Source organism: Salvelinus namaycush, chromosome 8 (genome assembly GCF_016432855.1).
Source record: "Salvelinus namaycush isolate Seneca chromosome 8, SaNama_1.0, whole genome shotgun sequence".
Taxonomy (NCBI): domain Eukaryota; kingdom Metazoa; phylum Chordata; class Actinopteri; order Salmoniformes; family Salmonidae; genus Salvelinus; species Salvelinus namaycush.
Window position 1 is genome coordinate 9,958,078 of NC_052314.1, and position 63,166 is coordinate 10,021,243.

General features: G+C 42.2%; 2 protein-coding genes across 3 annotated transcripts; both read right to left on the minus strand.

Annotated features, from left to right (window-relative positions):
* Window positions 1-4,344: 4,344 nt before the first annotated feature.
* Window positions 4,345-16,834, minus strand: LOC120052374 (bromodomain-containing protein 1-like). 2 transcript variants are annotated; one of them, XM_038999238.1, is made up of 12 exons: window positions 16,540-16,834; window positions 13,742-15,114; window positions 13,490-13,646; window positions 12,840-12,971; window positions 11,652-11,780; window positions 11,201-11,513; window positions 10,765-11,034; window positions 10,122-10,604; window positions 9,907-10,033; window positions 9,569-9,699; window positions 4,628-4,776; window positions 4,345-4,470 (listed from the first exon to the last, which is right to left on the minus strand). In XM_038999238.1, the coding sequence occupies exons 2-12, from the start codon at window positions 15,103-15,105 to the stop codon at window positions 4,456-4,458; spliced, it is 3,270 nt and encodes a 1,089-aa protein (XP_038855166.1). In that variant the 5' UTR covers window positions 15,106-15,114; window positions 16,540-16,834; the 3' UTR covers window positions 4,345-4,455. The 2 variants fall into 2 exon arrangements, with proteins under 2 accessions (XP_038855166.1, XP_038855165.1); XM_038999237.1 differs by having other exon boundaries at window positions 13,478-13,646.
* A 16,429-nt stretch (window positions 16,835-33,263) lies between these two features.
* LOC120052375 (serine/threonine-protein kinase pim-3-like) lies at window positions 33,264-37,252 on the minus strand. Its single transcript, XM_038999239.1, has 6 exons — window positions 36,890-37,252; window positions 36,465-36,574; window positions 36,303-36,353; window positions 35,829-36,192; window positions 34,659-34,835; window positions 33,264-34,547 (listed from the first exon to the last, which is right to left on the minus strand). Exons 1-6 carry the CDS (start codon window positions 36,972-36,974, stop codon window positions 34,357-34,359), a joined length of 978 nt encoding a protein of 325 aa, XP_038855167.1. The 5' UTR covers window positions 36,975-37,252; the 3' UTR covers window positions 33,264-34,356.
* Window positions 37,253-63,166: the final 25,914 nt, after the last annotated feature.

A 63,166-nucleotide genomic window follows, 5' to 3' on the forward strand; every position in this document is an offset into this window, starting at 1 on the left:
GCGGCATTGTTTTGTTTGTTGTTTAAAACATCAGCTAATGAAATATGTAAGTAGGCTTGGCTAGGGAAGGAGCCTATCTCCTGTTTCTGTAGCGTGAGGCAGCTAGATGTACAAGTACACCCCCTAGACAGGACGCTAGTGTATGGCAGGGCCATACCCCCCCCCAATCTATATCCTTATTGCTGAGTGCTAAGCAGAGACACATCAGGCCCCATTTTTACAGTCTTTGGTATGAATCAGCCAGGGATTGAACTCACAACCTTGCAATCTCAAGGCGGACACTCTAACCATAAGGTCACTGAGTTGGTAAACTCTAATGATGAAATATTGCACCTGATCAACTCTAAATATTCATTTAATCCTTCAAATAGATTTGTTTTATAATCCAGCATTTACTTGAAACTTGTCTTTGTGTTTCTGAGTTGTCCAGGACCGTGTGGTGGTATCGAGCTGCAGCACAGCGATAAAGGACGCAATATTGGACAGCACCATTGAGGTCATCTTCATTTTGAAGTAGTCAATGTTCTTCTTCTACTACTTCTATGAGTTGGTAAACAAACTGAAAGGGAGCATACTGCCACCGGGGAAGTATAAAGCCAAGGTTGGTGATTTACTGCCACCTACAGTTATGGAATGTTTGCTCACGAATATAATTAATTGGCTGATTGGTGACCTGGATGTAATTATGTGATCCTTCCTTAACCCATAGGAAGTCCCATCCAGTTGACTACTTCAAAATGGTGAAAGTCCTCAATGGTGCTGCACATGCTAAAATGGGCTTTTGGGCACTAGAGTCATCTATCTATCTCTATGAGTTGTAGGTGCTAGGAGGCTTTTCTGAGAATTTTATGTGCCTGATTGAATGCTTTTTTTACTGTGCAGACTCTACTTTGTCCTTGGAAGGTGGTGGTATAGGTTTATTTGTGTTTTGCCAGTGATAAAAGTGTGAGTGTTAAAATCTCATAATTTCTATATTGAATAATGAATATGAAATATATATTTAAAATGTAAAAGATCATTAAAGATTAATTATGTAAATGTTCATGTTTAAAATATGTAGTGGTGCAGCTAATGCTGCATTCGTCACCACGTGGGAGGTGGGAATTTACTAGTTGTGAAGTGGTAAATATCCGTTGGATGTATTCACGTGCTTTGAACTTGTTGAGAGATTGGCTAATGGCGAACAAGATACGTAAACAATAAACTAAAAGTATAGCTATGATGAATGTAAACAACTGATAGTGTTCAAACACTATATTAACAGATTCCTTTATATAAAGAATATTTTGTGGTTGCATTTAACTGCAGAAAAGTCACTTCCTTGGTAGGTGACGTAAGAGGTCAGCATGTGGGAGAAGTAGGAGCTCAGGATGATAGTTTCCCACTAGGAATTACCAGTTGGAGGGCCGTCAAGTGGATTTATGTGTTCATTCCCACTTCCCACTTGGTTACGAACACAGCATTATTACCTACCTTTGGTATCTTCCAGGTATGGGCAGGGCTATCTGGCAAGGTTATGAAAGTCAGTTTGGGCCAGTGTTATCTTCTCACTATCTGGTGAGTTAGCCTTTCGTTATTTAAAGCAGCTGTCGATGTAGCTTTGCTTTTAGTTAATCACTTAATTTTGTTTTACAATGTTTTTGTATTTCGGTCTTTGGGAGCCTTGCAAGCAAATACATAACTTGCCACGACTCCTTCCACTCTACCAACACCATCTAGCCTCCAGTGCCATACTTTCAAGATTGTGGCCTCTTTCTTACACTACTATCCAACCTTCACATATCTGTTTCATGTCACTTTTGCAGCGTGTCTTTTTGAGACATATTTTTGGTGGTTCTCTGAAGAACAGTTTGACATCTTTGACACAGTCTTGTGGAGAGGTACAATAAGTGTTTATTAGGCTTGTTGCACATGACTCAGCGGTCATGACCTGCCTGTCCCACCCATGACCTGCAGTGTCACTGAATTTCATCAAATACAATGTGGTGCAACTGCATCAGTCGATCGATGTGAACCTTGGGAGGACATTTCCCTTTCCCTAGTGATAGGCTAATGATCAACATACTGTTACAGCGTTTGCTGCCTGACATTGCAGGCCTAGCACTATCCCTCTGCACTGCAGGCATTGTCTTCCTTCCCCAAGCGACGAGGTGGCATGCAGAAATAACGCATTCCAGACTCACCTGCTGGGGTTCTCGCACGTAATTTCACAGCCGTCTGCCCCACACACACGAGAGGGACTGCTGCCGAACTAGCGGATAATTAGCTCAGTCAAAAGTTCTCTGATGAGGCTGATGCTGGGAGATTGATCTTCACGGTTAGTTGACTTTCTCCGGCTCATGCCGCTGCAGCCTTCCTCCCCAAACAATTAGCATCCGATTGAGGGAGATGTCGGCGGTGAGAAGCCCACTGTTTCTGCATGGACTATGTGCTGCTCTGACATACAGTCCTGGAGAAAATAATTATTTTTGCCATGTTCAGCCATTAAAGTAAACATACAAGATCAATGTAAAAGTTTATTATAACACTTATGGTTTTGTAAGGCAATTATCAAGAAAATTTGCATTTAGGCTATTTGATAGCATTGGACAGAAACTTCTAATCTAGATCATGGTTGTACTATCATGTATTAGATGAAGGTGGCAGTAGACATGTGATTTGACCTCTTATATGCGGCCCCTTGGTAAACGTAATTAGAAATTAAATGATCAAGCAGCAGACGTTTGCCATGCCATAGCTCCACCTTGTGGTAGTCTCTGTATGTCTGTTTCATTTCATCAAACACAAAATCCATACAACACAGAAAATCAGTGATTCAATAACATTTTTTTTTATTTTCAGTGTTTTATAAAAATACTGGACTTTGCCAGCATCTACTCCATTGGCTATAATGTGGTTTTCCCAGAGAATAAGACTAGTAAAGTCTATTTATAGAACGTCCATATGAAACTGTATTTTGGGATAAAGAAAAAAATAATTCTACCCACTGCTCCCCAGATCCTCCCAACTGAATAAAATGCCATGGATTCTATTCCCACCTTTAAGATTAGTGCCTCTGGTAAAAAAATTAAAATAAAATATGCAAAAAGGGCCTCTACAGCTGGCTCTTAGTGAGCCATTAGTATCTCTTACGATTCTTTCTATATAAAGTAATGCATATACATTTCTCCTTTACAATAAATTACTACAGGCACAGTCACCCATGGTCATGGTCCCTGTAACACAGTCAAAACCATTGTGTACGAAGACAACGTTTTGCAGGTTATTATTCACCGATCACACACACACCACAAAAGGCAACAAAAAATACATTTTTTTTTTTAAATCTATGAAAATCTGGGCAGCTGATTTTTGGTTGTGTGTGAATGATGCACTTTCAGCTTTTTAAACACTGAAAGCATCTGATGCATACAAGTATAAAGATTTATATAAATATGTACAAAAAAAACAAACACCAATTCCGGTAAAAACATTCTTGTTTTTAAAAACACATTAATGCCAAGAGAAGCTTTTCCATAAACTTCGATAACTTAAGAAACCGTAAAAAAATTTGCTCAAATTAATAACAAAAAAACGTTCAATCAATACAGTATATTTTTTCCCCCTGGTTGAGTCTGTTGTAGCCTAGACTTGCACAGGTTGTAGCACCAGCAAATATTTAATATGCACCATAGTGCTGCCATGAATCACCCCTGCAGTATAAATAGCAAGAAAGTGAACACGCAGTACCAATAATACATGAAAACAGAATAAATTAGTGTCAGGCCTTGTGCAGGTATTTACAGGGTTAAATCCAGGGTTGCTGTAGAGAGTAGATTGGAGTGAGAATCATGATGGCAGTGAAGGTTGCAGCAGTCTTGCAGAACATTACAAGACAGACTCATCTCCGGCACATTCATCACATTAGACCAGTGATTTTCACAAGTCGGTCCTTAGACGCCGTATGAAGGTTTTTGCAGCCGCCAACCCAATTGCTTGAGTTTAGTTGCATAGCTCATAGATTCATTTGAATATACTGCAAGCTACAGTATTTAGAATGGAATAGATTAAAATGGAGCATACGCAGCGTGGAGTCATACCATTTACCCATGAGCAGCTCAGTTAACATAATCAAGACACAAGGTGGAATGAAAACCTGCAACAAGAAACCGTTGGGCTGCTCCTCCACTACAGAGGAGACAGTAAACAATGATGGCTGTGAGGAATACCAGGGCTGCTGTGGAATATCAAGTAAACAGAGTTAAGGAAGGACTCCCCCTAGAGGTGAGGGGGTTGCATGACCAGATTCAGTCCACATCGCAGGGCTCGCTGCTAGGCACATTCCCGACCTGGCTCCGGTGGCTCATGGCGCGCTGGAAGGCGGTCTGCACAGCTTTACGGATGCCAGAGGAGCGGCCCTCCTTCAGTTTGAGCTTGTCCACGGTCTTATTGATACCAAAGGCATCCATCTTGGATCTAGGAAGCCATTGCCTGTCAAATAAAGTGACATAGCATTAGCATTATGCTACATCATATTACCTCTGACTACTACTGGTCCTCAAGAAAACTTGAACCTGGGCATTTAAACGGTTGGCCACGTTAGAAGACTATACAAGTGGCGAACCATAGAAGGGGAGTGTCATCTCACCAACTGTGCTTGTTGTCGAAGAAGTGGACGAGGAAGAGTTTCTCTTCGGACTTGTACTGCATCAGCTCTCCGACTCTGAGGACGTCCAGAGGGGGCAGGGAGACCCCGTGGTGGTGACGCCCCGCCCTCGGCAGCTTGGGGTCTATGATCTGCATTGAGGGGGGGGGGGGTGAGAAAAGTGATTGACTCTAGTGGTCTGAAAACAAGAGGACACAGTGAATCCTGGTGGTGCAGCAGTGGTTCAGATTGTTTGTCAGTTCCGGTCCACCAATCACACTAACAACAAACTACCAAACACGGATGCCATGCTACCCGAGTCACCCGGAAAGCTCTAAGCGATCTGTATTACTCCTCAGCGACTCCTAACACACTCATACCATCCACAACACATTGGAGCTGAGCAGCTTGCTGCATGGGTGAGCACAAACACGAGCTACACCACTTACGATGAGACAAATGGATGGGAAATGAGACATATAGATGGCCAGTCTCTGGGACACAGGCTCTCACTCACCAACGCAGGGTAGGAGGGATATCCACTACATTTTGCCCAAACTAGTTTAAGGGGTTCAGCACTAGAGGACATCCAAATATTTCCGTTGACAACTTCTACGGAAGGATGAATAACGACAAGCAAGTTATGGGGGGGTTCACTGCAAACAGACGAGAATACTACTCTAAAAGCCATGCTCACACTGATAGGGAAAGACAACAGTAGCAAACAAAAACAAGAATGTACGTTCACACACAGGGAAATATTACAGGGCATCAAAATATTGAAATATTGTTAGTCGTATGAATTATGAAACAACACAAGGTCGATGGAGAGGGTAACCATTCTGCAGTTTGAGACCAAGGAGAAGACGACCGAAAACTTCTGAATTATGTATAGGAAGTGGGATTGATTAGTCTGGACAGGGAGACCATTGCTGCCTTAGGGCATGTCAGCTCAGGCCACTGGGACATAAAAAAAAAATCCCAACCATGGCCCCAGTGTGCAAAGAGCCTCAGCTGTCTGCTGTCAAACGAGCTCATGTTCCATGCTCAGACGCAGTCTTGCCAAGAACACAAACTCCTGTCTAAATCAAAATACACTGCTCAAAAAAATAAAGGGAACACTTAAACAACACAATGTAACTCCAAGTCAATCACACTTCTGTGAAATCAAACTGTCCACTTAGGAAGCAACACTGATTGACAATACATTTCACATGCTGTTGTGCAAATGGAATAGACAACAGGTGGAAATTATAGGCAATTAGCAAGACACCCCCAATAAAGGAGTGGTTCTGCAGGTGGTGACCACAGACCACTTCTCAGTTCCTACTTCCTGGCTGATGTTTTGGTCACTTTTGAATGCTGGCGGTGCTTTCACTCTAGTGGTAGCATGAGACAGAGTCTACAAACCACACAAGTGGCTCAGGTAGTGCAGCTCATCCAGGATGGCACATCAATGCGAGCTGTGGCAAGAAGGTTTGCTGTGTCTGTCAGCGTAGTGTCCAGAGCATGGAGGCGCTACCAGGAGACAGGCCAGTACATCAGGAGACGTGGAGGAGGCCGTAGGAGGGCAACAACCCAGCAGCAGGACCGCTACCTCTGCCTTTGTGCAAGGAGGAGCAGGAGGAGCACTGCCAGAGCCCTGCAAAATGACCTCCAGCAGGCCACAAATGTGCATGTGTCTGCTCAAACGGTCAGAAATAGACTCCATGAGGGTGGTATGAGGGCCCGACGTCCACAGGTGGGGGTTGTGCTTACAGCCCAACACCGTGCAGGACGTTTGGCATTTGCCAGAGAACACCAAGATTGGCAAATTCGCCACTGGCGCCCTGTGCTCTTCACAGATGAAAGCAGGTTCACACTGAGCATGTGACAGACGTGACAGAGTCTGGAGACGCCGTGGAGAATGTTCTGCTGCCTGCAACATCCTCCAGCATGACCGGTTTGGTGGTGGGTCAGTCATGGTGTGGGGTGGCATTTCTTTGGGGGGCCGCACAGCCCTCCATGTGCTCGCCAGAGGTAGCCTGACTGCCATTAGGTACCGAGATGAGATCCTCAGACCCCTTGTGAGACCATATGCTGGTGCGGTTGGCCTTGGGTTCCTCCTAATGCAAGACAATGCTAGACCTCATGTGGCTGGAGTGTGTCAGCAGTTCCTGCAAGAGGAAGGCATTGATGCTATGTACTGGCCCGTCCGTTCCCCAGACCTGAATCCAATTGAGCACATCTGGGACATCATGTCTCGCTCCATCCACCAACGCCACGTTGCACCACAGACTGTCCAGGAGTTGGCGGATGCTTTAGTCCAGGTCTGGGAGGAGATCCCTCAGGAGACCATCCGCCACCTCATCAGGAGCATGCCCAGGCGTTGTAGGGAGGTCATACAGGCACGTGGAGGCCACACACACTACTGAGCCTAATTTTGACTTGTTTTAAGGACAATTACATCAAAGTTGGATCAGCCTGTAGTGTGGTTTTCCACTTTAATTTTGAGTGTGACTCCAAATCCAGACCTCCATGGGTTGATGAATTTGATTTCCATTGATAATTTGTGTGATTTTGTTGTCAGCACATTCAACTATGTAAAGAAAAAAGTATTTAATAAGAATATTTCATTCATTCAGATCTAGAATGTGTTATTTTAGTGTTCCCTTTATTTTTTTGAGCAGTGTATATACAGTACCAGTCAAAAGTTTGGACACACCTACCCAGTCCAGGGTTTTTCTTTATTTTTACTATTTTATACATTGTAGAATAATAGTGAAGACAACAAAACTATGAAATAACACATATGGAATCATGTAGTAACCCCCCAAAAAAGTCTTCAAAAAATCAAAATATATTTTATATTTGAGATTCTTCAAAGTAGTCACCCTTTGCCTTGATGACAGCTTTGCACACTTCTCGCATTCTCTCAACCAGCTTCATGAGGTAGTCACCTAGAAAGAATTTTAGTTAACAGGTGTTCCTTGTTAAAAGTTAATGTGGAATTTCTTTCCTTCTTAATGCGTTTGAGCCAATCAGTTGTGTTGTGACAAAGTAGGTGTGGTATACAGAAGATAGCCCTATTTGGTAAAAGACCAAGTCCATATTATGGCAAGAACAGCACAAATAAGCAAAGAGAAAATGACAGTCCATCATTACTTTAAGACATGAAGGTCAGTCAATCCGGAAAATTAAAAAAACTTTGAAAGTTTCTTCAAGTGCAGTTGCAAAAACCATCAAGCGCTATGATGAAACTGGCTCTCATGATGACCGCCACAGGAAAGGAAGACCCAGAGTTACCTGCTGCAGAGGATAAGTTCATTAGAGTTACCAGCCTCAGAAATTGCAGCCCAAATAAATGCTTCACAGAGTTCAAGTAACAGACACATCTGAACATCAACTGTTCAAAGGAGACTGAATCAGGCCATGGTTGAATTGCTGCAAAGAAACCACTTTTATTTTATTTAACTAGGCAAGTCAGTTAAGAGCGAATTCTTATTTACAATGACGGCCTACCCCAGCCAAACCCGGACGATGCTGGTCAAATTGTGCGTCGCCCTAAGGGACTCCCAATCACAGCCGGTTGTGATACAGCCTGGAATCGAACCAGGGTCTGTAGTGACGCTTCTAGCACTAGATGCTGTGCCACCGGGGAGCCCGAAATTCTATTAAAGGACACCAATAAGAAGAAAAGACTTGCCTGGGACAAGAAACATGAGCAATGGACATTAGACCGGTGGAAATCTGTCCTTTGGTCTGATGAGTCCAAATGTGAGATTTTTTGTTCCAACCGCCGTGTCTTTGAGACGCAGAGTAGGTGAACGGATGATCTCCGCCTGTGTGGTTCCCACCATGAAGCATGGAGGAGGTGTGATGGTGCTTTGTTGGTGACAACATTATTTATTTAGAATTCAAGGCACACTTAACAAGCATGGCTCCCACAGCATTCTGCAGCGATACGCCATCCCATCTGGTTTGCCTTAGTGGGACTATTATTAGTTTTTCAACAGGACAATGACACAACAGACCTCCAGGCTGTCTAAGGTCTATTTTACCAAGGAGAGTGGTGGAGTGCTGCATCAGATGATCTGGTCTCCACAATCACCCAACCTCAACCCAATTGAGATGGTTTGGGATTAGTTGGCCTGCAGAGTGAAGGAAAAGAAGCCAACAAGTGCTCAGCATATGTGGGAACTCCTTTAAGACTGTTGGAAAAGCATGCCAGGTGAAGCAGTTTGAGAAAATGCCAAGTGTGCAAAGCTGTCATCGAGGCAAAGGGTGCCTACTTTGAAGAATCTCGAATATTTTTTTATTTGTTTAACACTTTTTTGGTTACTACATGATACCATGTGTTATTTCATATTTGAGGTCTTCATATTATTCTACAATGTAGAAAATAATAAAAAGAAAAGAAAAACCCTGGAATGAGTAGGTGTGTCCAAACCTTTGACTGGTACTGTATATTGTACCAATCTTAGAACTTGTTAACCAGTTGACAAATAAAATCCCCTCTACTTAACCTGGGTACCAGTCTGTGTTAATATTCCAATTATTGCCACTCCTTGTCATGCTAAACAAATGTTTGGTATATGACACAGAGTACATGGAGTGGAATGTTAGCACAAAACTAGTCTGGATTTCAGGCTACCCTCTACTTGCCTAAGCTGAGACTTGCAGTCCATTGGAAGCCAATACATGCACAGGATTCCTTGAGGTTTACTGGCCAATTCGTTTTGGAAAAATTGTAGAATTCCAAATGACTCAGAATAAAGTTTTAAAAAGAAACTAATATGAATACACTTTTGGTGACAGGGCAATGGCAGATGACTATGTTAGCTATTCCAGAAAGAAATGATAAACCGCTACCACAAAAATGGATACATGTATCATTCATAATGTAAGTCCCATCCTGGCCTTTATCTCCTGAAAGTGTGTTTGTGCTAAGAACCAGTGTCTCACCTGCTGCAATCTTAGCGGCTTTGGTGAAGTCCCCATTTCCGATACAGGTGATGAGTGCGTTTTTGTCGTCCACTGTGCTCCTACGTGCCACGGATGGCCTTCCTTTCCCACTTTTTGGCACGCTGACCGTGCTGCAGGAAACAAAGGGAAACTAATGTGCCAATAGTGCAACATCCTGCCTTTGACCACAGACGGCTCTTAGAGCAGACGCTGGATATAAATGCTAACATGGCACTGTGATGTAGGCCCACTGCCTATCCTGTACCTGGTACTACACAGTAGAGTGCTGCAGGCAGAGAGGCTGAATTATTGCTAATGTGCTGAGGTGACAATCATACCTGGTGCTACACAGCACGCTGCCGCTAGGGGAGATGCTGGACTCGGAGGTGCAGCGCCTGCGAGGCTCCATCGGCCTAATGGGGCTGGTTTCAAGCTCCGGCTCGACAACAAATCCATTAGCTAGTCCTGGAGACAAGAAAAAAATCTCCATTACATTTTGCATGGGGGAAAAAATATGATTTTTTGATTATTTCAATTTAACACTGGGCTATACCTGTGTCAAGACGCTTGATGGGGGATTCCTCCTCATCCTGGTCACAGTCTCCACAGGCACTGTGGGTCCTCTTCCTGGGTAGGAGGAGAGTCTCCAGGCGAGGAATGACCACTGAGAGGAAGGTTTTGGTGCCCAGCAGTGGGCAGCCGAGCTGATGCTCAGCTGTCCTTGGGGGCTTCTGCGGGCTGGCATTCTTGGACTTGCGAAAGAGCACATTGGTCCGCCTGTTACCCATGCTAGAGGGCTCTGCGAGCGTGGAGGTGGCCCCAACACTAAGGTGACTGTCGGAGACCAGCGGGTTAGAGATGTGCCCGTTGAGGGTATCCCGGGGTACTGAGGTAGCGGTCTTGACACCGTTGCACTTGAAAGTCTTCTGGCTCTTGATGGGCTTGAGCATGGGAGGTTCTGCATGACTGTCTGAGTTGAGAAGTGGCGGCGACGAGTTCAACGGCTCTAGTTTCGGTGGGAGCAAAGACTCCCCTTCTATACAACCAAGACAAAATCACAGTAGGAAATGAAAACATCCTGACATGTAGAACAAGCAAGCCTTAGCTAATAGCCTACAGTTTATCAAATGAGACATCAAAGCAAGGAGAAAGCATTATTGAACCAATTCTTTGCTTTTAGACCACCTGGTACATACCCTCTTCCTGTGTGCTGTGTCGAGTGGGGGGCAGTGGTTTCTCCTCAGTCTCTGCTGGTTTCGGTTCAGAGGGGGCGGCAGCGGGGCGTCGCGTCTTTAGGTATATCTCGCTGCGAACATCTGTGATGGTCTTTTTGAGCAGCTTCAGTCGCTTGCTGCGAGACGGACTGGACTTCATGGCACTGCTCATGTCCAGCTTCTCCAGCAGCTCTTTCAGTTGCCCTTCCAAAGACATGTGCTGACGGTTGGCTGGGTTTAGTATCTGGTCCACTGCAAGATACACAAACAACAACTTGATTGGCTGAGCTCAGTTGTGGCCCCATTCCAAAATGCTATAGTACCATAAATCAATAGTTGGATTCAGCAAAGGGTATTTAGTTGATTTGGCTGTGGACCGATTAATATAGAAGTAAACATATGTAGACCATGTTCTTACCATCGTCCCAGGAGAAAGGGGAAGGAGCCTCCACCTTTGGCTGCTCAGGAAGGTGCATCCCGCTGGCAAAGTCAAAGCCGATTCGCTCAGCCTCCCGACGAGTCTTCCTGAGGATGGCCCCGCCTCGGTCTTGCAGACGCAGACCGGCCTTGTAGAAGAACGTGTCCTTGGCGTTGTACTTCATGCAGTTGAATATGATCTGATCGAAGTCAGCCTCAAACTCCACCAGGCTCTTGTAGCCGTGGGCATCAATGCGCTTCCTCATGGTGGAGAAGTCCATTGGATTCTTGATGTGGTCCAAGTAGTCAGGCACCTGAGAGGGATGGGGAGATGGCAAACAAAACATGATGCTGATAGAAAGGGTACCCAAAGAATGAATTAGAACCATATGGTACCATTTGTTTTTAATCTGTGAAAGTAACATTCTATTGTGGGGTGTGGGGGACCTTACCTCGTTAACGCTGACAGGCTGGGCAAAGATCTTGGCTGGGTCCTTCTCCTGAAGCTGGTCCAGTACGGCTCGAAGTAGAATATTTAAAGGTGTGAGCTGTACCTCTAGAACAGACTGTTGGAGCTTCATCTGAAAGGGGACAGAACACAAAGCTGTAGCAGTATACTAATATTTACTACGGCTTCCAACAACCAATCCTAAAGCCGTTTCAACAACAAGCTAGGTTTCCATCCAATTGGCGACAGATTTTCATGCAAATATTCTAAAATATGCATAAAGAAAATATGCGCATTTTCCCACCAGTGGTGTGTTTTCACCAAACGGACTCATTGAGCATAACAATCAGCGCTTGATGTAGTGCACAATTTTTTTTAACATTTTCACAAAGTTTTCATGTACCAAATAAAAATCTAAAGTTCGTGTTTCCATCGCATTTCACTCTACCGATAGTTTTGTCACAAAAACTGTTGCGTTATATAGCAAATGTGCCTTCTCTGGTCTTGGAACATGCGCGCTAGCCAAGACCTCACCAATACAGTGCAGGAAGGCTGTGCAGGTAGGCTATGCATAAAGAATGCATACATAATGAGATTCGTATGGATATGAGTGAGAATATTTTTTATTTGTCAAACAGCAGTCAACCATCGATCATCATGTCACCAGAATCAGACCGTCAATATTTATTGGAAAGTAGCATCAAGACCACTGTGCACTTTCACCACCCTGTGAATTTCATCATAAGTTATTTCATCTGTAGCCTAATAAACCGCATGCTTTCCCGAGTTGTATTGGGGGGACCACACACACCATATCATCTTACTTCGATATGGTGGTTTTTATATCAATATTTGTGCATAAAAAGGCATTTCCATCACCATTTCTCATAATTAATTTTACAGACACAAAAAGATCCTACCATGTCGAACAAAAAAATGATATTTCGGTATTTCTAAAATTGTACTGAAACGTCCGGTTTCCATTACAGCTGTCGTGATTTTTATTTGATTGTACTCAGTATGACTCGCATAAAAACTGTAGATTCAAACATGGTTACAGATTATTTCAAAAGGAGATGAAATTCATTTTACCACATTTTATTTATAGGAGGGCTCACAACTATCCATTGATATGCTGTCACAAACGTTCTAATTTCACTACCGTGGAAAATAAGAAACCAATTCTCTGTACCTCCTCTCTCTTTAGCTTCTCCCTCTTCCTGATCAGTTCTAGCAGTAGGCGAGCTCGCTCCAGGTCTTGGCGTAGGCGGTGCCATTCCTTTAGCTGCTCCTTCATCGCTTGATTATCCTCCACCCTGCTGTCCTGTAACATCAGAGTCCAAAAAGGCATTTTAATGTACATTCACAAGACATAAATCTCAGGTAAAGGGGGGCAGAAAATGACAAGGCGCTACCTTCAATGGACACTGGTGGAGAGCCATTTTGAATATGGCTCTGACTAAAATAAACTAGGCTAATTTGAATTACATCTCTTCTCTTTTTTGTAGTATATATTGAACTGAATGGCCCATCTCAATTTATATGTGTAATATTATGTAGTGTCATGTATATTATGCATTTTATTTGTTGTGTTTTGTTTCCTCTTTGGAACCTAATAAAACACCATTATAATACCAAAACGTTTGATAAAACGGTGCAAACACAGGAAACTGCTCCATATTTATCAAATCAACTATTAGCCTGCTTTATTTTGATTTCCGAGTGTGGGAGAAAGGTTTTAAAACACAAGAAAAGTAATTTTTAAAGCAGACACGATTCTCTATCTCGAGGATTTGGATACCATGAAAGTTACTGAACAATTAAACTGACCACTGGACTGACCAGCGGCTCTGGTTTGGGGACCTGGGTGTTAGCCTGTAGCCGCCTGATCAGCGGAACGCCCTTCCTTGACTGTCTCTTCAGCATCCAGTAGCTCAGGACCCGCTCCACAAACACCTTCTTCTTCTGGACAGACACTTGATTGAGGATTGTGTCAAAACTGGGGGGGGGGGCATATGTTAGCATTGGTCATTTAGGAAAATATTTAGAAACATTTGATTGGTAGACAAATGAAGTAAAAAATAATATGCCTACCTGCTGGGGGTTATACTAGGCCCAGGTGCAGCAGGAGCCTCTTCCTCTACCTCAGGCACCACCACTATTATCTTACTCTTCTTCAGCCACCCTTTTAACCTCCTCCTCCCTCTTTTGTCACCCCTCTTGTGACAGACACCGTTTTTAGCGTGGCCTTCCTCGTAGATAGCAAGGGGTCTCCGGGTGCACCCTTTAGGAGTGTGAGCGCAGCAGAAGGCTGTCTTCTTCACAGAGAAAGTGGGCGAACCGGTCTCTGTGAATTCCTTGACAGGCTCCATTTTCATGTAGAGGCCGGCCTTTTGGGCACAGCTGACATGAAAGGCTGTGTAACAGTTAACCTTGTGGCACTGGATGCAGGCCCCGGCACCCTTCTCCTTGCAGAGGTAGCAGGTGAGCTTCCAGCGGGCGGGCGGAATATTGCTGACACCGTCGATGGGCTCGATGAAGACCGTGTCAGAGAAGCCCACCTCTGGCACCCACAGGGCACACACCACGTGGCCCCAGCGGTCATCGTCCGTCTTTTTCAGGGCGCCGCCCTTGTTGGGGCAGAAGACACACTCAGCGGGCCGTGAGGGGCACTGGAGGCAGTGGCGACACAACCACTGGCCCTCTGGGATGTAGGGAACACCGTAGCACTCCTGGTGCACGGCCATGTTGCAGGAGTCACAGAAGAGAATAACATTGCTGTCCTGGCCGTCTCCGTCCATGCAGATGCAGCAGACAGCGTCCTCGTCGATGAGGGACTGGGGGTCACTCCGGCCCTTGCTGTCAAAGAAGGACTCCTTCTCAAAGCGATCCATAAGGAACTCAAAGAGGTTCTGGGACACCTGGCTGATACCCTCACTTTTCCTCTTGTCGTTGAGTAGATCCAGCCAGGCGTAGTCCTCCTCATCCATGTCGTATTCCACCTCCTCATCCAGCTCTTCGGCCGTCTTCTCACAATACATATAATAGATGGAGGGCCTCCGAGACACTGCGGGAAGGTTGTACTCCACAGTGCGGAACTTGGGTTCCAAGAGGGCGCTCCCTTGCGGGTCAGCGCCATGTGTGGTGGTGAGGGCAGTGCCCCTCTTCTGCTGGTTGTCTTTGAGTCTCACCGAGCGCACCAGGACTAGCTGGGGCTTCTCGTTGTTCTCCTTGTTGCTGTTGCACTCCATGATCTCTTGGGCCGTGGGGTCATCATCGGTGATGACATCCAACTTGTCATAGATGCTGATCCTGTGCACACGGCCATCTATCTCCAGGTCCACCATGCGCTGGGCCTGGGCGTAGGTCAAGGTCTCCTTGTTCGGTGAGGGTTTGATGGGAGAGGGGGGCCTCTGGGGCGTGGACATGCGATTATGATGCCGTACTTTTTTCTTCATCTTGAAGAGCTAAAGAACCAGCAAAAAAAATAAAAAATTGATTGAAATTGCACTTGGGGCAATACCAACCAAGATTGTAATGAATCATTAGCCAGCCACAATTTCCATTTCTTGGTTTCAGTTGTGTCTACTATTCTGACATAACAAGACAATTCATTAACAAGACAATGCCTAGTCCCGAATGTGGCGATGTTTTCCATTGTGCAGCATTGTTAGTCCCGAATGTGGCTATGTTTTCCATTGTGTACAGCATAACCATGTACATTTACATGGATGTAGAACAAACTAAACGTCCCTTGTCTGTCACCCATGTTTAATCAAATTATATTTTAACTTACTCTGACGATTTATTGTCCGTGGGGTTGCTCATTCAGCTGGTCGACATTAGACGAAATATCCACAGGGAAGTATTATTAAACAGACTACAACATGTGTGTCTCTGTGTGCAGAAATAATATTGTTTGCTCGTGACCTAAGGCACGTGCACAAGACGGAAGTACATGCAAGTGATGGATTTATACTAACCCAAGTCTAGCAGGTGTTTACATGGTTTAGCGAATGTGCCAGAAATGTCAATGGTAATACCTGCGCTATTAAAAGTCGGTTAAATAATACTATCCTGTGGATATTTTCCCTCAAATTTCGACCAGCTGAATGTCCAATCACACAAACAACCGGTAGAGTAATATCACATGTAATTGTAGTCAACATTCTGGGTTGTAAGAAAACGTGTCAAGTTTCTGATCTTTTTTCAGACTAAGTTATACAAATAAGTATATCAGTAAATCAGTATATCAGTAAATCAGTCTGATTAATTAGGCAACCATTAGCTACCCTGGTTAACGTTAGTCAACTGTCAAAAAAAATAACATATAGCTAGATAATGTTAGCTAACTTACTAACTTGGCAATGCTAAGTTGTGCTAGTTAGCATTAGCTAGTTAACTGCTTAAACAAGTCACAATTAGATAGCTACTTTAAAGCAATGGTAGGTGCCGTTGTAGCTATTAGGCTAGCTGGCTAGAAGTTAACTGGTTAACGTTCGCTAGGCTAACTTAGCGTAAAGCCAGTTTGTGGCTAGCAAATTAGCTAGATTCCGAGCTAACGCAGTAACTACTGAGCAAACTAACGTTAGCTTCAATTTGTTGAACGTTGAGCAAGGCATAAATATCATATGTATATGAAGCCAGGAGAGGGAGATCCCGTAAAAGCACAGCGCCAGCAGTCTCACTTACTAGAAAGAGTTAGCTAGCTAAGACAGTTCGTTCACAATACGCCAAGAGGGAAATATGGCGTCGGACTAAACAAGAATCCGAGTCCATTCGTTAAAGTTATACATTTTCCCCACTAGCATGTATAATTCATTTATATAAATTATTTTAGGTCGGTCTAAAAAGCATGCGTGTGTGTGGATAGGAAATTTGGCTATATCTACCTTTGTATTTTCAGTAATTCTGCTTTTGAAAACAGCAGCGCTTGCAGGCAATGGCGCCGAAGTAGCCTGCGCAGAGCAGCAGCAGTAAATCCACACACAATCCTCTCATCCAACGGGCACCGCTCGAGCAGTTTTGAATTATAAATTTGAAAGATACCAAGAGGTATCCACGACGACTGTCTAAATTCCAAATTCGATTCTATTTCAAACATAAATATTTCGGGAAAGCCACCAAATACTAGCTAATGTCCTTTTTCAACTGGCTAATAATCAGTAACTAGCAAGCTGCCCCTGGTTTCTTTTCCCCAACAACAATGCGGTTGTGCAATGTGCAGCGACTCCATAGAGATGGATAGAGCACGCTAGTTCCCAAAATCTAGTTTTAGCATGGGCAGCGCTTTCTACTTTAAGTTTTATTGGCGAATCGCAACCAACTGACAGGTGCATACGGCGCCACATACTGTACTGGATTGTGAGGCCGGTCTCGATCTATCTATACCACTATATTCTCCTAACTAACCCTTAATTTCTAATAATATATAATAATTCCCTTCAAGCCTCACTACTCCCATCAGCCCCACCCCAAATACCTCCCATCACTCCCACCCAAAATACCACCCACTCCACATTCCTGTCCAACCTCTCTGACCATATCAAACAACCTCTCCGTTTCTACTTCATACATTTCACAAAATAATAATACATGTTCAACCGTTTCTTCTACCATACATCCATTACACATTCCAGTACCAATTTCAAAGATGAATTAAATCACTTATTCCCTTATCTCATCCTACACCAAATAACCTCCTACCTTCTCTTCTCATTATATGACACTATCTCCCATACAGATTTCCTTGCACTATAAAAATGTCTGCCCTTACTACTTTCATCCCATTGTCTCTGCCAGCAATCATAACACATTTTTCAGGATCAATGTTTTTATTTCCCCTCTACCCAACTACACCTGTATATGCACAATATCATTTTTCACTGCTCTTTTTGCTATTATATCTACGATATAATTTCCATAAACACCTGTATGAGCCGGAATCCAACAGAACAGAATTTCAATACCATTTCTTTGTAACCCTAATAACAGCATCATTCTTTCTAACCATAAATCGTCACGTTCTGACTTTCCAGATCTTAAACTACACAAAAGTGATGCAGAGTCCCAACATATTACTACTCTTCTTGGTTGCACCTCCTCTGTCCATTGCAATCCAACAATTATCGCAACCATTTCTGTTGAATATACAGATAAATCATTAGTCTCTTGCATAGATTAACATCAAACTCAGGAATAAGTACAACTGCTCATGTGTTCCCATTCAGGGGATCCTTTGAACCTACTTTATACACTGCAAGACAATAATACAACTGATTACTAATATATTGATACACTATTGTTTCTACATTATCTTCTTCACACCATTGTTTATTTTCTTCTGTCATGTTGATTCTGTCATGCTAAGATCAACATGTGGTCTTGTATAAAACCATTGCGACACATTTCCTATTGCCATAGATGGCCCTATAACAATATCTCCAGAGTCCATAGTGGCATTTCCCCAGTATCTAATATGCATATCCTTGCTTCAGGTCCTGAGGTACAGGCAGTTAGATTTGGGTATGTCATTTTAGGGGAAATTCAAAAAACAAAAATGGTATTATCCTTAAGAGGCTATCCTTAAGGGATAGTGGCATTTCCCCAGTATCTACTTGTAAAGCCTCAACCGGTGTAGTTTTAAATGCACATCCTGAGTGGCCTCACTTGCATCCTATCAAGGCGCAACAGTGATGTAAAAGCCGCAGAACCATATACAAAGCACCCATAATCTACGGACGATCTCATCAAAGTACGATAAATATTCAGTAAAAACTGCCTATCTGCTCCCCTAATCATCACCAACTATTGTCCTCATGAGATTCAATACTTTCTTACATTTAGTCTCAATACCTGTCAGATTTTCATCAAACCATAGCCCCAAATACTTAAATTCTGTTACCCTTTCCATTCGTTCTCCAGATAATAAAACATCTTCCTTAATCTTTTTGTTAGCGAACAACATATGGCAAGATTTAGCATTCCTCTACTGCTTCCATTTTCTCTATTACATATATTACATACATATATTACATCTATTACATACATATCCTTCCCCTTTTCCAAATGGCACCATCATCTGCATATAACGCTGCCCCTATACCCTGTCCAATATTCCCAAAGATATCATCAATCAACGTGAATAAGATAGGACTAATAGCACTACCCTGTGGAGTTCCATTTTCCACCTCATATTCTGGGCAATGTCATTGAGGACAGTTTGAAGTAGTCAACTGGGTGGGACTTCCTGTGTTGAGGAAGTATCACATCATAGGAGGTTGGTGGCACCTTAATTGGGAAGTGGAATCAAACACATGGTTTCCACACTATGTGTTTGATGCCATTCAATTTGCACCATCCTCCCCTCAGCAGGATAACAATTCCATCCAGGTCATCAGCCAATTAGTTATACTTATGAGCAAACATTCCATAACTGGTCACCAATCTTTTTTTAACTAGACAAGTCAGTTAAGAACAAATTCTTATTTACAATGACAGCCTACCAGAGAACAGTCTTGTTCAGGGGCAGAACAACAGATTTTTTACCTTGTCAGCTCAGGGATTCAATCCAACAACCTTTCAGCTCTAACCACGAGGCTACCTGCCACCCCCTTTTTTTATTTTACCTTTATTTAACTAGGCAAGTCAGTTAAGAACAAATTCTTATTTTCAATGACAGCCTACCAGAGAACAGTCTTGTTCAGGGGCAGAACGACAGAATTGTACCTTGTCAGCTCGGGGTTTCGAACTTGCAACCTTTCAGTTACTAGTCCAACGCTCTAACCACCTTTGCTTTATACCTGTTCAAACAACACCAGGTGGCAGAATCCACCCTTTCAGTTTGTTTACCAACTCATAGAATTAGTAGAAGAAAATGTACTACTTCAAAATGAAGTATCGCTATGAGCGGCTCCAGCTGAGCCGCTCATAGCGATAGTTAAGAGGATCCAACATGTTATCTGTCCTAACATGGCATCTGTGAGAGCATAGGCAGCGCCATGGTTTCCACTAGTTACAACAGCCACAAAGTCAAAATTGTCTATAACAAATTAGGAAAATTAAACTGTACTTTTTGGTCTTAATTTAAGCAAAAATCAGGAAGTTGTGAGGGTGAAGAAAATGGTCTGTTCGACATTGCAGCCGAATGTTCATGCGACTCCCGACTGACTGATCCACAAATCACCTTGCTTCATAAATAACTGCTGGCTATTATTTGTAGATCAGTCAATCAGTCACTATTTACCCACAATGCATCATGGATTTGATGCTCTCGAAAATGGTAATTGAGAACGTCCCAGTTGTGGTGCTGGGGGGGTGGGTCGTCACTAGTTACCACAGCCACAAAGTCATAAACCCAGCCTATTTCTTACATTTCTCTTCTCCACAATGTTATTTTAAACCTAACCTTAAACCCAACCTTAACCACACTGCTAACCTTATGTCTAACCCTTACCTTACATTAATACAAAAAAGCACCATTTTACGATATAGCCCATTTTTACTTTGTGGCTGTGGTAACTGGTGACAACCAGTAGGGAGCGCTTTCTTCTTGGGAGTAGGCCACTGTGCTTGGTATGTCGATCATGGAAAAACCAAGCCCCACGTGGCTCACAAGAATTTCCCACAAAGGCCTAGGGTGGCAGGTCGCCTATCCCAAGGTTTGAATCCCAAATGCGATAGGAGAATCTGATGGGGAGTGAGCCAGCAACTGGAGGGCTCTCCACTAACCTTTCATCCCAAATGTAATGCGCTCAGGGATAATAGTACAAAAAAAAAAGGACATTTAAAAAAATGAACTATGATTTTCGTCAAAAGCCCTCTCCCTATAGTTTTTGACAACTGAATTGCTTGTTCCAGATATTATCCCCAATAATGTAAATCTAAATGTCATGATGTATATCTATAAATTAACTGTCCTCAAACAACAAATCAAGCAAAATTGCTTTTTGTCCCTTGTAGTAGTTGTCACGCAAACACACAGTTGATATTGGTGTTGCAAATGCCTGTACGGCAAGAATTAAGATTTGTATTATTTTATTATTAAAAAAAATAAATGATGAGCGTTTGTCTTTTTGGACTCGTCTCCTTCGATCCTTCTGTGCTGTGTGCACTGTGCACCTTCCCACTCGCACACAGACACCAAGCCCCTCCCCCTGCAACAACAAATACGAAAGATCTCTTCTTCCTCTCTGACAGCAAGCAGTTTCAACTCGCTATTTACATTTGATGTTTGGTCCAACAGAATCAGTCGATACCTCTTCTATCTACACCCTTTTTATGTCTCAACTGCCAAAATGTAAAATAGAGCAGAACCTACTAAAACAGGATTATCAATGAACATGATTGTAGAAAATAAGGTTCAGTTTCTGTCGCGCGCAGAAAACGTAAACAAACCAAAAAATTGATTATTTCCGGAATGGCCATAAATGTGAAAAAAATCTAGGTATGACATTTAATATATATCGCCCCGCCCTACGGATGTTCAGTATTTGCACACCAGTATTTCTACTTGCACATCATCTGCACATCTATCACTCCAGTGTTAATTTGCTAAATTGTAATTACTTCGCTACTATGGCCTATTTATTGCCTTACCTCCTCACGCCATTTGCACACACTGTATTTTTATATCGTGTTATTGACTGTACGTTTGTTTATTCCATGTGTAACTCTTTGTTTTTGTTTGTGTCGCACTGCTTTGCTTTATCTTGGCCAGGTCGCAGTTGTAAATGAGAACTTGTTCTCAACTGGCCTACCTGGTTAAATAAAGGTGAAATGAAAAAATAAAATAACATTTCCTCCGATGCAAAGAATTGTGAAGAATATATTAATTCCCAATGATGGCCACCATGTGGCACTATAACAAAATAAAAAGGTCGCAGTTGTAAATGAGAGCTTGTTCTCAACTGGCCTGCCTGGTTAAATAAAGGTGAAATGAAAAAATAAAATAACATTTCCTCCGATGCAAAGAATTGTGAGGAATATATTAATTCCCAATGATGGCCACCATGTGGCACTATAACAAAACAAAAAGGTATCCATTCTCTTTGAAATGAACCATCCCATTGTAAACTAGGACCAGAGTTGGCATTTATCAAAGAACCAGAACAAGGAATTTTTCAATGTGGACAAATTGACAGATGCTACCTTTAACATAATCTTAACTCCAGTCCACCTGGTAATGATGCATTTTGTGAAATACCTGCTAGTTTCACAGTGCTCTGATTCGTCACCAACGTAATCTAAATGGAGTTCATTCAGGTTACAACAAGTTCCTCTGCACTATTCATAAAAGAAAGATGACACCTGCTCTACAGAGAGAATGTTCACAAAAGGAGGTATTGAAAGGGCAAGGAACAACGTGTTCCCTGATTCTGGGACAGAGCACAGGGCTCGTGTGTGTATTCTATGGTCTGACTGCCAGTGCAGTTGTGGTGCAGGTGGTCAATTAAGGTCAGGATGACCATGAAAACCACACTGGCTTACCAAGACCAAGGACATTTACATGACATTCTTTCCCATTACAATTTTACAAGCTGTTTAATTCATCTTTTCAATAAGAAGGTAACCGGCTCGAAATAGAAACATTGTCGAATCAGAACATGAACAAAGGAAAGAACCTTTATTAATGCAGACCCAGAGTTTATTTGTAGGTTTTAATGTTGTTTTTATTGGCAACTGGGAAATTGCATCAACGTGATCAAAAGTGTTTAAAACAGAAACAAATGTGTGTAAACAAAAGATGATGGAAACGTTGTACTGACTGGGGGTGTGTCAGGCTTGTTGCCATGGTGTGTCTGGATGTTTCAGGAGGAGAACTGCTTATTTTCCTTGGTTGTTTTGAAGGAGCAGAGGGATTCGAGAGGTAGTGCTGATGCATACCAAAGAATCTCCTGGCGTGAATGAAACTCCTGAGTTGAGAGAGGGGCTGGGGGTCAGGATGGGGGCAACCTGAGATGAACTCCCCAGCTCTCGTTGGCCTTAGCTGGTGATGATGGTAGCGGGACAGAGGCCAGGAAAACAGCAGGCCCTGTGCTTCCAGTTAGCCTCCTTGACCTGTGATGATCACAAACACACAGCCCCTTCCGCTCTAATGTGCTCTCTCCCTTCCGCCTCCATCAGCATTATTCCACTCTAAATCACTGTCAATAAAGTCTCACAAAGTAAAGCTCTTTCAAAGTCTTAGGCGGAGAAAATAACAGCTATGGTTTACTTTGATGTAAAAAAAAGTGTGGTTTAGTATGTCAAGGGGTTTCCCATACTTCCTAAGCTGAATAGTGTCACTGTAGGATATAAAACCACCCAACGTTTATGTTGGAGGTTCCCAGATTGGAAGATCTAAAGCAGATCTAATTGGATCGAGAATCTGTTGGGCAATGTTTGTTCAGTTGACTTTCATCTTGTCTTTGAACTACGAATTCTCACTGATCAACAGGTGCACGAAGGATTGGTCCAATGTGAACCCGATGCTGTCGTTTGTCTTGGATATCCTTGTTTGGCTGTTTTCCTTGAGGTCTGTTTACAATAAACCTTGTACCCACAAGACAGAGAGGGACAACCACTGTACTTAGGCAGAGGGTAGGGCAGAGAGATAATTTTCTTTCTTTTCTTACAAGCATGGGGTAGACCAGTACTCTTTTCCACAGTACTTTTCTGTGTGATCTCGGTAACTCTATTTCCAGGCCAATATTGATTCATCTGGTTTTTGTTTAATTGGGAAGGAAGATCTGACAAAATAGGTTTTCCTATTTGAGAACATAATAGGCTCACACAGCAGAAGAATTTGACATGCAAAACCACACCAACCTGGCTTCTCAGTGGGTGCTCACCAGTGGAGGCTGCTGTGGGGAGGATGACGTAATAATGGCTGGAACGGAGCGAATGGAATGGCATCAAACCATGTTTGATGTAGTTGATACCATTCCGCTCCAGCCATTACCACGAGCCCGTCCTCCCTAATTAATGTGCCACCAACCTCCTGTGGTGCTCACTATAGCAGAGATATGACTGTTTTCATAGATTATGACCACTTTTGTTTTTATTTAGACTGCTCTGTGAAACATTCAGTGTGATTTCAATGTTCTTTAAGATGAAATGTAATAACAACATGTTTTTCACTCAACTGCACAACCTGTTTTTCATCAAAACCTTTTGACAAAACAGACAAACTGTGATATACAGAGGCATTAATGAAGGCATTAAAGCACTCATTATATCATGAGAAACAAACCCGTTTTAGTGTTTGATCCCCACTAGTTGGCGCAGTGTTACAGTTCTTAAGGCAGTGTAAGTGAGGTGTGATTGTCTTGAATGGGAGCAATAAATGGTTTGCCAAACACACTTGGCCCCGAGAGTCCAGCCACCTGTAGCTGATATTCCTCTCCAGAACATGTTACTGCAAAAAGCAGTAAAAAAAAACATTAAGCAATAACATTTGACAATGATACATCAGTGCAAACACTCAACTGAAACAAGTGCTCAATATTCTACTACAATTGATTCTACACATCCAAAGTCATTGTCATTGTCTAAATCCCCTGCAGGGGCAGATTGGCCATCTGGCAATTCTGGCAAATGCCAGATGGGCTGAACCATTTTATTTTATTTGGGTGGGCTGGTTGAAATTGACACACACACACACACAAATGTGTATTTTATATAAAAATAAAACAATGAAAAAGGTGACTGGTGGCTCATGGGCCTGTTAAGAGTTTTTTTGTTATTTGTTATTTCTCTGTTATACTTATCTATAATGGGCCTTTGGCTGATCAGTCACAGTTGCCATGCCCTAGCTCAAGACCAAACATTTTAAAAGTAGGCTACATAAAAGTAGACTAAAATTTCAATCTCAATCAAAATGCAACAGCTGTTTAGCGTATTGGTTGGCTGCCTTTAGAACCATGCGGAGCATCACTCGGAGAGAAATCATTCATTAAAATCATTCAAAATACTACACCAGAGAGCATGATTTGGCCACAGAGGATCATTAGCTTCTTTTAATAATGAGCTGTGGATTGTCTTAAGCTCGCAATTTGGGCTACGCGTGCGGCAAATAGCTGATTGTTGAGTTGCAGTGGTCAGTGAAAATCAGTTAAATAAGCCTATCGCGATATTTCAAAATACTACAATCATAGGAAATCCCCGGTGAGTGCGTTCATATTCACTGTCTTTATCATTGGATCAGTACCACTGTCTTGGATCAGTACCACTGGAACGTTTTTTTCTCCTCCAGGCTAGATGGGCGTCATATTGTACAATTTGTGTTTCCCCTTTTCATAAGCCTAGATTAGATGGTTGCATTCAAGACAAGCTTGTTTTTACTGATCAGTTTGTCAGTGTTAGCTGAGTAGGCTACTATTTTTGTTGTATTAAAATATATGTTGCTTATGTCTCCAGTCATATAAAGTGTAGTAGAATTGCATGAAATGTGTTTATAAAAGACCACATTTTTCACAGTGCTAAGAAAGGAGAAAAAACATCTCTGATTAGGCCAGGGCCGAACTACCGCATTTGGGCTCCATAGCTTTAACTTCCCACCACTGATGGGCCGGCCTGGTTTTCTGACAGGCTGAGCTGAAGTCATGCAAACTCACATTCAAAGTCAAATTCGGCATCAGCAAAGAGACCTGCTTCGATGCTGTCATCATGGATCGTAAAATAATGGAAACGGTGCCTATAAACATAGAAAGAGCATATTCTGTATTGTCAGATCACTCAAAAAAAAATGTGGCCAGATAAAAGCATGATTTGGTCAAATGGTAAAGTGCATTATCAAATCAAATCAAATTGTATTTGTCACATGCGCCGAATACAACAGGTGTAGGTAGACCTTACAGTGAAATGCTTACTTACAAGCCCTTAACCAACAATGCAGTTTTAAGAAAATACATACAAAAAAGTAAGAGATAAGAATAACAAATAACAATAGCGTGGCTATATACAGGGGGTACCGGTACAGAGTCGATGTGCAGGGGCACCGGTGTCGAGGTAATTGAGGTAATATGTACATGTAGGTAGAGTTATTAAAGTGACTATGCATAGATAATAAACAGAGAGTAGCAGCAGCGTAGAAGGGGGGGGCAATGCAAATAGTCTGGGTAGCCATTTAATTAGCTGTTCAGAAGTCTTATGGCTTGGGGTAGAAGCTGTTTAGAAGCCTCTTGAACCTAGACTTGGCGCTCCGGTACTGCTTGCCATGCGGTAAAAGAGAGAACAGTCTATGACTAGGGTGGCTGGAGTCTTTGACAATTTTTAGGGCCTTCCTCTGACACCGCCTGGTATAGAGGTCCTGGATAGCAGGAAGCTTGGCCCCGGTGATGCACTGGGCCGTACGCACTACCCTCTGTAGTACCTTGTGGTCGGAGGCCGAGCAGTTGCCATACCAGGCAGTGATGCAACCAGTCAGGATGCTCTCGATGGTGCAGCTGTAAAACATTTTGAGGATCTGAGGACCCTTGCCAAATCTTTTCCGTCTCCTGAGAAGAAATAGGTTTTGTCGTGCCTTCTTCACGACTGTCTTGGTGTGCTTGGACCATGTTAGTTTTTTGGTGATGTGGACACCAAGGAACTTGAAGCTCTCAACCTGCTCCACTACAGCCCCGTCGATGAGAATGGGGGTGTGCTCAGTCCTCCTTTTCCTGTAGTCCACAATCATCTCCTTTGTTTTGATCACATTGAGGGAGAGGTTGTTGTCCTTGCACCACATGGTCAGGTCCTCATGTAATCAAAGTGTCTGCCCTGTACTTGTGCCGTCGCTGGGACCTGCTGCTGTGATGAGCGTGCCACTCTCCTCTCCCCCGTGCGCTCAAGGGGAAAAAAGGCACTCTGATCATATAACATTTAAAATGCAATTGCACAAAAAAATACCCCTTTTTAAGCTTTGTTACTTTTTACTTCTCAACTCTCACTATTTAGCTCAATATCAACTATTTTACAACCAAGGTTATATTATATTGCTTTGCGATATGGAGCCAAATGTGCACCGGCCATTGCGAGGGCATAGCCCTATAGGTCTCATGGGTAGTAGCCTACAACTGCAAAGTTTCTTTAGGACATTACATTTACTGTCGGATGAATACATGTCTACTAGCAGTGGGTATTATATTTAGAGTTATCTACTTAATAACTCTAAATATTCCTCAAGTGTTGAAACACAAATTAATTAGCCTATGATATTAGTTAGTGCACATAAAGAGATGTATGTAATTCATCTCTATTGAACAAAAATAATAATCTGAGTCTTATTTTAATAGTATAATATAGCTACTATAGTCAAACTATAGTCATAATTCATGAAATGGATTATGTTGCACATCAACATTTCTTGAATAACTCAGTAGTTTATTTATACTTTTTAATAAAGCACTATGAATGACTTTATAAGATGATTGCTCATGATTTGGTCGGGGGCTGATGTCACCAACTGTGAAGGTTAGTGGCACCAGCGACACCAGGGGAACGTCTTACTCTGGAGCCATGTATTAGTAATTAACACTTGTGTACAGTAGGTGTTGATTCAGGCGAACAGGCACTAATTTAAAAAATTGCCAAGTTGTTAGCTTGGCTTTTATAACCTGTAAGGCTTAAGCAGACAGGCAGACCGACAGACAGAGTGACAGCAGAGAGGATGCTGAGACAGATAGACAGCACAAAAGTGAGGCAGACAAAATGGCTAGAGCAGAGGTCCAGTTCTAGTGGTGAGTTGGATCTCCAGTGGTGTTTAAATTGTGTATTTGTTTCAAACATGAACTGGTTATAGAAGAGGGGACCATGTCTCGCCAGTCACTGGTACATAAATTGTTGAGAAACGTTGTACTGTCCTTGCAATGTTATGTATCAGCACTACTGCCTGTGTCTAAGTAGGGTGTGGTGTGTAGGGTCAGGTTGTATGTGTGAGGATGGGTGTGTGTGTATGGCTGATGGCCCACCGCGCAGTGATGTGGGCTGGTGTGGATAAAATGCCAGGGCTGAATTCTTGTCCTAGTCCTCCCCTGTTCCCAGGTCTACTCTAAATGCATGACTGAATGCCTGCCCGAACTGGTGAGAAGGTTTTTTGGATGAAATGCTGCCTGCCAAGTTCTTGTTCTTGGCCATGGATTAATTTACGCATGTAATGTAGTGGGTGTCTTTGGCACTTTGGACCCACTTACTATCCCCCCTCTGCCCACACACACACACACACACACACACACACACACACACACACACACACACACACACACACACACACACACACACACACACACACACACACACACACACAAACAAAAAGACAGGAGGAAATGAAAATTCCATTCTTTCCAAATTGATGTTATGCAACCATTCTTGTGTGCTGAAATCTCTAGAACAATTAAACAAAAAAGAGGACGAGCGATGGTTAGGTTTAGGTTTAGTGTTAGAGAACCAGTGATGGCTAGTTACGGTTAGGGTTAGAGAACCAATGATGGCTAGTTAGGGTTAGAGAACCAGTGATGGCTAGTTAGGGTTAGAGAACCAGTGATCCCTTTAGTTAGGGTTAGAGAAGCAGTGAGGTATGAGTTTTTTGGTTAGTGCACCATTTGTAGACTACATTGATGGACATTTCTACTGGGTCTTGCAGGGTTTGGGTCCACCTTCTCTCTTGTTCATTACATTTCTACTGGGTCTTGCAGGGTTTGGGTCCACCTTCTCTCTTGTTCATTACATTTCTACTGGGTCTTGCAGGGTTTGGGTCCACCTTCTCTCTTGTTCATTACATTTCTACTGGGTCTTGCAGGGTTTGGGTCCACCTTCTCTCTTGTTCATTACATTTCTACTGGGTCTTGCAGGGTTTGGGTCCACCCTCTCTCTTGTTCATTCAACTTCTCCTTGCTTATACACATGAACAGAACAAGGATTGGTCCAAAGTAAACATGACTAAAAGGATCCTAGAATCCCATGTTCAATGTCAACGTGTTGAGATGATGACATACCGACGAGGCAAATCACAAGCCTAGTGATGACGGGTAGAGACCAGTTTTTATTGATAGAGATTGACTCAAGGCTGTGGCCTCTTACACAGCTTGGAAACCGAAATCCAGGTTGGGTGTATTACTCATTGATGCTAAAACATCACTGCACTGAAGGCTGAGGATGACTCACAGTTTCCAGCCTGTTTCCAAAACAGAGCATAAAGCAAAACAATGATGAGATCACCTCTCTTTGACCATGCTTTTAAGGTCAATACACTTCTGTTTTATGCCCATTGAACCTTCTCCTTAGACTTTGCAACACACACACACAAACACACGTATCACAAACAGCCTGATATACTGTATCTGCTGGACAGTGACTGTTGGTGGACCATGACAGAGAAGATGCTGGCTCTACTGATCTCAAGAAATGAGGAAGAATGGTAGTCACCTGCTCAGGGTGACACCGCACTTTTTATACCCACATGGTGCCTCCTAATGCCACAGAAATAAACACTAGCATCAGCTCTGGCTGTATTCCTATTCATGAAATCTAACCAAGGATATAAATCCAGATTAGGAACAGAGTGCTGGAGAGAACACAGAATTATCATGAGTCACTAGAAATATCAAATCAAATGTTACTTGTCACATACGCCAAATAAAACAGGTGTAGACTTTACCGTGAAATGCTTACTTACAAGCACTTTCCGAACAACGGAGAGTTAAAAAGTATGAATAAAAAATGTGCTAATAAACAGAGTAGCAGCAGTGTGTGTGTGTTGGAGTGTCAGTGTAGTATGTGTGGGTAAAGTCAAAGAGCCCGTGCAAGAATGTCAGTGGAAAAAAAAAGGGGGGTCAATGCAAATAGTCTGGGTAGCCATTTGATTAACTGTTCAGCAGTCTTATGGCTTCGGGGAAGAAGCTGGTCAGGAGCCTTTTGGTCCCAGATTTGGCACTCCGGTACCACCTGCTGTGCGGTAGCAGACAGCACAGTCTATGACCTGGGTGGCTGGAGTCTTTGACATTTTTTAGGGCCTTCTCTGACACCGCCTGGTATAGAGGTCCTGGATGGCAGGGAACTCAGCCCCAGTGATGTACTGGACCGTGCGCACCATCCTCTGTAGTGCCTTGCAGTCGGATGCCAAGTAGTTGCCATACCAAGCGCTGATGCAGCCAGTCAGCATGCTCTCGATGGTGCAGCTGTATAACTTCTTGAGGATCTGAGTGCCCATGCCAAATATTTTCAGCCTTCTGAGGTGGAAGAGGTGTTGTTGTGCCCTCTTCACGACTGTGTTGGTATGTTTGGACCATGATAGGTCCTTAGTGATGTGGACACCAAAGAACTTGAAGCTTTCGACCCACTCCACTACAGCCCCGGTCGATGTGAATGAGGGTGTGCATTCACATCAGCTCATTTGTCTTGCTGACGATGAGGGATAGGTTGTTGTCCTGGCACCACACTGCTAGGTCTCTGACCTCATCCCTGTAGGCCCTCTCATCAAAGTCGGTAATCAGGCCTACCACCACTGTGTCGTTGGCAAACTTAATGATGGTGTTGGAGTCGTAAACGGACACGCAGTCGTGGGTGAACAGGGAGTACAGGTGGGGACTAAGCACACACCCCTCCGCGGCCCCTGTGTTGAGGGTCAGTGTGGCGTATGTGTTGTTACCTACCCATACCACCTGGGGAGCGGTCCGTCAGGAAGTCCAGGATCCAGTTGCAGAGGGAGGTCTTTAATCCCAGGGTCCATAACTTAGTGATGAGCTTTGGAGGTCACTATGATGTTTAACACTGAGCTGTAGTCAATGAACAGCATTGTCCTGGTGGGTAAGGGCAGTTTGGAGTGCAAATTGGAGTGGGATCAGGATGTCTGGGATGATGGTGTTGATGTGAGCCATGACCAGCTTTTCAAAGCATTGCATGGCTACAGATGTGAGTGCAACAGTGCGATAGTTATTTAGACAGGTTACCTTGGCGTTCTTGGGCACTGGGACTATGGTGGTCTACTTGAAACATGTAGGTATTACAGACTGGGTCAGGGAGAGATTGAAAATATCAGTGGACATTAGATAGTCAATTGAATGATTTGAGGTCATTGGAATATGCTATGATAACGGTACTGCATGCCAACACAAGTTATGGTGAAGGATCCTTTTTTTTTCTCAAGACATTTACATATTGTGACATGACTAAATTACTGGACAGAGTTTGTTCTGCCTGGTTTGAAGGGTGATATTTGGGACATTGAGATGGGGACATTGTGTTTATGTGTCAGTGAGCTGTGTTGTGAGCTGGCTGACAGTTCCGGATAGCCATGCAAAAACATCTCCGCAATAACAGGAAGCAAGGAGACAGCTTTGGAAAAGACAACCCATTTGTGTTGAATTAAAGGCAATTACATAGTGCTGATTGATCTGTTGCTCAAGGTATATGCCTTGATGTAATTTATTTAGTCATCAATATGCTTCTGAAGTGTTCTGTTCTCTTTCAATTCTTGCCGGCCTTGAGTCAGTTTGCACCCACTCACAACACCCTCGTAGCATTCTTGTGGAATGCGCTGTCCATCATCAACAGGCTCTCTATATGGCAGGACCAGCTTTTCCCCACTTCCTCAGAGGTCTGGGCCTTGTGGCGTCATGTGACATCAGACCCTTCTAAACATGACATAGATTGCTTGTTTCTTTGGAACAAAAAAAAAATCATAGAATGTGTAATGTATGTCAATAATACGACAGTATACTTCATTCCCTGTATGCTACACATTATTATATCAAATTGTGTGTATTAATGTATTATTAAGTAATTCCCCTATAGATACTCTGGAATAATGGTAATATTTTATGTTGGTGTTTTGAGCTGCAGGAATGCCCATGCAAGTTGAGGCAGACACTACCCTCATGATGACATGATGGTTGCTTAGCTATGATCAGCTGTCTTAGTCCTTAGAAAGGAATTATGCCCTGAGGAGGTCCTGATTGATCATATGGAGAGGGAATGATAGGATGTTTCTCCTTCACTGATTCGCAAATGCCTCCCCTTATTGAATGCATCACTAGACATGGTTATGACTGATTTTGACAACTGTCATTTCATGCTTCTGATGGTGTGACTGTGGCTATTATTACACATGGTTAAACTTGTTAACTACATCTGAGGATCAAAAATCCATAAAACTCTATAATCACCTAGTTTATTTTAGTGTTGATTGGTCATTGAATAGGCCTTAGTGACATTCTTTGCTAAAGAAAAAACGTGCTGAAAAAAGACAAGCAAGGCACTGTTTGCTAACTTAAGCTTTACAAGGGCTTGATTTTCTGGGTGTGTTAATGTTTGCCTATAGCATATAGACGGAAGGCCTCTTGATGAAGCTGTGGGACATTTACATGTCAGGGCAGAGAGACAATGCCCTATTACCCAAGGCACTCAGCAGACTTGCCTAATTAAATAAAGGTTAAATAAAATAAATATAGACACAGTTGTCAACCCACATATGGGGGGAATGCTACATTGGGCTGCTTATATACATTGTGTTTAACGTTAGAAACTTTTTTCCCCAGAGAGAAAACCATTCCTGGTTTAGCATCCAACTAAGCAATAATAATAAATAATATATGCCCTTTAGCAGACGCTTTTATCCAAAGTGATTTCCAGTCATCTGCTCATACATTTTACGTATAGGTGGTCCCAGGAATCAAAACCCACTACCCTGGCATTACAAGCACCATGCTCTACCAACTGAGCTACAGAAGATGTATCAGCAAGGTGATTCACCTAAACTCAGGTTACCCAGTTGACATGTTGATTGACAAATGCTTCTTGTTCGGAGCTCACGCCCAAGAATAAAACAAGGCATCTATTCTCCGCTGGAGCTGAAACCTGAGCATTGGTTACTTTTAATTTTAATTTGTAACCTTTATTTAACTAGGAGAGTCAGTAAAGAACAAACTCTTATTTACAATGATGGCCTACACCGCACTAGCGGTTCTGGGGGGGGGGGGGGGCAGTGCCCCTGTGACAACAATTTTGGACCCCCTTGTGGCCCCCCTAAATGTGGAGTATGAAATAATTTTACAGGACAAATTTTTGCTATCGTTCTTGTTTTACATCCATTAGTAATGTAACTGGTCCCTCTAACAGTACAACTGGCCCCAGCTTGGCCCGCCCAGTTGAAATGGTCTAGAACCGCCACTGCTACACCGGCCAAACTCATACAACGCTGGGCCAATTGTGCGACGCCCTATAGGGCTCCCAATCACAGCCGGTTGTGAAACAGTCTGGATTTGAACCAGGTTGTCTGTAGTGATGCCTCTAGCACTGAGCTGCAGTGTCTTAGACCACTGCACCACCTGGGAGCCCATAACAGGAAGCATCACTGAACCACTTCTGCCATAGGGGGCAGCATCAGATCACTGGGACATTTGGTGTCAATGCTATTCCTGGGATCTTGTGACTCAGATGTTAGTCATTCTTGTAGTCAGTGCTTCATCATATGAAAATGACTCATAGATCACAATACTCAAGAGTATGATTGCTGTGCATGTGGTAGCAGGAAAATGGCTATGACCAGCTAACATTATTCCAAAACATGAGTATGGGCTCATGTCATTGTGATGAGCATTGTTTGGAGAGTAGTTTATGTATGACTAGTCAAACTTCACAACACAGACCTCATACAAAGTCATTAATATACAAAAGGTTTATTTGAAATTTTGGTATGAAAAATAATCTCCCACCATTACTTCACCCATTTGAATTTGAACTCACATTTCAGTCTCATTGAAGGGATTAATGAGATTTAAAATTGAATCAACCACAAGTTCATTTGTTTTCATATTTTTCAATAGATAACCAATACAGAACAATTGTGATATTTTCTAAATGAGAAATTACCGGAATGCAAAAAAGGCCATGTAGAATTTTATTTCTGGGATTTCCATGAATTGATCAAATAAATAAATAGCCACAGTGTGGAATGTCTAGTACAAATAAATAATTTTACATGGGAGAATGTACATAAATATACATACTAATAGTAAGAAGAAAAGAAAGTCGATGAATATTGCATTGATTGTGCATTTCACACACAGGTCCCAGCCAAGCCCGGGTGCTGTGTAGTGTCAGCAGAGATGGGGTACAGAAACGCAAGTGTATGAAACCCTACGAAGCCATTGAGAGAGGTTTTGATGCTTTCAGTACACATTCAGAGAAACAGATAATAAACCCCATTTCCACACAGCTGTGCAGGCATTTACAGTGAAAGAGCAGCAGAAAGTTTGTGTTGTGGATGAGTGTGCGTTTCAAGTATTCCACCATGTCGGTGGGCGGGATCCTGCGTCACATGGTCCTGTCATGGGATTGGCTCTTAGCGAGACGGGGTTACTCTGGTTAGGTATTTCTCAAGCAACAGACAACCCAACACAAGATTCATATGACTACAGCCACACCAAAGCAGCAAAAAAATAAAGGCACTCCAAATCAACGAAAATACAAAAACAGAGTTCATACTCTATAAGAGCAGCCAGGAGATCTGATATAAGGGGGTTACAGAACATGAACCAGCTAAAATTAAATCTTGAAATAAAAGAATGCTGGTCAAACCACCCAAGTGACAAGTTCCCAGGTGAGGAAACATTTCCTCAAAACAACAATGACAGAGTTAGAGGGAAAACCTTAAATTATAGTTGCCAACGAAAAGTCCTGTTAACTCGCTCTATTCGAGACTGAGGACCCACAAGTCTGCAAAAATGTCCCCTTCACACAACAAGGTTGCCCAATCAGAGGCTCTCTTTGCTTGAGTTTGTGCTTGATGAGGAGTCAGGGATAATTGCATGCAGGGTGATGTCACAACCCTCTGTTTTTGAGTCGTCGATTGGGACACGCATCCACTGGTGGTCAAAGATCTGCTCCAGTGTGGGTCTGTCAGAGGGCCTGAGGCAGAGGCACAACTTGATCAGTTGCTGACACTCTGGAGAGAGAGAAGGAGAGGTTTAACACCTGAAACCCACTGGAGAGGACCAACACAGGCAGGCAGGTTGACAGCCATAAGCTGTAAATTAAAGGATAGAGTGAGACGTACCAGTAGATACTTTCCTCCTGAAGAACAGGCATCCCCCGAGGATCTCCTCGTCTTGTTCAAAGGGGATGTCGCCACACACCATGTCATACAGCAGCACGCCAAGTGACCAAACCGTTGCAGACCGCCCGTGATACCTATGGAATCGGATCCACTCTGGCGGACTGTATACCCTCGTGCCTGAAAAGGGGGGAAAATACAAATACAATTTAACATTTCAGAAAGTGGTACTAATATTTGAACCTAAAACTGAAAGACATAGGCCGACAGTGCACTTGTGTGTCATAAACTCACCCTTGGATGTGAACCAGACTGCAACACCATAAAGGAGCTCTGTCAGCTGACAGCCCTTGGGAAGATCTCAATTGCATATGCCTCATCTCCTTCTCAAAACCCATTGGATGAGAAAGCCAGAGGTCCCGCCCCCCTGACCTTCTCCTCCAATGGGGTTGAGAAGGAGAGAGGATGGGAGTGGAGAGAGGACTCGGAGTATGCAATTGAGAGCTTCCCATAGAAAAACCACCAGCACGCCCCCCCCCCCCCCCCCCAGTGCCTACACTGTCTGCAAATACAGACCAGAAAATAATAGGGGGAAGAATAAATACTGTACTATAGCATCCTACACTTCCACCCCATAACAAATAACCCCTTTCCTCCTTAGTGTGACCCCGCAAGGTCTCTAGTAACTTGGACACCAAACAAAAACTGGAATGCGTGATGTGGGCCTTCAGGTGCATCCAAGACTCAGGTTTCACAACAAACAGATGTTACATGGCAGCTGGCCATTTTTAAAACAGTCAATCATTAAAAAAGTGCAACAATGTTTATATTCCCATTCTATGAATCTACAGGCAATGTTACACATTGTTATTAACATTTAGTTTAACAAAGTATGAAATTCAATTGAACTAGGATTTACAATAGATATGTCCATAGCCTTACAAAAAAAGATACGGGACCATTAACGTTAAAATGTGGCCTCAATAGACGGATAGGCTATAAGCAAGGTGTGAGAAAAAGCTGCATCACTATACAGGTTGCTTTGGATGTGAATTAAGGTAATTCCAATGGCCTATATTCGTCAAATGACTACATTATCCGCCAGCGGGGGAAACAAAGTAGCCTGTATGTGTTAAACTGCAGCAAGTCGAGGAACACACGTCATGGACCTACCGTCAAAGTCTGTATAAACGGTGTCCTTGAGAATCGCCCCCGAACCAAAGTCAATGAGCTTGAGTTCTCCGCTACGTAGATCCACGAGCAGGTTCTCATCTTTGATGTCCCTATGGACCACTCCACAATTGTAGCAATGTCGTACCGCTTCCAAGACCTGACGGAAAAATCCACGCGCTGTGTCTTCCTCCAAAGCCCCTTTCTCGGTTATATAGTCAAACAAATCCTTGACAGTCTCCGGTCGTTCCATGATTATTAACCAGCCATCGGGTCGCTCGTACCAATCAATCAGCTTTATAACGCCTCGGAAAGTGGTTCCCACCTTTTTCAAGAGCAGAATCTCCAGAGGCACCAATGAACCATTCTTTAAAATGAAACAATAGTATATGGTTACAATGTAAACCCAAACAATTTGCAGGAATAACCTAAAATAAATAGCACATACTACAAAAACGTGTAGGCTATAATACTTACAAGGGTACCCCATTCCGTAACTCTCTCTTTAGCTACATGTTTTACAGCAACCTGAAATAGAAAAGGAATAGTGATCATGAGAACCGCATCAGTGTGGTCGCAGCGAACATTGCTGCCATGTGGTGCGATCAAAACAAAGCAGTTTAAAAATGTTCCAATTACCGGCAAACAGTCTGAAATCCTACTACCGGCGTAGACCGTACCGAATCCCCCGCTTCCTAGTACAGATCCCACTTGGTATATTTTATCGAATGGCTCCTTCTCCACCTTCACTGTTAATTAAATTAAAAGAGAAAAAAATGTAGTTGCAATCTCAAACAACCTTCAGGCACAAAATGCGCTCCAGCACGAGGGTTTCAAAATGGCTCCAGATTTAAGGTCAGACTTGCCGGCAAATCCTCCAATGCCTGACATATCAAATATTCACAAAACTATATTGGAAAACATTCCATGTAATAGCCTACATTAATAGCTACCACTAATGCCCAATTATTGACGCAGTCGGTTCATATCACGTGGGTCCAACTGAGCTGTAACGTTATAGGAAATAACCTAATATCACATAATTACGTAGGGAAATCCCATACCTTGCTGAAGCTGTATTTTCACTGGCAAATCCATGTTGGACGTGCTGCAAATATGTGAAAATGAGCCAAATTTGGACAGTAACATTATTACTCGTCCCCAAAAATAAACTCCAAATTCAGGTTCTGAAAATGATGTCCAATTGAGCACGAGGACACCGAAATGCCAAAGATAAAACGCAGATCAGTCTTTAATTTCACAGCGAGAATAACGTTGAAAAGTAGTATTCCAACAAATAATATGTTGTTCTTCCCTTCAGATCAAAATCCAGAAAATGCTTCCTTCTGCGCACATGTGTTATTGTGAGCGTTAAAAAGTACCAGTCGGCCACTTCGAGATGTGCCCGATGATTCTCCCCGCGCACTCTGTAATCTCTGGCTGTAACGAGGTCGAAGCTACTCTTTAAAACCAATATTATTACACGTAAAGGGAGTAGCGTAGATCCCTCCGCCTCCTTGTTTTTTCTTCAAATTAGAGTATTAATTTATCCGATTTCAAAGACCTCACGATTGTTTCAACAAATCTAAACCTTGATGAGTTGACAAATATAGACTCAAACTCAATTCTAAAATGTATTTAAAAGACATGCACTATTTTCATGTAGTAAGCCCATGAGACGCCCAAGGATCTTGTGACTGAGTAGTGCATTGTTCCATGAGAAATGGTTCATTCTATCCGGGTTCCTTGGGACCTTCCTTGGGACGTTCCCTACCCTAAATCCTACCCTAAACCTTAACCATAACCCCTTTACCTAACCCTAACCTTAACCATTATCGTAACCATTTTACATTTCAACTTCATTGTGGTAAGGAAATCGAGGACTGATTTGTGTCCAGTCCAATTGAGCCAATCCTATTTCCGGCACAGAAACCATAATATGTTGGTGACCAAGAATAGAATAAACAGGAATATTAATTTAACTGCAGGCATATGTGGCGGGAATGTATTTTCCCCACCTTCCCACTTGAACTTTGGAAATAGATCATAATAAAGCATATGTAAAGTTAATTAGTAGATGTATTTTCCATTTTCCATGGCATTAATTCAATTGTCCATCATAATGTCCTCTTTCCCTAAAATGTTGATACTGTAAGAAGAAAATCCCTAACAGGATTGTATTGCTTCAGTCAGTCAGTGGTGCAAAGTACTTAAGTAAAAATACTGTAAAGTACTACTCAAGTAGTTTTATTGTGGTATCTGTACTTTACTATTTCTATTTTTGACAACTTTTACTTCACTACATTCCTAAAGAAAATCATTTACTTTTTACTCCATACATTTTCCCTGACAACCAAAACTCGTTACATTTCCAATGCTTAGCAGTACAGGAAAATGGTCCAATTCCCGCACTTATCAAGAGAACAATCCTGGTCATCCCTACTTCCTCTGATCTGGTGGACTCACTGAACACAAATGCTTGATTTGTAAATTATGTCTGAGTGTTGGAGAGTCCCCCTGGCTACCGATAAATAAAAATTGTGCCGTCTGGTTTGCTTCATATAGGTCATTTGAAATGATTTGTACTTGTACTTTTTATACTTAAGTATATTTGAGCAATTACATTTATTTTTGATACTTATGTATATTTAAAACCAAATATTCTTAGACTTTTCCTCAAGTAGTATTTTACTGGTTGACTTTTATTTGAGTAACTTTCTATTAAGGTATCTTTACTTTTACTCAAGTATGACAATTGGGTACTTTTTCCACCACTGCTGTCAGTGCAAATAATTGTCTATAGAGGAAGCTAAAATGATAATAGGCAGTGTGTACTAATATTCATAGTATGTCAATGTTTATCCAATTATAGAATACCCCCAATTAATGAACTCCCACTCAATGTAACACTTGACTATTTATGCCAAATCACTGTTTTCCTATGTCTGTGTGAGCTAAGTGGATAATAAAGTGGTCACTGTGTGTTGGAATTTTTGTCAAGACTACAAAGACAATTTTAACATGTACTATATTGCAACCTATTTTGATGAACCAGATAGTCTTTCTGCAATATTCTTGTGGTTTCAGTCCCCCATAGAAAGCAAGAGGATCAGCCAACCATGTGCCATGATGCACTGTGTAGTGAATTTCCCTGATGGATCCCGTTCCCCCATCATCTGTCAGGAGGACGTGCCACAGTTTATTATTATCCTCTGCAGACTTATTATTATTAATTTTTTTAAATATATTTTTTTATTATTTTTAAATGTATTTATTGAATATCCGAAACATACAATATGCTTGCAGTGAAGCCGCTCAACAACTACATCATACCAGTCATCCAACAGATTCCCATTCAGAGCGACACACAGAAGCATCCAGGGTCAATGCACTGCTCAAGGGCACGTTGACAAATCTACCACCAGGGTAAAAAACGTGAACCCGAACCCTCCAAGATCCCCCCACAGTACCCCAATAGCTGTCCCTCAACCATTCGAGACCCCTCCCATAGTCCCCCCCAAGAAGAAAAATAAAAAATACAACTAATTAAATTCCCCACCTCCAAGAACCCTCCAATGCACCAACAACCAAGAGAATGAACTAAAGAGAAAAAGGAAAAGACAGAAGAAAACAGCAAACAACAAAGCAATTTTAAAAAAAAATATACATTTAAAACAAAGGACATCAAGGACAATTAAAATCATAACAGCAATGCCAACTGTATATGTTTGTGTACATGTCTGGCACTATTACATGTATGTGTGTGTTCTTGTATGTGTTTATTTGAATGAGAGTGTGTGTATATGCATGTGTACAAACACCTGCACGGCATCAGCCTCAGGCAAACCGGCATTAGTTGAAAAACTCTGCCCCTCAGTGTCATTCAAACTGACTTTTTATTATGTTTTAATATTATTATTTTTTATTATTTAAAAAAAAAACTTTTATCTTTGACCATCATTCTATCTCCCACACAGAAACTCCACTCCCACTTGTCTTCAATTCCACATCCCAACCCTCAGCTTCCCTCAGCCCATCCAGCCCATCCAGCCCATCCCATCTATCTCTGCTGGCCACCCACTTCGGGTTTCTACGTAACACATATCTTTCAACTATGCTGTGATGTTTAACGTACAATTTCAATCTATCTAATCGAATAGAATCCACAGATTGCGAGTTGAAGATAAATACTTTAACTAAGAGTATTAGTATATTAGTAAATGACTGACCCGGTCTCTTCAGATCTCCTAACAGTATTATTTCTAGGGTCAATTTTAGATCAATGCTATGCATTTTCAGCCATTCCTGAACCTGAAACCAGAAACAGGCTACCTGAGGGCAATACCAAAATAAATGGTCTATTGATTCTGTATCCTCACAACAAAATCTGCAGAGCTTCGATGACTCTATGCCCCAAATATTCAACATTTTGTTGTTGGCAAGAATTCTATATAATAATTTTAGCTGAAAAGCACGAAGTCTTGAATTTTGCGTTGTTTTATATATCAACTCATACACCCTGTACCATGGAATCGGTACATCAAAATCTCTTCCCAACTATTTTGCAATTTGTATGGCACAGTTGTCAACATCCTGGTCCTCAAATGAACTGGTATACTTTCCTATTTATGCTAGTTTTATTCCTCCGCCAATTTTGATCCTTTATATTGGGCAGACAGACCAGTTCCCTACCTCCTCCCGCTGCCACCTGCCTCCTCCATTTTGGGGGTAATGCTGTAATCAATTTGTTGTACTCTTGGATTGAGCAGACCTTCCTTCCTCTGCAGACTTATTAATTGGTGTGTGTTATTCATCCTCTGAAATACTTTCCGATTATGCATTTGTTATAATGCATAAATCCAGAAAATATATTCTACATTTTAACACCAAAACTTCTCAAGACACACTGCCAAACAGGTTTCAAAACAAACTATACTGAACAAAAATATAGACGCAACATGTAAAGTGTTGGTCCAATATTTTTAATTTCATGAGCTGAAATTAAAGATCCCGGGAAATTCTCCATACGCAAATTTTTATTTTATTTCTCTGTGCACAAATTTGTTTACATCCCTGTTAGTGAGCATTTCTCATTTACCTAGATAGTCCGTCTACCTTACAGGTGTGGCATATCAAGAAGCTGATTAAACAGCGTGATCATTACACAGGTGCACCTTGTGCTGGGGACAATATTGGCCACTCTAAAATGTGCAGTTTTGTCACACAACACAATGCCACAGATGTCTCAAGTTTTTATGGTGCGTGCAATTGGCATGCTGACTGCAGCAATGTCCACCAGAGCTGTTACCAGATAACTGAATGTTAATTTCTCTACCATCATCACCCACAACATCGTGGACCTCTACATCCACAGCCCAGGACCTCTACATCTGGCTTTTTCACCTGCGGGATCGTCTGACACCAGCCACCCAGACAGCTGATGAAACTGTGGGTTTGCACAACAGAAACCATTTCATGGAAGCTCATGTGCGTGCTTGTCATCTTCTCCAGGGTCTTGACCTGACTGCGGTTCCACGTCGTAACCAACTCCAGTGCGAAAGGCTCACCGTCGATGGCCAATGGCATGCTGTAGAAGTGTGCTCTTCACAGATGACTCCCGGTTTCAACTGTACCGGGCAGATGACAGACAGCGTGTATGGCGTCGTGTGGGCGAGATGTTTGTTGATGTCTATGTTGTGAACATAGTACCTCTTGGTGGAGGTGGGGACTATGGGATTGGCAGGCAATAGCTACAGACAACAAACACAGTTGCATTTTATCGATGGCAATTTGAATGCACAGAGATACCGTGACGAGACCCTGAGGCCCATTGTCGTGCCATTCGTCCGCCGCCATCACCTCATGTTTCAGCATGATAATGCGCAGCCCCATGTCGCAAGGATCTGTACACAATTCCATAGCCTGCATGCTCACCAGACATGTCACCAATTGAGCATGTTTGGGATGCTCATGATTGATGTGTACAACAGCGTGTTCCAGTTCCTGCCAATATCCAGCAACTTCGCACAGCAATTGAAGAGGAGTGGGACAACATTCCATAGGCCACAATCAACAGCCTGATCAACTCTATACGAAGGAGATGTGTCGCGCCACGTGAGGTACTGACTGGTTTTCTATTCCACTCCCCTACCTTTTTTTTAAAGGTATCTGTGACCAACAGATGCATATTTGTATTCCCAATCATGTGAAATCCATAGATTAGGGCCTTATGGATTTATTTAAATGGACATATTTTGTTATATGACCTGTAACTCAGTCAAATCTTTGAAATTGATACATGTTGCATTTATATTTTTGTTCAGTGTAGCTATATTTTGTGGTAAAATTGTAGATTTCAAACTAAAATTATAAATATGGCTGTAAATTCCTTTATTTAATCTGTTGAGAAGTCAATATTTCCCACCCCTGATTGGACTCAACCTTGAGTAATGTTTATTGTGTGCGTCGCTTTTGTTATACAGTCGCTCTATATAAATTGAGATAACCAATTAGTGTTCTCAAGGGCAAGTGGTAAAAGTGCAAGATCAGAGGCGACTAGGACAACTTATCTCAACAACTTGCTATTATATAAACGTCACTGTTGATATGGCTGCTATAATTAGGTGCAGGAGCTTTGATCTTGGAGGTCATGCTTGAAAAGCTCAGCTATGTACAGAAGTTTAACCTTTGTTTAGGATTTCCATTTTTAATTGAAATGTGCGGCTCTCGTGATCAAGTGTGGAACTTTGGAATGCTGTTGTGAGTGTGCATCTCTTTCATGTGACATGTCGCATGTTTCAAACATTTGCACTATTTCCCAAGTCATGTAACCTATGGAATCATGTACACTGTAATGGGGTTACTGTGAATTTGACATCAGCTTACAGGCAGCTCTGTGGCAAGTAAAATGATGTGTTTCATATTACAGACCACCTACTGTAATAAACTGTAGATACAGTATCAAAGCCGTCAATAAGGGCTGACCCCTGGTGGTGACCCCACTCTCCGAGGGTGTCTCAGGGGGAGTGTGAATGTGGGATATACAAAAAACACATCCATTTCACACCACACACATGTACAGGTGTGAAAGGTTGCTGTTGATAATGGCAGACACTGGCCGTGACCCCACTCTCCGAGGGTGTCTCAGGGAGAGTTGGAATAAGGAAAAACAATATAAGACAAATATAAGCACCCACCAAATTATTATTATTATTATGTAGGAGCCCCACAGTCCAAGGGGATACAATGATGCTTAGTCATTCTGATTTCAGAATCATTGAACGGACATTTTATGTTGCTTTCTTAAGATGCATCTCCTCATATTTTACATAACTGAACCTTGACAATATGCAAAGTATTGCCAGCCAATGTGATCAGTTGATAAGGTGGAATGTCATGAGTTTCTCACTAAATACACATGATTTGGTGGTACTTTAACATGTCTGAGTCCACACAGTTGGTTGAATATGATTTGGAAAGATTGCCTTTTTCTTATTCAATAAGACGTACATGTGGCTAATGATATCATCACGATCAGCTGTGTGTGATCGTGATCATGCGTGCATGATCTTTGTTAAGCATGGTTATTAGTCTATATTTATACGTGTGTCTCTCTCTCACACACAGACAAACCGACAGTCTATTGAGGTAATGCGCTCTCCTGAGTTGCTTTTTAAATTAGGCTGCTGTCTGAAATAATGTTACATAATGCTGTCACACCAAGCACTGTCATAGTGCTACAGCCTTGCATAACTGTTTAATAATAGATGGATAATAGTAATTGCAATCAACTTATTAATAATATAATAATTATAATACTTATTATTGCTCATATATTCCTTTTTACATGTCGAGATGATTCAGAAACCTTTCATAAGCACATTTCATGCTATAAAAGAATGGCAAAAGGGTTATGACACATTTGGCAAAGCATGAGATGTAAGACCTTTTATATCAGATTTTTACAAACTCGTCCTCACCCTAGCACTACACAGCTGATTCAAATAATCAAAACTTGATGGTGAGTTTGGGACACCATGTTTTATATCACTATAAGTAGCATGATTTGGTTTATAAATGATTTGTGCAGCATCTATGCAGTGCTTAGAAAGACTTCATGAATGCTATAAAAAAAGCCTTATAAGTTGTTGTTTGTTTAACGTGGGACCTTGTGAGAAGGTCAAAGTAAGTGGGCAACTCTAGAGTACGGCCTACTTTACGGAACATTTCCAACAATGGAGGCTGCCGTTTTAGGGTTGGGTCATGAAAAGGTGGGCAGTAAGTACCAAGTCCCAGGTAAACATTCACTTGATTTCCTAACCCCTCCCCTTGCTGCTGACGCACAGTGTTTACTCCTAACAGGCTGTTCAGGACAGTGTGTGCTTCACATAAACACCAGGAGAAGGGACAGAAATGCCCAGAGGGCTGAAGCAGAGGACTTTATAAAAACTAAATATTGTTTGATTGTGCTGCTGAGAATGAGATTTATAGCAATATACTTTGCGCCCAACACAGATTCTGTGGTGCCACACTCCTGTGCCTGTTGCGATGTGGCATGCTTCCCACCTGAACTTGGCCCAGTAAACCTTTTGTAATGTGAAAGGCACACAAAACAGAGTGTGATTTTGAAATGTGAAACAGATTTGATGCATTTTACTACTAAACTGTAATTGGGGCTGGAGCTTTATTTTCACCCAAGAAAACATGACATGTGGGTTGATGATTGCTGTTTATGTCTGCATTAGTTGTCTTTTCAATTTGATCAAATGTAACGTAATAAATTACAGTAGCATCTATCTACTTTGCTAATTAGTGGTTCACAGCGAAACCCACAGAAACTAGAGGCTGTGAGTAACTTGGTCAAAAAGAATGGCACCGATTGGCCTATAGGTGCTGCTGTTATAAGCAGTCTCACTTAAACCCTCATGTCCGTTGCCCCATTTGACCTAGAGACTTGAAACTTTGTATGTAGTTGTCTTTCCTCATGCTGAACAAATGTGGTATGTAGGCCCATTGTACATCTCTTAACTTAGCTTGAAAAGGCTAAGGGATTGATTAAGAGATGGCTGAGTTAATGATAAATCAGGAAATCCAATTTTACGTGTACATTTAAATCCACTCCAAAATGGCAGATCAATTTGAAACTTTTTAGGGTAATCGAAGATTACCACGATGAGCCATGTTGAATTATGCATTGATATCTTAAGAAATAAAGAAACAATTAACAATTCACTTTTTTGACTATGTTTAAAATAATCCCAAAAAATATTATTCTCATGGACTAAAAGTTAGATTCACTCCAAATTTGGTCTTTGGACTCACAACAGTCCCTTAAGAGTTTGAGAAAATAACGTTGATGCATTCAAAGATGGCTACACTATACCAGTAGATGCATATTAGCACTAATATGCTAAAATAGCCTATGAAAAATGTAAAACATCTTCTTCTCATGAACCATAGGACCAAATGACTTCAAATGTGGAATATAAGGTCATGGTACATGTCTTAACTTAGTAAGCTAACGGATCGGTCAAAAGATGGTTATTGACAAATCAAACATCAGATTTTACATGTCCATTTAAACAACTGTAAATCCACTCCACAGTGGCTTATCAACTTGAAACTTGTCATCGCTATCATGGACGTGCCTAAGATGTACCTTAATGAATTTGGTATTTATATTTTTAAAACAAGGAAACTATTAACAACTCATTCTTTGCATGTGTAACGCTAATGCTTAAAATCATCTGCAATCATCTTCTACTCATGAACCATATGCCAGATTCACTCCAGATTTTGTATTTAGACCTTTACATCAGTCTTTAATGGAAAGAATTGTTGCTGCATTCAAATATGTCCGCACTGTACCTATAGGTGCACGTTAGCACATTTGCTAATGCTAAAAATGCTTTAAAAATCTTCTTCTCATGAACCATAAATCAGAATGACTCCAGATTTGGTAAATAGATTCAATGAATTAGCCTCTAATGAATTTGAGAATGATTAGTTGCTGCTTTCAAGCCATGCTACAACACTTGATAGCACCATATCACACCAGGGCTATACGAACTGAACCAATGGACATGGGACCATGACATTTGGTATGTAAACCTTATGTATATGTCCTTAGAAGCTGTGTGTATATAAAATCACTGCAACCTTAGATGGCTGCAGCAGACCAGTTTGAGGCATTATAGATGTCATTGGCACCAGTGGCACCGTAGGATACAGAGCTTCCCAAAGTCAGGGAGTGTGGTCGACAAACGGATTGGGAAGTAGGTCCCAAAGGGATCTTCCTAGCGTTGGAGGTGAGCAGTCATTACTCGTGTGAGACACTTACTGATTCTGTTTTCTGTTAGAAACATTCACAGCCAAGGGAAGGAGGCAAGATTCACTTTTGAAAGACTCGCTCTCCGTAAAAAAATATTTCCTCCGAATCCACTGATTCGGGTCACTCATCTGTAGAATGTTTTTGTATTTCCCCTGCATGCTTGCTTTCCGTTTCCCAAATTTGTCTGTTACATAATCAATGAGACACATTTTATTTTCATTACACAGACAGACAGTTCCTCTCTCAATGTAAAAAATCTTTAAAACACTCCCAACCGATAACCACCAACCCTCGGTGTGAAATAGAACATTGTCATGCTCTGACCCATATCTCCAGTGGCAACCCGTCATTCAGGGCAGGTGGGACATTTTTTGGGGGGGGCTTACTGGTTTTGAATGTTATTTTGACATTAATACGTGTCACATATCAGTTTACAAACAATGTAAACATTTATATTTTTTAATCATTGAGTTAATAAAGCTGCATACAGCTCAGTGTTCTGTCACTCGTGGGAGCAGTACTGTACGTCACCGCCAAGTCTAAGGGTAGAGCTCGAAATATCAAGCCCCTTGGATGCTGCCATAGAGTTACATTAGAAGTGCCCATCCAAGAAGACTCAAGGTCATTGGCCACAGACAAAATGACGTCAAATCACGTTATATGTACAGTAGCTTTGATTGGACTGAATCTTAGCTAGCAGTCATCATGATGAATCAAGTCGACAATCTACTGGCAAATCCTTTTTAATCCTTGTCAAATGAAGAGAAATAATGAAGAGAAATTATAAATAAAACATATCGGTGCTCATCGGCCATTGGACATAAACATTACACAACAAGTTGGAAATCGCAAATTCAACAATGAGTGGTTTGGAAGGAATCAGTGACAGTGGCTAACTGCAAGCATTGCAAAGTAATCACTAGCCTGCTATTCAGTGGAGTGGCTGTGTGGTCCCAAATCTGGGATTAAGTGTCTCTTTTCCAAGTTTAAAATGATAAACATTCAACATTGGTCATGCTGTCAATGAAGCATGATTTGTGCCGCTCTCAAAACAACTGTTAACTCGGAACTGCAAAAACATGACTTCAGTGAGTTCAAGGCAATCCGGAAAAAACGAGCTCCGACTGGGAAATACGTTTTGAACGGTCATCCAACTCGGAAATGTAAGTCGGGAACTCTGGCCTCTTTGTAGAGCTATGACCTGAAGATCAATGACATCATCATGATTCAACCTTGTTTTTTTCAGAGTTCCCAGTTGTCTTGAAAGCACCATAAATCCAGAGAAGGCTAGACTTTGATGGCAAAATTTGCCCACGAAGGACCGCCGTGCCACCTTCCTGTTCAAGTGAGCGCAGCACAACAAGGTGAGTCCAGAAATGTATTGTATGCTGCTGCATAAATTATGTAATATACCAGGGAGATATGTATACTGTAGCTAAGAAAGTAATACTAAGTGTATGTTGTGTAGTAAACTGTTAGTAGCCCATGGGCCTCACCATAATATTTTAATCTGTTATCACCTCTTAATTTCGCCTACTGTTCTGACTTGGTGGTGCACATGTAGCCTATAACCTGTTTTAGAGAAATGTAATCATAACATTTTGAAAGAGCTTTCATTGTCTGCTTATATGCCCCCTTTATTTAGCCTACAGTTCTGACTTGGTGTACATGGAGAACACAGTAAGAACGGCCCATGTTCTGAATTCTGTCACTGTACATTTCAAAAGTGCTAAACAAATAGTTATATTGACTACGTCCGTCCTAGCTCGCTCAATAATATCTTAATCGAAATTATGCTTGTCGTCCACATATTCCATAATTTGTCCATCTCAATTGTCAATAGAAACCACATTTGTTTAAGCACATCAGTCATATCAGCTATGTTTTTTAAAAGGCAGTAAATGAGGCTGAATGAACTGTTTCGCTACCAGACAAGGCTCCGCTGATAGGCAGGTGTAGCAGTGGTAAGGTGTTGGGACTGCTGACTCTGCTGTTGGGACAGCTTTATGTAGGCCCTAACAGTTTGTGGGCACCATTTGTCACCATTATAATTAATGTATTGTTTAGTGTTGTGTTGTGTAGTGGCTTTGCTGGCATGCATCCCACTTTTATAATTTTTTTGGCCCACCAAGATTTACATGCTAAAATCGCCACTGCATATCTCCACATAGTTATACAAACATGCGCACGCAATGGATGTGGTTTGATGTGGATTACAATTGAAGTTACCTGCTGCAGTATATCTCCGAGTTCTGTGCTCAGCTCTTTTGCTGGCAGTTGCTCTCGGTGTATCATACAATGCGTCCATATGGCAAAGGAAGACACATTCATAATTAGAGTGCAGAGGCTTGCCTGCCGTCCCGCCATAAATGGAGCCTCTTCTGTGCAAAAGCCCACCATTCGATCCCATGGAATCTCTTTTTCTTCAATATAGCCACGCAGCACACTGAACATCCCCTGTACCGTTTCATCCTCGGGAATCGTGAGACAAAACAATATGTCCTCGTGAATAGCATCTACTGACATGTATAGCGAACAAAAGTCAATGCATGGGCATTTCAGCCCTCACAGCTAACGTACATTTGAAGAGCATAAGCTGGGGAGTTTTTAAGTTTCTTCTTGATTGCTAGGAATAGCATACATTCTTTGTTCAACAGTGTTATCTGACAAAGGTATTGATGTGAGTTTCTGTGCCTCTGCCTCCCCACACATTGTTTTCACCATATCAATTTGGGTCCGGTAATATCTGAGTCTCTGCAATAGTGTTTGGTTTCATAGTGTAGCGGGCTTAGCCATTCACTGTGGGAATGATTCAAGTGTGACCTTTTCCCATGATCTAAGGATGCTCTCTGGTTGAATTTTATCTTTTGGATTTGAATCATTTTCATTATATTTTGAAGGTTAACCATATTACAATGATTTTGAGATAATGGTCTGAGGCTGTTTTTCATTTTTGGGGTAGGCCCCTTAGTTCCAGTGATAGGGAATCTTAACACACAGCATACAATAATTTTCTAGTCAATTCTGTGCTTCCAACTTTGTGGCAACAGTTTGGGGAAGGCCCTTTCCTGTTTCAGCATGACACTGCCCCCATGCACAAAGCGAGATCCATACAGAAAATGTTTGTCTAGATTGGTGTGGAAGAACTTGACTGGCCTGCACAGAGCCCTGACCTCAACCCCATCGAACACCTTTGTGATGAATTGTAACGCTGCCAGACCTCACTAATGCTCTTGTGGCTGAATTGAAACAAGGTCCCGCAGCAATGTTCCAATATCTAGTGGAAAGCCTTCCCAGAAGAGTGGAGGATGTTATAGCAGCATACTTTTGGTCATATAGTGTATATATATTTTTGTATATTCTTTTTTTTCATGTCAGGTGACCCCTAGTTTGGGGACCGCTGCATTAGTCAAATTGACCCAAGAATTGGTACATCATCTCAATACATTAAGTAATGACTTTAAGAATGATTACCTGCTGCATTCAAAGATGACAGGACTAGACTAAACTTCCCTTACGTCATCCTTGTGGTATTGAGAGATAAACATGGTAATGCTTTCACTGATTGCACATAAAGTAAGATAGTTCATACATGATACCGTGCTTGCTTGGTTATCCAACTGATCTTGTGTCCTTTCTATCATCCTGTGAACCCCGTTCATTGCTACTAGAAGCTATATTATTAGTTTGGTATGGGTTGATTAATGTCTCACCAATGAATACTGTAGTTAGTAATCCATAAACTGACATCAAATGCTTGTTTTACCCTTTCAGCTCTCCACATGTACCTTACCTGCAGACAGAGGCTCATCACAACAATAGTAAACTCAGGCGAAGGTCATTAGGAATTCCAGTGCATAGACCAATAAAGCATCAAGTACTGCTATAATTGCCTAACATTTGCACAGTAAACCAATTAATCCTAACAAATCTATAGCATTTGAAGAATTTGCTTCTTGAATATCTCCCCTTAAAGCTGCAATATGTAACTTTTTGAGCGATCCAACCAAATTCACATAGACATTGTATTTATAGAGCGGTCGTTCTCATTGAAGCAAGTCTAAGAAGCAGTAGATCTGTTCTATGTGCTCTATTTCTATGCTTCTTTGATTACTTTTAGTTTTTGTGTCTTTTACTTTCGGTTTTGTACACCAGCTTCAAATAGCTAAAAATACAATATTTTTGGTTTTGGAAAATATATTTCACAGCGGTTTAGAGAGTACAATGGTTTTCTACTCTATACTTGCTTGTTTGGCCACATAAAATGAAATTAGGCAATCTATTAGAATTTTATCAACCAGGAAATGGCGGAGATATTTCTGCATATTGCACCTTTAACAGAAAGTGGCAGTGATTTTCTTCTTCCACATATTGGTGTGAATGTCAAACGTACATTGATAAATTGGATTGAAATGAAATGTGTCAGCGTCCCAAAACAACACAAAGTTGTTCCTGTATATTGATGCCTGTTGTTGTGTTTGGCATTAACCCTTATAAACCCTTATAAAAGGTTATCATGGAAGTGTTATCAAACAATGAAACATAGCTATAGGATATAGTGCAGAAACAAAGGGTCTTCCTCAGGTGAAACGCCTTAAATAAAGTCTTCATCAAGCTCTCTCTCTCTCTCTCTCTCTCTCTCTCTCTCTTTCTCTCTCTCTCTCTCTCTCTCTGCAGGAGGGGTTGATGGGGAAGGTCATGAGGGCACCACACAGTCAGGAAGGATGTCCTGGAGTCTGGGAGACAGAGTACACACTAATCTCCTACTAAGACAGGAGATGACTGTCTAGAGACATCCCTTCAATATATTATTTAACATTTTGAGCCCAGCTTGGCATTTAGCTTTACAGTCATTTTTACCAAAAATCTTTATCTTTAACTCTGCATTGTTGGAAAAGGACCCGTAAGTATTTCACTGTTAATCTACACCTGTTGTTTACGAAATGAGACAAATAACATTTTATTTTATCTGATGCTGAGACTCATACAACTCTAAGGGCTACTTTTATAAATTTCCACTGAAATCTTTACAAAAATGTTCACATCATCAATGTGTTCTTTTAGTTATTTCCATTTGTGAAGTGCTCTCGTCATGTGACTGAGTTTTTGTCTTATAGTTGCCTCCACTAGGAGCTGATCGGAACAATTCAAGTAAGCCATACTTGATTTGGATAGGTTTGGCTAGATGCATTACATTCATTCCCTGCTGTGTATTGAGTCACATGGGATTCATCTTGACGAGGAGTGGTGCCATGGCATGTGAATGTCAAAGCAACCTGTTCCCATGCTCCCGGTTTTGTCTAGAAGGGATAGAGCGTTTGTCAAAACTTACTTTTCGTAGCAGGTTTAGGAGAACTTACACAGCAAGTTAGGAGAATTAACATAGCAGGTTAGAAAAATTAGGTTAAGGTTAGGAAAAGGGATAGGGTTAGCTAAAATGCCCGAAAACACAACTTTTGATGTAAATTTTCTAAAATCTGTATCCCTTCTAGTAGTGACCCATGCTCCCTTACTATAGGCAAATTAGGCTTGACATGTTGTGCTTACTATTGACTAAACAAGTGGAATTGGCCTCAAAGTGAACATGATAGGGGAAGGTACAGATGTAGGATCTTAATTTGAGCTAGTTTCCTACAGCAGGAAAATAATCCTGCAGCAACAGGAAATGTGAATTATTATCTGGATTATAATGAATGGACATTTTTGTAGGGGTCGATACATTTTTGGCAAGGGAAAATCAAGTCTGAAATTTCAAAGTGGAAATTACAAAGTTTAGAAACCTTTTTAAACCTAAAATACACCACAAGTTTTACATTTCCTGCATTGCAAGAATGTTCTCCTGCAACAGGGTGATCAAATTAAGATCCTACATCTGTACATCAAGCCAGGTTCCTAATGCAGCTTTGGTTCCTAATGCTGTTAGTGAATGTATTCTTCCGTCCCAGGGGAATTTATGTCACATAAGTATTTTAGTGAGCCTGGCCCTATGCTTTTTGATTCTCTCCCAAACATTAACCTCTACTGGATCGGTGTGTCTCCCCATGTGACGTTTAAGCTAATGTAGGCTAATGTGATTAGCATGAGGTTGTAAGTAACATGAACTTTTCCTAGGACATAGACATATCTGATATGGGCAGAAAGTTTAAATTCTTGTTAATCTAACTGCACTGTCCAATTTACAGTAGCTATTACAGTGAAATAATACCATGCAAAGTTTAGAAAGGGGAGTGCACAATTATGAACTTGAAAATGTATTAATAAACCAATTAGGCACATTTGGGCAGTCTTGATACAACATTTTGAACATGAATTGAACATAAACATCAAAGTGTTTCCTTTCAAATGGTATCAAGAATATGCATATCCTTGCTTCAGGTCCTGAGCTACAGGCAGTTAGATTTGGGTTTGTCATTTTTGGCGAAAAATGAAAAAAAGGGGCGGATCCTTAAGAGGTTTTTAAATTATCCTGTCTATTATATCAGCTGTCCTTTGTTTGTCATGCAGGCCTCGTAGTTTGTTCTCCCTTTCTTTCTCTGGGTCCCATGAACGAAGCGCTCCTTTTCTCCTTCATCACATGCCAAACCTATTAGGGTAGAGCTGCTGATGGCTTTTTATGGGACACCTTGGAGCAATCTGGAGCTTCTGTTTATTTTTGTCTTTTGTATACGAACATACTTAGGAGCCAACCATTTGTGAGCACAGGGGAACAAAAGACTTGTCTGTACCTGTGTCAGCTAATTTGTGTTGCTTCGTCCCGCAACAAGCTGTTGTTTACAGACGTTGCCTGGTGTTCTTGATCGACCAAATCTAAACTATTCGGTTTTACTAAAATAATGTTTCCAGTCAACAGAGGAATATCCAATATCTCTAGGAACAATAATTACGATTCGACATGTTGAATGTGTCGTTTGCTATCAAATAAGCGTTTAAAACACATTTTTATCCAGGGTCTCCCATTTTCCGCCTGTGGGCTGCCATTGTAGTCCATTCTAGACCATGCAGTCATGCGAGAGTAAGCTACAATGCAATCTCCCACTTCTACAGGCGGAAAATGGGAGACCCTGTATAAAAACGAGTTTTAAACACTTATTTAAAAAGCGAAGGACACGTTCAACATGTCGAATCGTAAGTATTGTTCCTGAAGAGATTGGATATTCCTCTTTTGACTGGAAACCTTATTTTTGTGAAAGAATAGTTTAGATTTGGACGCCAGGCTATGGAAGCTTTCGCATCGAGCCGTCTGTAAACAATGGCTTGTTGCGGGATGAAGCAAAGTTCTGTGCAGATAGCATTGTATTTGTAAGCAATTTGGCGTTCATGGGAAGAATACATGTGTTTGGCCCCCTTGCTTCTTTTGACGAGAAGGGGTTTCGGGGCAGTGTGGGTTCGATCATCTGGATAATGTGCCATTTAATTGCAAAACAACAGTTTCCTACTTCTGCAACTTCTCCTCTGCCTCTCTTGACCTCTATCACTAGATCTTTCTATACAACACCATTATCTTTGGACTGCAGATTTCATTAACATGGACTCAGTCCTAAATCCTACTTTAGTAACATGGTGTACCTTTACAATAACATGGTTTGCTTTGCAATAACGGGTGGTGGGTAGCCTAGCGGTTAAGAGCGTTGGGCCAGTAACTGCAAGGTTGCTGGTTTGAATCCCTGAGCCCACTAGGTGAATAATCTGTCGATCTACCCTTGAGCAACGCACTTTATCCTAAGTACTCCTGTATGTCGCTCTGGATAAGAGCATCTGCTAAATGTAATAATGTTATATCTTATATAGATAGTGACGGAGCAGTGTGTACCTTATGAAAGTGCAGTTTAAGCGTTTGTGTACTGGCTGAGGTTGAATGAGGACAAGCTTCAAACTGGCTCATTCAATTTGGCACTGTCTCGAGCGGCAAGGCAAGCATCCAGTCCTTTCTACTGTACATAGAAATTAAAGGTACCTTGAAGAGAACAGTTATTTGCGTCCAGCTGAGTAGAATGTTTCTCTCTCTCTCTCTCTCTCTCTCTCTCTCTCTCTCTCTCTCTCTCTCTCTCTCTCTCTCTCTCTCTCTCTCTCTCTCTCTCTCTCTCTCTCTCTCTCTCTCTCTCTCTCTCTCTCTCTCTCTCTCTCTCTCTCTCTCTCTCTCTCTCTCTCTCTCTATATATATATATATATATATGTATATATATGTGTGTGTATGAGCTACATACACTTCAACTCAAAATATAAACAGTTTTGACATAAATTAAATGCACATTATTTCCAGGTCAGAGAGGTGGAAGTAGGCCAAGTGTTGATTAAAGCTTGGGGAGACAGGGCGGAGATTCCGATGCCTAGACCTGCCTTACTCTTTATTGAAAAACGTTGTGATTCAGCCATGATTCAGGTATGATTCAGGTGTGATTCCAGTGGTATGTGTCTAAGCTTCTCACTTATGTGTTATTGTACAGTTTCCCCGAGATACTTTTTCCGTATTGTCAGCTAGTTTCCTTTGACATTCACCTCTCAACATAACTCTTCCTTTTGTCTGACATTTACACAAGTGGCTACTAGTTTGAACAAATATCACTGCACTTGAGTAGTATGTGTGTGTGTGTGTGTGTGCATTTGCATGTGTGTGTGTGTGCTGTCTGTAGAGAGAGATTGTGTGTACATGTGATATTGTGAGAATGTGCGTGAAGCATGTGCATGTGTGGGGGGCGTGTGTGTTAGTATTTATATGCAACCCCCCACACACACACACACTTGAGAGGGTTCGAGGAGGATATAAGCAGTCAGACCAAATATAGGCCTGCTTTAGTGGGCGGGCTGCCAGGGTGTCAGTATGGTAGTAAAGACCACACACTCCGTCCCAGCGGAGATAAAATGGAGAGTGGTGGAGTGTTGGCGTCACAGGGATTTAAGGAGTCTATCGACATTTAAGGAGAGGGTCACTGAACCACTTATTACCTACCTCTAACAAGCCCCGCTGTGCAGTGCAACTCTACAAGGACTTGTGGAAAGAAAGAAATCAAATTCTTCCTCTGGCTTTGTCACACTGTGCAAGGATATAAACAACAGAGGAGGCTGGTGAAGGGAGGACTGCTCATAATAATGAATGAATTGGAGTGAACGGAGTGGGTATCAAACACATGGAAACCAGGTGTTTGATGTGTTTGAGGCCATTCCATTACTATGAGCTCATGTTCCCCATTTGAAGTGCTGCCAGTAACCACTGATAAACAAGAATAGGGGACACATTTGAAGAACTATCAAACTGGGGTATCTTATTTCCAGAGAACCCATCTTTAAATTGGTAAATGTATAGAATAGAATGCTAGTTAATCCGAGGTTATTGACTCATATAACCCTGGCTTAATCCTTGTGCTTGGGCTAAACTGTGATACGACTAAAACTTCTCTCAAGCCCTCAGAAGGTGTAACATTGATGTTATGCTCATTTGTCAAACGTAGTAGCCACCTGAATCTCTGTTACCTGAGATCTCAGCTGGAATGACAGGCAGCTTTGAGCTTAGATAGCCTTTGTTGTCTGGGTCTGGGTTGCGTCCCTGTTGATGCAAACTGAGTCCAGCGGTTTATTTCAAGCTGAGCTTTGAAGAAAGGGAGAGCCCTTGAACAACTGTTTCTAAATAAGGCCAGTGTTGGGAACCTTTACGCACGCACACAGACGCACCCTTTCCACTGCTCCCCCGCTATCGACCACCAGGGCGCCCGCTGAAGTGCCTGACGTGATCCTGCAGCTTCATTAAAGGCTCCTTTGGTCTTGGTCACTTGACGGGAGCTTGAAAGAGAGTGATGACTGGAGACTGGGGATGGTTGAGAATTAAACACAGCTGTTTTTAAAAAGCTGTCAGAGTGTGTGTCTTGGGGGGGGATTGTGTGTGTAAAACTACTTTAGCATGTGTATTTGAGGGAGCTGGTGCGTGTTTGTGTGTTACCAGTTATAGACTGGAGGGCGACTGTGTGTGTGTTTATAGACCAGAGACAGACATACACTATACATACAAAAGTATGTGGATACCCCTTCAAATGAGTGGATTCAGCTATTTCAGTCACTCCCGTTGCAGACAGGTGTATAAAATCGAGCACACAGCCATGCAATCTCAATAGACGAATATTGGCAGTAGAATGGCCTTACTGATGAGCTCAGTGACATTCAACGTGGCACCATCACAAAATGCCACCTTTCCAACAAGTCAGTTTGTCAAATTTCTGCCCTGCTAGAGCAGCCCTGGTCAACTGTAAGTGCTGGTATTGTGAAGTGGAAATGTCTAGGAGCAACAATGTCTCAGCCCCGAAGTGGTAAGCCACACAAGCTCACAGAACAGGGACACCGAGTGCTGTCATCGGTTGCAACACTCACTATCGAGTTCCAAACTGCCTCTGGAAGCAACAAGAACTGTTCGTCGGGAGGTTCATGAAATGGGTTTCCATGGCCGAGCAGCCGCACACAAGCCTAAGGTCAATTTGCACAATGCCAAGCGTTGGCTGGAGTGGTGTAAATCTCGCCGCCTTTGGACTCAGGAACAGTGGAAACGCATTTCCTGGAGTGATGAATCACGCTTCACCATCTGGCAGTCTGACGGACAAATCTGGGTTTGGCGGATTCCAGCAGAACGCTACCTGTCCCAATGCATAGTGCCAACTGTAAAGTTTGGTGGAGGAGGAATAATGGTCTGGGGCTGTTTTTCATGGTTTGGGCTAGGCCCTTTAGTTCCGGTGAAGGGAAGTCTTAATGCAGCATACAATTACCTTCTAGACGATTCTGTGCTTCCAACTGTGTGGCAACAGTTTGGGGAAGGTCCTTTCCTGTTTCAGCATGACAATGCCCCCGTAAACAAAGCGAGGTTCATACAGAAAATGTGTGGGAGAACTTGACTGGCCTGCACAGCGCCCTGACCTCAACCCCATCGAACACCTTTGGGATGAATTGGAAAGCCGACTGCGAGCCAGGCCTAATCGCCCAACATCACTGCCCGACGTGACTAATGCTCTTGTGGCTGAATGTAAGCAAGTCCCCGCAGCCATGTTCCAACATCTAGTGGAAAGACTTTCCAGAAGTGAGGAGGCTGATATATCAGCAAAGGGGGGACCAACTCCATATTAATGCCCATGATTTTGGAATGTGATGTTTGACAAGCATGTGTCCACATACTTTTGGTCATGTAGTGTATCAATAAAGAACACACCTCTTTTAAGCTGTGTATGGCTCCCTCCGATTCCCTTCCATCTCCTAATTAAATGAAAATGTACCTCTTTCACCTGTCAGTATATCAGTGCACTTATTCCTATATGTAGCACAAAAGCTCAGATTACCCCACCCCTGATAGCATCATGACCTCTCCTTGACATGCATGTTCTTGTGGGATGAAGCGTAATAACGTCTGGTCCTGGGGGAAAAAGAGCTTTACAAAGATGTAGCCAGCTGTTCCTTTTCTGTTCCGGCTTCTGCTCCTCCTCCTCCTCCTCCCCCTCACTCTTCACCGGAAGTTATCATGTCTGTAGCAGCTGGGCTATATTAAGAAATGCAAACAATGGGGCTGGAGCAAACACAGAAACAATTCCGAGATACTGCACGGCGAGTGTGTGTAAACTTGGCAGCAGGGTCCAAGGTGGCAGCTTGTTTGTGAAGGATGCATAGTTAAAGAGTCACAGATGAGCAGGCAGGGGATGTCTGGGAGGAACACACAGAACTCTGAGAAGCTGTCTGTTCTAGTCTCTGTCACTCTCTGTTTACCCCGTCTTTTGGTTCCTGTCTGGGACTGTCTCTCCTTGTGTCTATCTCTGTGGTAGTTTCTGTAATTGATATATCATTGACGGAATCGATCCGTATGGTCTTTCTTAGCCTTTTCTGTGTGTGTGTGCGTGCATGTGCGTGCCCTTGAGAGTGTGTGTGTGTGTGTGTGTGTGTGTGTGTGTGTGTGTGTGCGCACGTGCATGCGTGTATTTCTGCATCTAAGTATCTTCGACTGTCTCTTTCCCTGTTCCCTGTGCTCTGCATCTGCGTCTCAGACATTGTGTTGTCTGTGTGCTGTAATTGGGCCTGTGTTTATGATGTTTTTTTCCACTATGAGGAGACTGCTGATGTGGCAGCTGAGCCGACCCGAGGACCAGACACAGGAAATACTCTAATTAGCACATAGCCTCTGAAAAATGATTTACAGATGCTGTATCTTATTTTGATCATCCTGTTGTTGCAGGAATTTTAAAAGGCTTCAAAGGTTTGTAATTTCCACTTTAACAAATCTGACTTGATTTGCCCTAACGAAAAATTGATCAACCCCTACAAAAAAATGTCCATTAATTCAAATCCACATAACAATTCAAATTTCCTGTCGCTGCAGGATTATTTTCCTGCTGTGTGAAACTGGCTCAAATTAAGACCCGACATCTGTGCTAACAAGCTGCTGCTGCACTAAAGAAACTCAGTTTAGATCATATTATAGGTACATTCAAAAGAATAAAGTCTTGTACTGAGGGGTCTCTATATTTCCTTGCAAAGATGTTCCAACAAGAAATATCATTTCCATAATGGGAGCAAAGATAACCTCTTCAGAATGTCATTTGGTGTAGCCTTAGCTTCGAGAGAAAGTCATCTGACAGAGTAATTCAAACCAGATTGCCTCCAACACACACACACACACACATGCACATGCACACGCACTCACACACACATTCCAAGCATCCCCCTGAGGTTGTTAACCTCATTGTGCGTATCATTCCAAGCTGTGCACACTGAGGGAGTTGTCACGTTTCCTCCAGTCACCAGTGAGGTGTGAGTCTGAGGTAACACGAGCATGTCAGAACCCATACCGCTGAGGCCTTGGGCAGACACCGCAGAGAATTAGGGAGAAGGGAGAATATATAACTATTTGAAAAAAATATTTTTGGATCATCTAAAATCTATCAATAATTTACCAAGGTGGTAGATGGATTCTTAAGCACAGTTTCATTTTTGCTTACCTCAAATTTATTCTGGGTCAACCTACCTATCTGCATATTCCAGTTCTGAAAACAGCCCAGTATCAGAATATAAGCTATATTTACATGCAAATGCAGAATTTGGTTGAAAGGCTCTAGAAGAGCAATCTTTTAGTTGCATAATCCATTTACAATTAATCAAAATTCAATATAAAATAAAATGTTCTCCAAAGTCCCATTTTAGCCCCAATCCAACTTTCCATTCATATCCAATCTCCCTGTTGCCTAACTACTATACTGTGTGGTAACGTTTAACAACTTTTTCCTGGCCTGTGTTGATTGTGGGCTAGATACATTCAAAACTCTATTGACACAATCTCCACAGATTATGCAATCTCTACTGCACTCCACACTGCCCTTTCCCACTTGGACAAAAGGAACACATACGTGAGAATGCTATTCATTGACTACAGCTCAGCGTTCAACACCATAGTGCCTTCGAAGCTCATCACTAAGCTCCCTGGGACTGAACACTTCCCTCTGCAACTGGATCCTGGACATACTGACAGGCCACCCCAGGTGGTGAGGGTAGGCAACAACAAATACGCCACGCTGACCCTCAATACGGGGGCTCCTCAGGGGTGCATGCTTGGTCCCCTCCTGTACTCCCTGTTCACCCACGACTGTGGCCGTGCATGACTTGAACACCATCATTAAGTTTGCCAATAACATGACTGTGGTAGGTCTGATTACCGATGATGATGAGACAATCTAACATCTCCCTCAACATCACCAAGACAAAGGAACTGATCACAGACTACAGGAAACGGAGGACCGAGCACACTCCCATTCACATCAATGGGGCTGAAGTGGAGTGGTTTGAGAGCTTCAAGTTCCTCTGTGTCCACATTTTTTATTTATTTTTTATTTATCTCACCTTTATTTAACCAGGAAGGCCAGTTGAGAACAAGTTCTCAATTACAACTGCGACCTGGCTAAAATAAAGCTAAGCATTGCGAAACAAACAACAACATTGAATTACACATGGAATAGACAAACGTACAGTTAATAACACAATGGAAAAAATCTTTAAACATTGTGTGCAAATGAGGTAAGATTAGGGAGGTAATGGAAATAAATAGGCCGTAGTGGCGAAGTAATTCCAATTTAGAAATTAAACACTGGAGTGATTGATTCGCAGAAGATAAATGTGCAAGTAGAGATACTGGGGTGCAAAGGATTTTTTTTAAATAACAATATGGGGATGAGGTAGTTGGATGGGCTATTTACAGATGGGCTATGTACAGGTGCAATGATCTGTGAGCTGCTCTGATAGCTGATGCTTAAAGTTAGAGAGGGAGATATGAGTCTCCAGCTTCAGTGATTTTTGCAATTCGTTCCAGTCATTGGCAGCACAGAACTGGAAGGGAAGGGGGCCAACGGAAGAATTGGCTTTGGGCGTGACCAGTGAAATATACCTGCTGGAGCGTGTGCTACGGGTGGGTGCTGCTACGGTGACCAGTGAGCTGAGATAAGGTGGGGCTTTACCTAGCAAAGGCTTATAGATGACCTGGAGCCAGTGTGTTTGGCGACGAATATGAAGCGAGGGCCAGCCAACGAGAGCATACAGGTTGCAGTGGTGGGTGGTATATAGGGCTTTGGTGACAAAACGGATGGCACTGTGATAGACTGCATCCAATTTGCTGAGTAGAGTGTTGGAGGCTATTTTGTAAATGACATCACCGAAGTCAAGGATCAGTAGGATAGTCAGTTTTACGAGTATATGTTTGGCAGCATGAGTAAAGGATGCTTTGTTGCGAAATAGGAAGCCTATTCTAGATTTAATTTTGGATTGTAGATACTTAATGTGAGTCTGGAAGGAGAGTTTACAGTCGAACCAGACACCTAGGTATTTGTAGTTGTCCACATATTCTAAGTCAGAACCGTCCAGAGTAGTAATGCTGGACGGGTGGGCAGGTGCGGGCAGCGATCGGTTGAAGAGCATGCATTTAGTTTTACTTGCATTTAGAGCTGTTGGAGGCCACGGAAGGAGAGTTGTATGGCATTGAAGCTCGCCTGGAGGTTTGTTAACACAGTGTCCAAAGAAGGGCCAGATGTATACAGAATGGTGTTGTCTGCATAGAGGTGGATCAGAGAATCACCAGCAGCAAGAGCGACATCATTGATGTATACAGAGAAAATAGTCGGCCCGAGAATTGAACCCTGTGGCACCCCCAGACTGCCAGAGGTCCGGACAACAGGCCCTCCGATTTGACACACTGAACTCTGTCTGAGAAGTAGTTGGTGAAGCAGGCGGGGCAGACATTTGAGAAACCTAGTCCTTTGAGTCTGCCGATAAGAATACGATGATTGACAGAGTCAAAAGCCTTGGCCAGGTCGATGAATATGGCTGCAAAGTATTGTCTTTTATCGATGGCAGTTATGATATCGTTTAGGACCTTGAGCGTGGCTGAGGTGCACCCATGACCAGCTCGGAAACCAGATTGCATAACGGAGAGGGTACGGCGGGATTCGAAATGGTCGGTGATCTGTTTGTTAACTTGGCTTTTGAAGACCTTAGAAAGACAGGGTAGGATAGATATAGGTCTGTAACAGTTTGGGTCTAGAGTATCTCCCCCTTTGAAGAGGGGGATGACCGTGGCAGCTTTCCAATCTTTGAGGATCTCAGACAATACGAAAGAGAGGTTGAACAGAATAGTAATATAGGTTGCAACAATTGCGGCAGATAATTTTAGAAAGAGAGGGTCCAGATTGTCTAGCCCAGCTGATTTGTAGGGCTCCAGATTTTGAAACTCTTTCAGAACATCAGCTACCTGGATTTGGGTGAAGGAGAAATGGGGAGGCTTGGGCAAGTTGCTGTTGGGGGTGCAGGGCTGTTGACCGGGGTAGGGGTAGCCAGGTGGAAAGCATGGTCCAAACACACCAACACAGCTGTGAAGAGGACATGACATCACCTCTTACCCTTCAAGAGGCTGAAATGATTTGGCATGGGCCCTCAGATCCTCAAAGATCTACAGCTGCACCATCGAGAGCATCTTGACTGGCTGCATCTCTGCTTGGTATGGCAACTGCTTGGCATCTAACCACAAGGCGCTAGAGAGGGTAATGCATTTGGCCCAGTGCATCACTGGGCCCGAGCTGCCTGCCATCCAGGACCTCCATACCAAGCAGTGTCAAAAAAAATCAAAGACTCCAGCCACTCAAGCCACAGACTGTTCTCTCTGCTACCGCATGGCAAGCAATACTAATGCACCACGTCTGGAACCAACAGGACCCTGAACAGCTTCAAGCCCCAAGCCATAAGACTTCTAAACAAGACTGCTAAATAGCTAATCAAATGACTACCAGGACTACCTGCATTGACCCTTTTTTGTGGACTCTGGACTCTACCCACACACTCACACATGCAGTTGAAGTCGGAAGTTTACATACACTTAGGTTGGAGTCATTAAAACTAGTTTTTCAACCACTCCACAAATTTCTTGTTAACAAACTATAGTTTTGGCAAGTTGGTTAGGACATATACTTTGTGCATGACACAAGTCATTTTTCCAACAATTGTTTACAGACAGATTATTTCACTTATAATTCACTGTATCACAATTGCAGTGGGTCAGAAGTTAACATACACTAAGTTGACTGTGCCTTTAAACAGCTTGGAGAATTCCAGAAAATGATGTGTACCTGTGGATGTATTTCAAGGCCTACCTTCAAACTCAGTGCCTCTTTGCTTGACATCATGGGAAAATCAAAAGAAATCAGCCGAAACCTCAGAAAGAAAATTGTAGTCCTCTTCAAGTCTGGTAGATCCTTGGGAGCAATTTCCAAATGCCTGAAGGTACCACGATCATCTGTACAAACAATAGTACGCAAGTATAAACACCATGGGACCACGCAGCCGCCTTACCGCTCAGGAAGGAGCGGTTCTGTCTCCTAGAGATGAACTTTGGTGCAAAAAGTGCAAATCAATCCCAGAACAACAGCAAAGGACCATGTGAAGATGCTGGAGGAAACAGGTACAAAAGTATCTATATCCACAGTAAAACGAGTCCTATATCAACATGACCTGAAAGGAC

Bases quoted from the DNA above. Each gene is read 5' to 3' on its own strand.
- LOC120052375 (XM_038999239.1), bottom strand. From the start codon at position 36,974: ATGTTACTGTCCAAATTTGGCTCATTTTCACATATTTGCAGCACGTCC. The intron at 36,193-36,302 runs GTAAGTATTATA...TTCATTTTAAAG, and splicing joins TTACGGAATGGGGTACCCTT to AATGGTTCATTGGTGCCTCT. The intron at 34,548-34,658 runs GTACGTCTCACT...CTCTCTCTCCAG, and splicing joins CAGGAGGAAAGTATCTACTG to AGTGTCAGCAACTGATCAAG.
- LOC120052374 (XM_038999237.1), bottom strand. From the start codon at position 15,105: ATGAAGAAAAAAGTACGGCATCATAATCGCATGTCCACGCCCCAGAGG. The intron at 11,035-11,200 runs GTAAGAACATGG...TGTATCTTGCAG, and splicing joins CCCTTTCTCCTGGGACGATG to TGGACCAGATACTAAACCCA. The intron at 10,034-10,121 runs GTATAGCCCAGT...TCTTGTCTCCAG, and splicing joins CATCAAGCGTCTTGACACAG to GACTAGCTAATGGATTTGTT.